We start from the raw sequence: 72089 nt of genomic DNA on the forward strand, positions 1-72089 counted from the left end.
ACATTCTGACACTCTCTGACACTCTCTGAACATCTCTGAAACTCTCTGAAAATCTCTGACACTCTCAGAAACTCTGTGACACTCTTTGACACTCTCTGACACTCTCTGAAACTCTCTGAAACTGTCTGACACTCTCTGACAATCTCTGACACTCTCTGAATCTCTTTGAATCACTCTGACACTCTGTGAAACTCTCTGAAACTCTCTGGCACTCTCTGAAACTGTCTGACACTCTCTGAAACTCTCTGAAGCGCTCTGAAACTCTCTGAAACTCTCTGACACTCTCTGACACTCTCTGAAACTCCCTGAAACTCTCTGACACTCCCTGACACTCTGAAACTCTCTGACAATCTCTGGCACTCTCAGACACTCTCAGACACTCTCTGAAGATCTCTGAAACTCTCTGACACTATCTGACTCTTTCTGAAACTCTCGGACACTCTCTGACACACTCTGCAACTCTATGACACTATGTGACACTCTCTGATACTCTCTGAATCTCTCTGAAAAGCTCTGACACTCTGTGACACTCTCTGAAACTCTCTGAAAGTCCCTGACACTCTCTGACTCTCTCTGAAACTTTCTGACACTCTCTTACACTCTCTGAACATCTCTGAAACTCTCTGAATATCTCTGACACTCTGTGACACTCTCAGATACTCTCTGACTCTCTCAGACACACTCCGACACACTCAGAAACTCTCAGAAACTCTCTGGAACTCTCTGACACTCTCAGAAAGTCTCTGAAACACTCTGACACTCTCTGAAACCCTCTGACACTATCTGACGCTCTCTGACACTCTCTGAAACTCTGTCACACACTTTGACACTCTCTGACACTCACTGACTCTCTCTGAAACTCTCTGAGACTCTCTGAAACTCTCTGAAACTGTCTGAAACTCTCTGACAATCTCTGACACTCTCTGAATCTCTCTGAATCACTCTGACACTCTGTGACACTCTCTGAAACTCTCTGGCACTCTCTGACATTCTCAGAATCTCTCTGAAACTCTCTGACACTCTCTGAAACTCTCTGAAACTCTCCGACACTGTCTGACTCTCTCTGAAACTCTCTGACACTCTCTGACACTCCCTGACACTCTCTGAAACCCTCTGACTCTCTCTGAAACTCTCTGACACTCTCTGACACTCCCTGACACTCTCTGAAACTCTCTGACACTCTCTGAAACTTTCTGACACTCTCTGAAACTCTCTGAAGCTCTCTGAAATTCTCTGAAACTCTCTGACACTCTCTGACACTCTCTGAATCTCTCTGAAACTCTCTGACATTCTCTGACACTCTCTGAAGATCTCTGAAACTCTCAGACACTATCTGACACTTTCTGAAACTTTCCCGCACTCTCTGACACTCTCTGAAGATCTCTGAAACTCTCTGAAAGTCTCTGACACTCTCTTACACTCTCTGAACATCTCTGACACTCTCTGAATATCTCTGACACTCTGTGACACTCTCAGATACTCTCTGACTCTCTCAGACACACTCCGACACACTCAGAAACTCTCAGAAACTCTCTGGAACTCTCTGACACTCTCAGAAAGTCTCTGAAACACTCTGACACTCTCTGAAACCCTCTGACACTATCTGACGCTCTCTGACACTCTCTGAAACTCTGTCACACACTTTGACACTCTCTGACACTCACTGACTCTCTCTGAAACTCTCTGAGACTCTCTGAAACTCTCTGAAACTGTCTGAAACTCTCTGACAATCTCTGACACTCTCTGAATCTCTCTGAATCACTCTGACACTCTGTGACACTCTCTGAAACTCTCTGGCACTCTCTGACATTCTCAGAATCTCTCTGAAACTCTCTGACACTCTCTGAAACTCTCTGAAACTCTCCGACACTGTCTGACTCTCTCTGAAACTCTCTGACACTCTCTGACACTCCCTGACACTCTCTGAAACCCTCTGACTCTCTCTGAAACTCTCTGACACTCTCTGACACTCCCTGACACTCTCTGAAACTCTCTGACACTCTCTGAAACTTTCTGACACTCTCTGAAACTCTCTGAAGCTCTCTGAAATTCTCTGAAACTCTCTGACACTCTCTGACACTCTCTGAATCTCTCTGAAACTCTCTGACATTCTCTGACACTCTCTGAAGATCTCTGAAACTCTCAGACACTATCTGACACTTTCTGAAACTTTCCCGCACTCTCTGACACTCTCTGAAGATCTCTGAAACTCTCTGAAAGTCTCTGACACTCTCTGAAACTCTGTGAAACTCTCTGAAACACTCTGACACTCTGACATTCTCAGACACTCTCTGACACTCTCTGACACTTTCTGAAACTCTCTGACAGTATCTGACACTTTCTGAAACTCTCGGACACTCTCTGACACACTCTGCAACTCTGTGTCACTCTGTGACACTCTCTGACTCTCTCTGAATCTCTCTGAAACTCTCTGACACTCTGTGACAATCTGTAACTCTCTGAAACTCCCTGACACTCTCTGACACTCTCTGAAACTTTCTGACACTCTCTGACACTCTCTGAACATCTCTGAAACTCTCTGAAAATCTCTGACACTCTCTGACACTCTGTGACACTCTCAGATACTCTCTGACTCCCGCAGACACACTTCGACAAACTCAGAATCTCTCAGAAACTCTCTGGCACTCTCTGACATTCTCAGAATCTCTCTGAAACTCTCTGACACTCTCTGAAACTCTCTGAAACTCTCCGACACTGTCTGACTCTCTCTGAAACTCTCTGACACTCTCTGACACTCCCTGACACTCTCTGAAACCCTCTGACACTCTCTGAAACTCTTTGACACTCTTTGACAATCTCAGACACTGTCTGACTCTATCTGAAACTCTCTGACACTCTCTGACACTCCCTGACACTGTCTGAAGCTCTCTGACACTCTCTGAAACTCTCTGACAATCTCTGACACTCTCTCACACTCTCTGACACTCCCTGACACTCTCTGAAACTCTCTGAAACTCTCTGACACTCTCTGACACTCTCTGAAACTCTCTGACAATCTCTGACACTCTCAGACACTCTCTGACACTCTCTGACACTTTCTGAAACTCTCTGACACTATCTGACACTTTCTGAATCTCTCGGACACTCTCTGAATCTCTCTGAAACTCTCCGACATTCTGTGACACTCTCTGAAACTTTCTGGCACACTCTGACACTCTCTGAAGATCTCTGAAACTCTCTGAAAATCTCTGACACTCTCTGAAACTCTCTGACACTCACTGACACTCTGTGGCACTCACTGACACTCTCTGAAGATCTCTGAAACTCTCTGAATATCTCTGACACTCTCTGAAACTCTGTGACACTCTCCGAAGTTCTCTGATACTCTCTGACATTCTGTGACACACTCTGAAATTCTCGAAAATTCTATGACACTCTCTGACACTCTCTTGAAACTTTCTGACACTCTCTGAAACACTCTGAAACACTCTGAAGCTCTCTGAAACTCTCAGAAACTCTCTGACACTCTCTGACACTCTCTGACACTCTGTGACACTCTCAGATACTCTCTGACTCCCGCAGACACACTTCGACAAACTCAGAATCTCTCAGAAACTCTCTGGCACTCTCTGACATTCTCAGAATCTCTCTGAAACTCTCTGACACTCTCTGAAACTCTCTGAAACTCTCCGACACTGTCTGACTCTCTCTGAAACTCTCTGACACTCTCTGACACTCCCTGACACTCTCTGAAACCCTCTGACACTCTCTGAAACTCTTTGACACTCTTTGACAATCTCAGACACTGTCTGACTCTATCTGAAACTCTCTGACACTCTCTGACACTCCCTGACACTGTCTGAAGCTCTCTGACACTCTCTGAAACTCTCTGACAATCTCTGACACTCTCTCACACTCTCTGACACTCCCTGACACTCTCTGAAACTCTCTGAAACTCTCTGACACTCTCTGACACTCTCTGAAACTCTCTGACAATCTCTGACACTCTCAGACACTCTCTGACACTCTCTGACACTTTCTGAAACTCTCTGACACTATCTGACACTTTCTGAATCTCTCGGACACTCTCTGAATCTCTCTGAAACTCTCCGACATTCTGTGACACTCTCTGAAACTTTCTGGCACACTCTGACACTCTCTGAAGATCTCTGAAACTCTCTGAAAATCTCTGACACTCTCTGAAACTCTCTGACACTCACTGACACTCTGTGGCACTCACTGACACTCTCTGAAGATCTCTGAAACTCTCTGAATATCTCTGACACTCTCTGAAACTCTGTGACACTCTCCGAAGTTCTCTGATACTCTCTGACATTCTGTGACACACTCTGAAATTCTCGAAAATTCTATGACACTCTCTGACACTCTCTTGAAACTTTCTGACACTCTCTGAAACACTCTGAAACACTCTGAAGCTCTCTGAAACTCTCAGAAACTCTCTGACACTCTCTGACACTCTCTGGCATTCTCTGAAACTCTTCGACACTCTCTGACACTCTCAGATACTGTCTGACACTCTCTGAGACTCTCTGACTCACTCTGACACTCCCTGACACGCTCTGACATTCCCTGACACTCTCTGAGATCTCTCTCTGAAGCTCTCTGAAACTCAGTGACACTCTCTGAAACACTCGGACATTCTCTGACACTCTCCGAAACACTCAGAAACTGTCAGAAACTCTCAGGCGCTCTCTGACACTCTCAGAAAGTCTCTGAAACTCTGTGACACTCTTTGACACTCTCTGACACTCTCTGAAACTCTCTGAAACTGTCTGACACTCTCTGACAATCTCTGACACTCTCTGAATCTCTTTGAATCACTCTGACACTCTGTGAAACTCTCTGAAACTCTCTGACACTCTCTGAAACTGTCTGACACTCTCTGAAACTCTCTGAAGCGCTCTGAAACTCTCTGAAACTCCCTGACACTCTCTGACACTCTCTGAAACTCCCTGAAACTCTCTGACACTCTCTGACACTCTCTGAAACTCTCTGACAATCTCTGGTACTCTCAGACACTCTCAGACACTCTCTGAAGATCTCTGAAACTCTCTGACACTATCTGACTCTTTCTGAAACTCTCGGACACTCTCTGACACACCCTGCAACTCTATGACACTATGTGACACTCTCTGACACTCTCTGAATCTCTCTGAAAAGCTCTGACACTCTGTGACACTCTCTGAAACTCTCTGAAAGTCCCTGACACTCTCTGACTCTCTCTGAAACTTTCTGACACTCTCTTACACTCTCTGAACATCTCTGAAACTCTCTGAATATCTCTGACACTCTGTGACACTCTCAGATACTCTCTGACTCTCTCAGACACACTCCGACACACTCAGAAACTCTCAGAAACTCTCTGGAACTCTCTGACACTCTCAGAAAGTCTCTGAAACACTCTGACACTCTCTGAAACCCTCTGACACTATCTGACGCTCTCTGACACTCTCTGAAACTCTGTCACACACTTTGACACTCTCTGACACTCACTGACTCTCTCTGAAACTCTCTGAGACTCTCTGAAACTCTCTGAAACTGTCTGAAACTCTCTGACAATCTCTGACACTCTCTGAATCTCTCTGAATCACTCTGACACTCTCTGACACTCTCTGAAACTCCCTGACACTCTCTGAAACTTTCTGACACTCTCTGAAACTCTCTGAAGCTCTCTGAAACTCTCTGAAACTCTCTGACACTCTCTGACACTCTCTGAATCTCTCTGAAACTCTCTGACATTCTCTGACACTCTCTGAAGATCTCTGAAACTCTCAGACACTATCTGACACTTTCTGAAACTTTCTCGCACTCTCTGACACTCTCTGAAGATCTCTGAAACTCTCTGAAAGTCTCTGACACTCTCTGAAACTCTGTGAAACTCTCAGACACTTTCAGACACTCTCTGACACTCTCTGACACTATCTGAGACTCTCTGAAACTCTCTGACACTCTCTGAAATTCTCTGAAACTCTCTGACACTCTCTGACACTCTCTGAAACTCTCTGACCCTCTCTGACACTCTCAGACACTCTCTGACACTCTGTGACACTTTCTGAAACTCTCTGACACTATCTGACACTTTCTGAATCTCTCGGACACTCTCTGAATCTCTCTGAAACTCTCCGACACTCTGTGACACTCTCTGAAACTTTCTGGCACTCTCTGGCACTCTCTGAAAATCTCTGACACTCTCTGAAACTCTGTGACACTCTCTGAAAGACTCTGACACTCTCTGACACTCTCAGACACTCTCTGACACTCTCTGACACTTTCTGAAACTCTCTGACACTATCTGACACTTTCTGAAACTCTCGGACACTCTCTGACACACTCTGCAACTCTATGACACTCTGTGACACTTTCCGACACTCTCTGAAGCTCTCTGAAAAGCTCTGACACTCTGTGACACTCTCTGAAACTCTCTGAAACTCCCTGACACTCTCTGCCTCTCTCTGAAAATATCTGACACTCTCTGACACTCTGTGACACTCTCAGATACTCTCTGACTGTCTCAGACACACTCCGACACACTCAGCAACTCTCAGAAACTCTCTGGAACTCTCTGACACTCTCAGAAAGTCTCTAAAACTCTCTGACTCTCTCTGAAACTCTCTGACACTCTCTGACGCTCTCTGACACTCTCTGAAACTCTGTGACACTCTTTGACACTCTCTGACACTCACTGACTCTCTCTGAAACTCTCTGACACTCTCTGAAACTCTCTGAAACTGTCTGACACTCTCTGACAATCTCTGACACTCTCTGAATCTCTCTGAATCACTCTGACACTCTCTGACACTCTCTGAAACTCTGTGACACTGTTTGAAAGACTCTGACACTCTCTGACAATTTCTGACACTCTCTGACACTTTCTGAAACTGTCTGACACTATCTGACTCTTTCTGAAACTCTCGGACACTCTCTGACACACTCTGCAACTCTATGACACTCTGTGACACTCTGTGACACTCTCTGAAGCTCTCTGAAAAGCTCTGACACTCTGTGACATTCTCTGAAACTCTCTGAAACTCCCTGACACTCTCTGAATCTCTCTGAAACATTCTGACACTCTCTGACACTCTCTGAACATCTCTGAAACTCTCTGAAAATCTCTGACACTCTCTGAAACTCTGTGACACTCTTTGACACTCTCTGACACTCTCTGAAACTCTCTGAAACTGTCTGACACTCTCTGACAATCTCTGACACTCTCTGAATCTCTTTGAATCACTCTGACACTCTGTGAAACTCTCTGAAACTCTCTGGCACTCTCTGAAACTGTCTGACACTCTCTGAAACTCTCTGAAGCGCTCTGAAACTCTCTGAAACTCTCTGACACTCTCTGAAACTCCCTGAAACTCTCTGACACTCTCTGACACTCTGAAACTCTCTGACAATCTCTGGCACTCTCAGACACTCTCAGACACTCTCTGAAGATCTCTGAAACTCTCTGACACTATCTGACTCTTTCTGAAACTCTCGGACACTCTCTGACACACTCTGCAACTCTATGACACTATGTGACACTCTCTGATACTCTCTGAATCTCTCTGAAAAGCTCTGACACTCTGTGACACTCTCTGAAACTCTCTGAAAGTCCCTGACACTCTCTGACTCTCTCTGAAACTTTCTGACACTCTCTTACACTCTCTGAACATCTCTGAAACTCTCTGAATATCTCTGACACTCTGTGACACTCTCAGATACTCTCTGACTCTCTCAGACACACTCCGACACACTCAGAAACTCTCAGAAACTCTCTGGAACTCTCTGACACTCTCAGAAAGTCTCTGAAACACTCTGACACTCTCTGAAACCCTCTGACACTATCTGACGCTCTCTGACCCTCTCTGAAACTCTGTCACACACTTTGACACTCTCTGACACTCACTGACTGTCTCTGAAACTCTCTGAGACTCTCTGAAACTCTCTGAAACTGTCTGAAACTCTCTGACAATCTCTGACACTCTCTGAATCTCTCTGAATCACTCTGACACTCTGTGACACTCTCTGAAACTCTCTGACACTCTCTGAAACTTTCTGACACTCTCTGAAACTCTCTGAAGCTCTCTGAAACTCTCTGAAACTCTCTGACACTCTCTGAATCTCTCTGAAACTCTCTGACATTCTCTGACACTCTCTGAAGATCTCTGAAACTCTCAGACACTATCTGACACTTTCTGAAACTTTCTCGCACTCTCTGACACTCTCTGAAGATCTCTGAAACTCTCTGAAAGTCTCTGACACTCTCTGAAACTCTGTGAAACTCTCTGAAACACTCTGACACTCTGACATTCTCAGACACTCTCTGACACTCTCTGACACTTTCTGAAACTCTCGGACACTCTCTGACACACTCTGCAACTCTGTGTCACTCTGTGACACTCTCTGACACTCTCTGAATCTCTCTGAAACTCTCTGACACTCTGTGACAATCTGTAACTCTCTGAAACTCCCTGACACTCTCTGACACTCTCTGAAACTTTCTGACACTCTCTGACACTCTCTGAACATCTCTGAAACTCTCTGAAAATCTCTGACACTCTCTGACACTCTGTGACACTCTCAGATACTCTCTGACTCCCGCAGACACACTTCGACAAACTCAGAATCTCTCAGAAACTCTCTGGCACTCTCTGACATTCTCAGAATCTCTCTGAAACTCTCTGACACTCTCTGAAACTCTCTGAAACTCTCCGACACTGTCTGACTCTCTCTGAAACTCTCTGACACTCTCTGACACTCCCTGACACTCTCTGAAACCCTCTGACTCTCTCTGAAACTCTCTGACACTCTCTGACACTCCCTGACACTCTCTGAAACTCTCTGACACTCTCTGAAACTTTCTGACACTCTCTGAAACTCTCTGAAGCTCTCTGAAATTCTCTGAAACTCTCTGACACTCTCTGACACTCTCTGAATCTCTCTGAATCTCTCTGACATTCTCTGACACTCTCTGAAGATCTCTGAAACTCTCAGACACTATCTGACACTTTCTGAAACTTTCTCACACTCTCTGACACTCTCTGAAGATCTCTGAAACTCTCTGAAAGTCTCTGACACTCTCTGAAACTCTGTGAAACTCTCTGAAACACTCTGACACTCTGACATTCTCAGACACTCTCTGACACTCTCTGACACTTTCTGAAACTCTCTGACAGTATCTGACACATTCTGAAACTCTCTGACAATCTCTGACACTCTCTCACACTCTCTGACACTCCCTGACACTCTCTGAAACTCTCTGAAACTCTCTGACACTCTCTGACACTCTCTGAAACTCTCTGACAATCTCTGACACTCTCAGACACTCTCTGACACTCTCTGACACTTTCTGAAACTCTCAGACACTATCTGACACTTTCTGAATCTCTCGGACACTCTCTGAATCTCTCTGAAACTCTCCGACATTCTGTGACACTCTCTGAAACTTTCTGGCACACTCTGAGACTCTCTGAAGATCTCTGAAACTCTCTGAAAATCTCTGACACTCTCTGAAACTCTCTGACACTCACTGACACTCTGTGGCACTCACTGACACTCTCTGAAGATCTCTGAAACTCTCTGAATATCTCTGACAATCTCTGAAACTCTGTGACACTCTCCGAAGCTCTCTGATACTCTCTGACATTCTGTGACACACTCTGAAATTCTCGAAAATTCTATGACACTCTCTGACACTCTCTTGAAACTTTCTGACACTCTCTGAAACACTCTGAAACACTCTGAAGCTCTCTGAAACTCTCAGAAACTCTCTGACACTCTCTGACACTCTCTGGCATTCTCTGAAACTCTTCGACACTCTCTGACACTCTCAGATACTGCCTGACACTCTCTGAGACTCTCTGACTCACTCTGACACTCCCTGACACGCTCTGACATTCCCTGACACTCTCTGAGATCTCTCTCTGAAGCTCTCTGAAACTCAGTGACACTCTCTGAAACACTCGGACATTCTCTGACACTCTCCGAAACACTCAGAAACTGTCAGAAACCCTCAGGCGCTCTCTGACACTCTCAGAAAGTCTCTGAAACTCTCGGACACTCTTTGAAACTCTCTGACACTCTCTGACACTCTCTGAAATTCTCTGACACTCTCTGAAAATCTCTGAAACTTTCTGACACTCTCTGAAACTCTCTGAAACTCTGTGACACTCTCTGACACTGTCTGAAACTCTCCAAAACTCTCTGACACTCTCTGACACTCTCAAAAAATCTCAGAAGCTCTCTGAAACTCTCTGACACTCTCTGAATCTCTCAGACACTCTCTGGCACTGTCTGACACTCTCTGACACTCTCAGAAAGTCTCTGACTCTCTCTGACGCTCTGTGATGCTCTCTGACACTCTCTGAAACTCTTCGACACTCTCTGACACTCTCTGAAACTCTCTGATGATCTCTGACACTCTGTGACACTCTCTGAAACTCTCTGACAATCTCTGAGTCTCTCCGACACACTCAGAAACTGACAGAAACTCTCAGGCACTCTCTGACACTATCAGAAAGTCTCTGAAACTCTGTGACACGCTCTGAAACTCTTTGACACTATTTGACAATCTCAGACACTCTCTGACACTCTCTGAAACTCTCTGGCACTGTCTGAAACTTTCTGACACTCTCTGAAACTCGCTGAAACTCTCTGACACTCTCAAAAACTCTCAGAAGCTCTCTGAAACTCTGAGACACTCTCTGACACTCTGTGGCACTTTCTGAAACTCTCTGACACTCTCAGCCAATCTCTGACACTCTCTGACACTTTCGGAAACTCTCTGACACTATCTGGAACTTTCTGAAACTTTCTGACACTCTCTGAATATCTCTGACACTCTCTGACTCTCTCTGACGCTCTGTGATGCTCTCTGACACTCTCTGAAACTCTTCGACACTCTCTGACACTCTCTGAAACTCTCTGATGATCTCTGACACTCTGTGACACTCTCTGAAACTCTCTGACAATCTCTGAGTCTCTCCGACACACTCAGAAACTGACAGAAACTCTCAGGCACTCTCTGACACTATCAGAAAGTCTCTGAAACTCTGTGACACGCTCTGAAACTCTTTGACACTATTTGACAATCTCAGACACTGTCTGACTCTATCTGAAACTCTCTGACACTCCCTGACACTCTCCAAAACTCTCTAGCACGCTCTGAAACTATCTGAAACTATCTGAAACACTCCGACACTCTCAGAAACTCTCAGAAGCTCTCTGAAACTCTCTGACACTCTCTGACACTCTCTGAATCTCTCAAACACTCTCTGGCACTCTCTGACACTCTCTGGCACTCTCTGACACTCTCTGAAACTCTCTGAAACTCTCTGGCACTCGCTGAAACTCTCTGAAACTCTGTGAAACTCTCTGAGACTCTCAGACACTCTCGGACACTTTCTGAATCTCTCTGACACTCTCTGACACTCTCAGACACTCTCTGACACTTTCTGACACTTTCGGAAACTCTCTGACACTATCTGGCACTTTCTGAAACTTTCTGACACTCTCTGAATATCTCTGACACTCTCTGACTCTCTCTGATGCTCTGTGATACTCTCTGACACTCACTGACACTCTCTGAAACTCTTCGACACTCTCTGCACTCTCAGATACTGTCTGACACTCTCTGAAACTCTCTGACACTCTCTGAATCTCTCTGCCACTCTCTGTCACTCCCTGACACTCTCTGAATCTCTCTGAAACTCTCTGACCCTCTGTGACACTCTCTGAAAATTTCTAACTTTCTCTGACACTCTCTGAAGATCTCTGAAACTCTCTGAAAATCTCTGACACTCTGTGACACTCTTTGACACTCTCTGAAAATCTCTGACATTCTCTGAGTCTCTCCGACACACTCAGAAACTGTCAGAAACTCTCAGGCACTCTCTGACACTATCAGAATGTCTCTGAAACTCTCTGACACTCTCTGAAACTCTCTGAAACTCTCTGACAATCTCAGAAAATCTCAGAAACTCTCTGAAACTCTCTGAAACTCTCTGACACTCTGTGCCAATCTCTGAAACTCTCTGACACTCTCTGACACTCGATGACTCTCTCTGAATCTCGCAGACACTCTCTGATACTCTCTGACAATCACTGACACTATCTGACACTGTCTGACAATCTCTGAAACGCTCTGACACTCACTGACACTCTGTGGCACTCTCTGACACTCTCTGAATATCTCTGACACTCTCTGACTCTCTCTGATGCTCTGTGATACTCTCTGACACTCACTGACACTCTCTGAAACTCTTCGACACTCTCTGCACTCTCAGATACTGTCTGACACTCTCTGAAACTCTCTGAATCTCTCTGCCACTCTCTGTCACTCCCTGACACTCTCTGAATCTCTCTGAAACTCTCTGACCCTCTGTGACACTCTCTGAAAATTTCTAACTTTCTCTGACACTCTCTGAAGATCTCTGAAACTCTCTGAAAATCTCTGACACTCTGTGACACTCTTTGACACTCTCTGAAAATCTCTGACATTCTCTGAGTCTCTCCGACACACTCAGAAACTGTCAGAAACTCTCAGGCACTCTCTGACACTATCAGAATGTCTCTGAAACTCTCTGACACTCTCTGAAACTCTCTGAAACTCTCTGACAATCTCAGAAAATCTCAGAAACTCTCTGAAACTCTCTGAAACTCTCTGACACTCTGTGCCAATCTCTGAAACTCTCTGACACTCTCTGACACTCGATGACTCTCTCTGAATCTCGCAGACACTCTCTGATACTCTCTGACAATCACTGACACTATCTGACACTGTCTGACAATCTCTGAAACGCTCTGACACTCACTGACACTCTGTGGCACTCTCTGACACTCTCTGAAGATCTCTGAAAATCTCTGAAACCCTCTGACACTCTCTGACACTCTCTGAAACTCTTTGACACTCTTTGACACTCTCAGACACTGTCTGACTCTCTCTGAAACTCTCTGAAACTATCTGTCACTCTCTGACATTCCCTGACACTCTCTGAAACTCAGTAACACCCTCTGAAACTCTCTGAAATTCTCGGACACTCTCTGAAACTTTCTGACACTCTCTGAAACTCTTTGTAACTCTCTGACACTCTCAGAAACTCTCAGAAGCTCTCTGAAACTCTCTGACAATCTCTGAAACTCTCTGCCACTCTCTGACACTATCTCAGACTCTCTGAAACTCTCTGACGCTCTCTGACACTCTCTGACACTTTCTGAAACTCTCTGACACTCTCTGACACTCTCTGAAATTCTCTGACACTCTCTGACACTCTCAGACACTCTCTGACACTCTGTGACACTTTCTGAAATTCTCTGACACTATTTGACACTTTCTGAATCTCTCGGACACTCTCTGAATCTCTCTGAAACTCTCCGACACTCTGTGACACTCTCTGAAACTTTCTTTCACTCTCTGACACTCTCTGAAGATCTCTGGCACTCTCTGAAAATCTCTGACACTCTCTGAAACTCTGTGACACTCTCTGAAAGACTCTGACACTCTCTGACACTCTCAGACACTCTCTGACACTCTCTGATACATTCTGAAACTCTCTGACACTATCTGACTCTTCCTGAAACTCTCGGACACTCTCAGAAACTCTCTGAAACTCCCTGAAACTCTCTGACACTCTCTGAAACTTTCTGACACTCTCTGACACTCTCTGAACATCTCTGAAATTCTCTGAAAATCTCCGACACACTCTGACACTCTGTGACACTCTCAGATACTCTCTGACTCTCTCAGACACACTCCGACACACTCAGAATCTCTCAGAAACTCTCTGGAACTCTCTGACACTCTCAGAAAGTCTCTGAAACTCTCTGAAACTCTCTGAAACTCTCTGACACTCTCTGACGCTCTCTGAAACTCTCTGAAACTCTGTGAAAGTCTTTGACACTCTCTGACACTCACTGACTCTCTCTGAAACTCTCTGACACTCTCTGAAACTCTCTGAAACTGTCTGAAACTCTCTGTCAATCTCTGTCAATCTCTGACACTCTCTGTATCTCTCTGAATCACTCTGACACTCTGTGACACTCTCTGAAACTCTCTGACAATCTCTGAAACTTTCTGACACTCTCTGAAACTCTCTGAAGCTCTCTGAAACTCTCTGAAACTCTCTGACTCTCTCAGAAACACTCAGAAACACCCTGAAACTCTCTGAGAATCTCTGGCACTCTCTGAGACTCTCTGAAACTCTCTGAAACTCTCTGACACTCTCTGAAACTCTCTGACAATCTCTGGCACTCTCAGACACTCTCAGACACTCTCTGAAGATCTCTGAAACTTTCTGACACTATCTGACACTTTCTGAATCTCTCGGACACTCTCTGAATCTGTCTGAAACTCTCCGACACTCTGTGACACTATCTGAAACTTTCTCGCAAACTCTGACACTCTCTGAAGATCTCTGAAAATCTCTGACACTCTCTGAAACTCTGTGAAACTCTCTGAAACACTCTGAAACTCTTTGACATTCTCTGAAACTCTCTGAAACTCTTTGTAACTCTCTGAAACTCTCAGAAACTCTCAGAAGCTCTCTGAAACTCTCTGACACTCTCTGACACTCTGAAACTCTCAGACACTCTCAGACACTCTCTGACACTCTCTGACACTATCTGAGACTCTCTGAAACTCTCTGACTCTCTCTGACACTCTCTGAAACTGTCTGAAACTCTCTGACACTCTCTGACACTCTCTGAAAGTCTCTGACACTCTCTGACACTCTCTGACACTCTCTGAAACTCTCTGAATCTCTCTGAAAAGCTCTGACACTCTGTGACACTTTCTGAAACTCTCTGACACTATCTCACACTTTCTGCATCTCTCGGACACTCTCTGAAACTCTCCGACACTCTGTGACACTCTCTGAAACTTTCTGGCACTCTCTGACACTCTCTGAAGATCTCTGACACTTTCTGAAACTCTCTGACACTATCTGACTCTTTCTGAAACTCTCGGACACTCTCTGACACACTCTGCAACTCTATGACACTCTGTGACACTCTCTGACACTCTCTGAATCTCTCTGAAAAGCTCTGACACTCTGTGACACTTTCTGAAACTCTCTGACACTATCTCACACTTTCTGCATCTCTCGGACACTCTCTGAATATCTCTGAAACTCTCAGACACTCTGTGACACTCTCTGAAACTTACTGGCACTCTCTGACACTCTCTGAAGATCTCTGACACTTTCTGAAACTCTCTGACACTATCTGACTCTTTCTGAAACTCTCGGACACTCTCTGACACACTCTGCAACTCTATGACACTCTGTGACACTCTCTGACACTCTCTGAATCTCTCTGAAAAGCTCTGACACTCTGTGACACTTTCTGAAACTCTCTGACACTATCTCACACTTTCTGCATCTCTCGGACACTCTCTGAATCTCTCTGAAACTCTCCGACACTCTGTGACACTCTCTGAAACTTTCTGGCACTCTCTGACACTCTCTGAAGATCTCTGACACTTTCTGAAACTCTCTGACACTATCTGACACTTTCTGAAACTCTCGGACACTCTCTGACACACTCTGCAACTCTATGACACTCTGTGACACTCTCTGACACTCTCTGAATCTCTCTGAAAAGCTCTGACACTCTGTGACACTCTCTGAAACACTCTGAAACTCACTGACACTCTCTGACACTCTCTGAAACTTTCTGACACTCTCTGAACATCTCTGAAACTCTCTGAAAATCTCTGATACTCTCTGACTCTCTCAGACACACACCGACACATTCAGAAACTCCCAGAAACTCTCTGGAACTCTCTGACACTCTCAGGAAGTCTCTGAAACACTCTGACACTCTCTGAAACTCTCTGACACTCTCTGACGCTCTCTGACACTCTCTGAAACTCTGTGACACTCTTTGACACTCTCAGACACTCACTGAAACTCTCTGAAACTCTCTGACACTCTCTGACACTCTCAGACACTCTCTGACACTCTGTGACACTTTCTGAAACTCTCTGACACTATCTGACACTTTCTGAATCTCTCGGACACTCTCTGAATCTCTCTGAAACTCTCCGACACTCTGTGACACTCTCTGAAACGTTCTGGCACTCTCTGACACTCTCTGAATATCTCTGGCACTCCCTGACGCTCTCAGACACTCTCTGCCACTCTCTGACACTTTCTGAAACTCTCTGACACTATCTGACTCTTTCTGAAACTCTCGGACACTCTCTGACACACTCTGCAACTCTATGACACTCTGTGACACTCTCTGACACTCTCTGAATCTCTCTGAAAAGCTCTGGCACTCTGTGACACTCTCTGAAACTCTCTGAAACTCCCTGACACTCCCTGACTCTCTCTGAAACTTTCTGACACTCTCTGACACTCTCAAAACATCTCTGAAACTCTCTGAAAATCTCTGACACTCTCTGACACTCTGTGACACTCTCAGATACTCTCTGAAACTCTCTGACACTCTCTGAAACTCTCTGACACTCTCTGACGCTCCCTGACACTCTCTGAAACTCTGTGACACTCTTTGTTACTCTCTGACACTCACTGACTCTCTCTGAAACTCTCTGACACACTCTGAAACTCTCTGAAACTGTCTGACACTCTCTGACAATCTCTGACACTCTCTGAATCTCTCTGAATCACTCTGACACTCTGTGACACTCTCTGAAACTATCTGACAAACTCTGAAACTTTCTGACACTCTCTGAAACTCTCTGAAGCTCTCTGAAACTCTCTGACACTCTCTGACACTCTCTGAAACACTCTGAAACTCTCCGACACTCTCTGACACTCTCTGAAACTCTCTGACAATCTCTGGCACTCTCAGACACTCTCAGACACTCTCTGAAGATCTCTGAAACTCTCAGACACTCTCTGAAACTCTCTGAAACTGTCTGAAACTCTCTGAAACTATCTGACACACTCTGAAACTTTCTGACACTCTCTGAAACTCTCTGAAGCTCTCTGAAACTCTCTGACACTCTCTGACACTATCTGAGACTCTCTGAAACTCTCTGACACTCTCTGACACTCTCTGAAACTGTCTGAATCTCTCTGACACTCTCTGACACTCTCTGAAAGTCTCTGACACTCTCTGACACTCTCTGACACTCTCTGAAACTCTCTGACACTCACTGACACTCTCAGACACTCTCTGACACTCTGTGACACTTTCTGAAACTCTCTGACACTATCTGACACTTTCTGAAACTCTCGGACACTCTCTGAATCTCTCTGAAACTCTCCGACACTCTGTGACACTCTCTGAAACTTTCTGGCACTCTCTGACACTCTCTGAAGATCTCTGACACTTTCTGACACTCTCTGACACTATCTGATTCTTTCTGAAACTCTCGGAAACTCTCTGACACACTCTGCAACTCTATGACACTCTGTGACACTCTCTGACACTCTCTGAATCTCTCTGAAAAGCTCTGACACTCTGTGACACTCTCTGAAACTCTCTGAAACTCACTGACACTCTCTGACTATCTCTGAAACTTTCTGACACTCTCTGACACTCTCTGAACATCTCTGAAACTCTCTGAAAATCTCTGACACTCTCTGACACTCTGTGACACTCTCAGATACTCTCTGACTATCTCAGACACACTCCGACACATTCAGAAACTCTCAGAAACTCTCTGGAACTCTCTGACACTCTCAGGAAGTCTCTGAAACACTCTGACATTCTCTGAAACTCTCTGACACTCTCTGACGCTCTCTGACACTCTCTGAAACTCTGTGACACTCTTTGACACTCTCTGACACTCACTGACTCTCTCTGAAACTCTCTGACACTCTCTGACACTCTCTGAAACTCTCTGACACTCTCTGACACTCTCAGACACTCTCTGACACTCTGTGACACTTTCTGAATCTCTCGGACACTCTCTGAATCTCTCTGAAACTCTCCGACACTCTGTGACACTCTCTGAAACGTTCTGGCACTCTCTGACACTCTCTGAATATCTCTGGCACTCCCTGACACTCTCAGACACTCTCTGCCACTCTCTGACACATTCTGAAACTCTCTGACACTATCTGACTCTTTCTGAAACTCTGGGACACTCTCTGACACACTCTGCAACTCTATGACACTCTGTGACACTCTCTGACACTCTCTGACACTCTCTGAAACTCTCTGAAACTCTCTGACACTCTCTGACACTCTCAGACACTCTCTGACACTCTCTGAAACTCTCTGACACTCACTGACACTCTCAGACACTCTCTGACACTCTGTGACACTTTCTGAAACTCTCTGACACTATCTGACACTTTCTGAAACTCTCGGACACTCTCTGAATCTCTCTGAAACTCTCCGACACTCTGTGACACTCTCTGAAACTTTCTGGCACTCTCTGACACTCTCTGAAGATCTCTGACACTTTCTGACACTCTCTGACACTATCTGATTCTTTCTGAAACTCTCGGAAACTCTCTGACACACTCTGCAACTCTATGACACTCTGTGACACTCTCTGACACTCTCTGAATCTCTCTGAAAAGCTCTGACACTCTGTGACACTCTCTGAAACTCTCTGAAACTCACTGACACTCTCTGACTATCTCTGAAACTTTCTGACACTCTCTGACACTCTCTGAACATCTCTGAAACTCTCTGAAAATCTCTGACACTCTCTGACACTCTGTGACACTCTCTGATACTCTCTGACTATCTCAGACACACTCCGACACATTCAGAAACTCTCAGAAACTCTCTGGAACTCTCTGACACTCTCAGGAAGTCTCTGAAACACTCTGACATTCTCTGAAACTCTCTGACACTCTCTGACGCTCTCTGACACTCTCTGAAACTCTGTGACACTCTTTGACACTCTCTGACACTCACTGACTCTCTCTGAAACTCTCCGACACTCTGTGACACTCTCTGAATCGTTCTGGCACTCTCTGACACTCTCTGAATATCTCTGGCACTCCCTGACACTCTCAGACACTCTCTGCCACTCTCTGACACATTCTGAAACTCTCTGACACTATCTGACTCTTTCTGAAACTCTGGGACACTCTCTGACACACTCTGCAACTCTATGACACTCTGTGACACTCTCTGACACTCTCTGACACTCTCTGAAACTCTCTGAAACTCTCTGACACTCTCTGACACTCTCAGACACTCTCTGGCACTCTGTGACACTTTCTGAAACTCTGACACATTCTGACACTTTCTGCATCTCTCGGACACTCTCTGAATCTCTCTGAAACTCTCCGACACTCTGTGACACTCTCTGAAACTTTCTGGCACTCTCTGACACTCTCTGAAGATCTCTGAAACTCTCTGAAACTCTCTGACACTATCTGACACTTTCTGAATCTCTCGGACACTCTCTGAATCTCTCTGAAACTCTCCGACACTCTGTGACACTCTCTGACACTTTCTGACACTCTCTGACACTATCTGATTCTTTCTGAAACTCTCGGACACTCTCTGACACACTCTGCAACTCTATGACACTCTGTGACACCCTCTGACACTCTCTGAATCTCTCTGAAAAGCTCTGACACTCTGTGACACTCTCTGAAACTCTCTGAAACTCACTGACACTCTCTGACTCTCTCTGAAACTTTCTGACACTCTCTGACACTCTCTGAACATCTCTGAAACTCTCTGAAAATCTCTGACACTCTCTGACACTCTGTGACACTCTCAGATACTCTCTGACTCTCTCAGACACACTCCGACACATTCAGAAACTCCCAGAAACTCTCTGGAACTCTCTGACACTCTCAGGAAGTCTCTGAAACACTCTGACACTCTCTGAAACTCTCTGACACTCTCTGCCGCTCTCTGACACTCTCTGACACTCTGTGACACTTTCTGAAACTCTCTGACACTATCTGACACTTTCTGAATCTCTCGGCCACTCTCTGAATCTCTCTGAAACTCTCCGACACTCTGTGACACTCTCTGAAACGTTCTGGCAATCTCTGACACTCTCTGAATATCTCTGGCACTCCCTGACACTCTCAGACACTCTCTGCCACTCTCTGACACTTTCTGAAACTCTCTGACACTATCTGACTCTTTCTGTAACTCTCGGACACTCTCTGACACACTCTGCAACTCTATGACACTCTGTGACACTCTCTGACACTCTCTGAATCTCTCTGAAAAGCTCTGACACTCTGTGACACTCTCTGAAACTCTCTGAAACTCCCTGACACTCCCTGACTCTCTCTGAAACTTTCTGACACTCTCTGACACTCTCAAAACATCTCTGATACTCTCTGAAAATCTCTGACACTCTCTGACACTCTGTGACACTCTCAGATACTCTCTGACTCTCTCAGACACACCCCGACACACTCAGAAACTCTCAGAAACTCTCTGGAACTCTGTGACACTCTCAGAAAGTCTCTGAAACTCTCTGACACTCTCTGAAACTCTCTGACACTCTCTGACGCTCCCTGACACTCTCTGAAACTCTGTGACACTCTTTGTTACTCTCTGACACTCACTGACTATCTCTGAAACTGTCTGACACTCTCTGACAATCTCTGACACTCTCTGAATCTCTCTGACACTCTGTGACACTCTCTGAAACTATCTGACACACTCTGAAACTTTCTGACACTCTCTGAAACTCTCTGAAGCTCTCTGAAACTCTCTGACACTCTCTGACACTCTCTGAAACTCTCTGAAACTCTCTGACACTCTCTGACACTCTCTGAAACTCTCTGACAATCTCTGGCACTCTCAGACACTCTCAGACACTCTCAGACACTCTCTGAAGATCTCTGAAACTCTCAGACACTATCTGACACTCTCTGACACTCTCTGACACTCTCAGACACTCTCTGACACTCTCTGACACTCTCAGACACTCTGACACTCTCTGACACTCTCTGACACTCTCTGAAACTCTCAGACACTCTCAGACACTCTCTGACACTCTCTGACACTATCTGAAACTCTCTGATACTCTCTGACACTCTCTGACACTCTCTGAAACTGTCTGAAACTCTCTGACACTCTCTGACACTCTCTGAAAGTCTCTGACACTCTCTGACACTCTCTGACACTCTCTGAAACTCTCTGACACTCTCTGACACTCTCAGACACTCTCTGATACTCTGTGACACTTTCCGAAACTCTCTGACACTATCTGACACTTTCTGCATCTCTCGGACTCTCTCTGAATCTCTCTGAAATTCTCCGACACTCTGTGACACTCTCTGAAACTTTCTGGCACTCTCTGACACTCTCTGAAGATCTCTGACACTTTCTGACACTCTCTGACACTATCTGATTCTTTCTGAAACTCTCGGACACTCTCTGAAACTCCCTGACACTCTCTGACTCTCTCTGAAACTTTCTGACACTCTCTGACACTCTCTGAACATCTCTGAAACTCTCTGAAAATCTCTGACACTCTCTGACACTCTGTGACACTCTCAGATACTCTCTGACTATCTCAGACACACTCCGACACATTCAGAAACTCTCAGAAACACTCATGAACTCTCTGACACTCTCAGGAAGTCTCTGAAACACTCTGACACTCTCTGAAACTCTCTGACACTCTCTGACGCTCTCCGACACTCTCTGAAACTCTGTGACACTCTTTGACACTCTCTGACACTCACTGACTCTCTCTGAAACTCTCTGACACTCTCTGAAACTCCCTGACACTCTCTGACACTTTCAGACACTCTCTGACACTCTGTGACACTTTCTGAAACTCTGACACTATCTGACACTTTCTGAATCTCTCGGACACTCTCTGAATCTCTCTGAAACTCTCCGACACTCTGTGACACTCTCTGAAACGTTCTGGCACTCTCTGACACTCTCTGAATATCTCTGGCACTCCCTGACACTCTCAGACACTCTCTGCCACTCTCTGACACTTTCTGAAACTCTCTGACACTATCTGACTCTTTCTGAAACTCTCGGACACTCTCTGACACACTCTGCAACTCTATGACACTCTGTGACACTCTCTGACACTCTCTGAATCTCTCTGAAAAGCTCTGACACTCTCTGACACTCTCTGAAACTCTCTGAAACTCCCTGACACTCCCTGACTCTCTCTGAAACTTTCTGACATTCTCTGACACTCTCTGAAACTTTCTGGCACTCTCTGACACTCTCTGAAGATCTCTGACACTTTCTGACACTCTCTGACACTATCTGATTCTTTCTGAAACTCTCGGACACTCTCTGACACACTCTGCATCTCTAGGACATTCTGTGACACTCTCTGACACTCTCTGAATCTCTCTGAAAAGCTGACACTCTGTGACACTCTCTGAAACTCTCTGAAACTCACTGACATTCTCTGACTCTCTCTGAAGCTTTCTGACACTCTCTGACACTCTCTGAACATCTCTGAAACTCTCTGAAAATCTCGGACACTCTCTGACACACTCTGCAACTCTATGACACTCTGTGACACTCTCTGACACTCTCTGAAACTCTCTGAAAAGCTCTGACACTCTGTGACACTCTCTGAAACTCTCTGAAACTCACTGACATTCTCTGACTCTCTCTGAAACGTTCTGGCACTTTCTGACACTCTCTGAATATCTCTGGCACTCCCTGACACTCTCAGACACTCTCTGCCACTCTCTGACACTTTCTGAAACTCTCTGACACTATCTGACTCTTTCTGAAACGCTCGGACACTCTCTGACACACTCTGCAACTCTATGACACTCTGTGAAAGTCTCTGACACTCTCTGACACTCTCTGAAACTCTCTGAAACTCTCTGACACTCTCTGACACTCTCAGACACTCTCTGACACGCTGTGACACTTTCTGAAACTCTCTGACACTATCTGACACTTTCTGCATCTCTCGGACACTCTCTGAATCTCTCTGAAACTCTCCGACACTCTGTGACACTCTCTGAAACTTTCTGGCACTCTCTGACACTCTCTGAAGATCTCTGACACTTTCTGAAACTCTCTGACACTATCTGATTCTTTCTGAAAAGCTCTGACACTCTGTGACACTCTCTGAAACTCTCTGAAACTCCCTGACACCCCCTGACTCTCTCTGAAACTTTCTGACACTCTCTGACACTCTCAAAACATCTCTGAAACTCTCTGAAAATATCTGACACTCTGTGACACTCTCAGACACTCTCTGACACGCTGTGACACTTTCTGAAACTCTGACACTATCTGACACTTTCTGCATCTCTCGGACACTCTCTGAATCTCTCTGAAACTCTCCGACACTCGGTGACTCTCTCTGAAACTTTCTGGCACTCTCTGACACTCTCTGAAGATCTCTGAAACTCTCTGACACTATCTGACACTTTCTGAATCTCTCGGACACTCTCTGAAACTCTCTGAAACTCTCCGACACTCTGTGACACTCTCTGACACTTTCTGACACTCTCTGACACTATCTGATTCTTTCTGAAACTCTCGGACACTCTCTGACACACTCTGCAACTCTATGACACTCTGTGACACCCTCTGACACTCTCTGAATCTCTCTGAAAAGCTCTGACACTCTGTGACACTCTCTGAAACTCTCTGAAACTCACTGACACTCTCTGACTCTCTCTGAAACTTTCTGACACTCTCTGACACTCTCTGAACATCTCTGAAACTCTCTGAAAATCTCTGACACTCTCTGACACTCTGTGACACTCTCAGATACTCTCTGACTCTCTCAGACACACTCCGACACATTCAGAAACTCCCAGAAACTCTCTGGAACTCTCTGACACTCTCAGGAAGTCTCTGAAACACTCTGACACTCTCTGAAACTCTCTGACACTCTCTGCCGCTCTCTGACACTCTCTGAAACTCTGTGACACTCTCTGACACTCTCAGACACTCTCTGACACTCTGTGACACTTTCTGAAACTCTCTGACACTATCTGACACTTTCTGAATCTCTCGGCCACTCTCTGAATCTCTCTGAAACTCTCCGACACTCTGTGACACTCTCTGAAACGTTCTGGCAATCTCTGACACTCTCTGAATATCTCTGGCACTCCCTGACACTCTCAGACACTCTCTGCCACTCTCTGACACTTTCTGAAACTCTCTGACACTATCTGACTCTTTCTGAAACTCTCGGACACTCTCTGACACACTCTGCAACTCTATGACACTCTGTGACACTCTCTGACACTCTCTGAATCTCTCTGAAAAGCTCTGACACTCTGTGACACTCTCTGAAACTCTCTGAAACTCCCTGACACTCCCTGACTCTCTCTGAAACTTTCTGACACTCTCTGACACTCTCAAAACATCTCTGAAACTCTCTGAAAATTCTCTGACACTCTCTGACACTCTGTGACACTCTCAGATACTCTCCGACTCTCTCAGACACACTCCGACACACTCAGAATCTCTCAGAAACTCTCTGGAACTCTCTGACACTCTCAGAAAGTCTCTGAAACTCTCTGACACTCTCTGAAACTCTCTGACACTCTCTGACGCTCCCTGACACTCTCTGAAACTCTGTGACACTCTTTGTTACTCTCTGACACTCACTGACTCTCTCTGAAACTCTCTGACACTCTGTGAAACTCTCTGAAACTGTCTGACACTCTCTGACAATCTCTGACACTCTCTGAATCTCTCTGACACTCTGTGACACTCTCTGAAACTATCTGACACACTCTGAAACTTTCTGACACTCTCTGAAACTCTCTGAAGCTCTCTGAAACTCTCTGACACTCTCTGACACTCTCTGAAACTCTCTGAAACTCTCTGACACTCTCTGACACTCTCTGAAACTCTCTGACAATCTCTGGCACTCTCAGACACTCTCAGACACTCTCAGACACTCTCTGAAGATCTCTGAAACTCTCAGACACTATCTGACACTCTCTGACACTCTCTGACACTCGCAGACACTCTCTGACACTCTCTGACACTCTCAGACACTCTGACACTCTCTGACACTCTCTGACACTCTCTGAAACTCTCAGACACTCTCAGACACTCTCTGACACTCTCTGACACTATCTGAGACTCTCTGATACTCTCTGACACTCTCTGACACTCTCTGAAACTGACTGAAACTCTCTGACACTCTCTGACACTCTCTGAAAGTCTCTGACACTCTCTGACACTCTCTGACACTCTCTGAAACTCTCTGACACTCTCTGACACTCTCAGACACTCTCTGACACTCTGTGACACTTTCCGAAACTCTCTGACACGATCTGACACTTTCTGCATCTCTCGGACTCTCTCTGAATCTCTCTGAAATTCTCCGACACTCTGTGACACTCTCTGAAACTTTCTGGCACTCTCTGACACTCTCTGAAGATCTCTGACACTTTCTGACACTCTCTGACACTATCTGATTCTTTCTGAAACTCTCGGACACTCTCTGACTCTCTCTGAAACTTTCTGACACTCTCTGACACTCTCTGAACATCTCTGAAACTCTCTGAAAATCTCTGACACTCTCTGACACTCTGTGACACTCTCAGATACTCTCTGACTATCTCAGACACACTCCGACACATTCAGAAACTCTCAGAAACACTCATGAACTCTCTGACACTCTCAGGAAGTCTCTGAAACACTCTGACACTCTCTGAAACTCTCTGACACTCTCTGACGCTCTCTGACACTCTCTGAAACTCTGTCACACTCTTTGACACTCTCTGACACTCACTGACTCTCTCTGAAACTCTCTGACACTCTCTGACACTCTCTGAAACTCCCTGACACTCTCTGACACTCTCAGACACTCTCTGACACTCTGTGACACTTTCTGAAACTCTCTGACACTATCTGACACTTTCTGAATCTCTCGGACACTCTCTGAATCTCTCTGAAACTCTCCGACACTCTGTGACACTCTCTGAAACGTTCTGGCACTCTCTGACACTCTCTGAATATCTCTGGCACTCCCTGACACTCTCAGACACTCTCTGCCACTCTCTGACACTTTCTGAAACTCTCTGACACTATCTGACTCTTTCTGAAACTCTCGGACACTCTCTGACACACTCTGCAACTCTATGACACTCTGTGACACTCTCTGACACTCTCTGAATCTCTCTGAAAAGCTCTGACACTCTGTGACACTCTCTGAAACTCTCTGAAACTCCCTGACACTCCCTGACTCTCTCTGAAACTTTCTGACACTCTCTGACACTCTCTGAAACTTTCTGGCACTCTCTGACACTCTCTGAAGATCTCTGACTCTTTCTGACACTCTCTGACACTATCTGATTCTTTCTGAAACTCTCGGACACTCTCTGACACACTCTGCAACTCTAGGACACTCTGTGACACTCTCTGACACTCTCTGAATCTCTCTGAAAAGCTCTGACACTCTGTGACACTCTCTGAAACTCTCTGAAACTCACTGACATTCTCTGACTCTCTCTGAAGCTTTCTGACACTCTCTGACACTCTCTGAACATCTCTGAAACTCTCTGAAAATCTCGGACACTCTCTGACACACTCTGCAACTCTATGACACTCTGTGACACTCTCTGACACTCTCTGAATCTCTCTGAAAAGCTCTGACACTCTGTGACACTCTCTGAAACTCTCTGAAACTCACTGACATTCTCTGACTCTCTCTGAAACGTTCTGGCACTTTCTGACACTCTCTGAATATCTCTGGCACTCCCTGACACTCTCAGACACTCTCTGCCACTCTCTGACACTTTCTGAAACTCTCTGACACTATCTGACTCTTTCTGAAACGCTCGGACACTCTCTGACACACTCTGCAACTCTATGACACTCTGTGAAAGTCTCTGACACTCTCTGACACTCTCTGAAACTCTCTGAAACTCTCTGACACTCTCTGACACTCTCAGACACTCTCTGACACGCTGTGACACTTTCTGAAACACTCTGACACTATCTGACACTTTCTGCCTCTCTCGGACACTCTCTGAATCTCTCTGAAACTCTCCGACACTCTGTGACACTCTCTGAAACTTTCTGGCACTCTCTGACACTCTCTGAAGATCTCTGACACTTTCTGAAACTCTCTGACACTATCTGATTCTTTCTGAAAAGCTCTGACACTCTGTGACACTCTCTGAAACTCTCTGAAACTTTCTGACACTCTCTGACACTCTCAAAACATCTCTGAAACTCTCTGAAAATATCTGACACTCTGTGACACTCTGTGACACTCTGTGACACTCTCAGATACTCTCTGACTCTCTCAGACACACTCCGACACACTCAGAAACTCTCAGAAACTCTCTGGAACTCTCTGACACTCTCAGAAAGTCTCTGAAACTCTCTGACACTCTCTGACGCTCCCTGACACTCTCTGAAACTCTGTGACACTCTTTGTTACACTCTGACACTCACTGACTCTCTCTGAAACTCTCTGACACTCTCTGAAACTCTCTGAAACTGTCTGACACTCTCTGACAATCTCTGACACTCTCTGAATCTCTCTGAATCACTCTGACACTCTGTGACACTCTCTGAAACTATCTGACACACTCTGAAACTTTCTGACACTCTCTGAAACTCTCTGAAGCTCTCTGAAACTCTCTGACACTCTCTGACACCCTCTGAAACTCTCTGAAACTCTCTGACACTCTCTGACACTCTCTGAAACTCTCTGACAATCTCTGGCACTCTCAGACACTCTCAGACACTCTCAGACACTCTCTGAAGATCTCTGAAACTCTCAGACACTATCTGACACTCTCTGACACTCTCTGTCACTCTCTGACACTCTCTGACACTCTCAGACACTCTCTGACACTCTCTGACACTCTCTGACACTCTCTGAAACTCTCAGACTCTCTCAGACACTCTCTGACACTCTCTGACACTATCTGAGACTCTCTGAAACTCTCTGACACTCTCTGAAACTTTCTGAAACTCTCTGACACTCTCTGAAAGTCTCTGACACTCTCTGACACTCTCTGAAACTCTCTGAAACTCTCTGACACTCTCAGACACTCTCTGACACTCTGTGACACTTTCCGAAACTCTCTGACACTATCTGACACTTTCTGCATCTCTCGGACACTCTCTGAATCTCTCTGAAACTCTCCGACACTCTGTGACACTCTCTGAAACTTTCTGGCACTCTCTGACACTCTCTGAAGATCTCTGACACTTTCTGACACTCTCTGACACTATCTGATTCTTTCTGAAACTCTCGGACACTCTCTGACACACTCTGCAACTCTATGACACTCTGTGACACTCTCTGACACTCTCTGAATCTCTCTGAAAAGCCCTGACACTCTGTGACACTCTCTGAAACTCTCTGAAACTCACTGACACTCTCTGACTCTCTCTGAAACTTTCTGACACTCTCTGACACTCTCTGAACATCTCTGAAACTCTCTGAAAATCTCTGACACTCTCTGACCCTCTGTGACACTCTCTGATACTCTCTGACTATCTCAGACACACTCCGACACATTCAGAAACTCTCAGAAACTCTCTGGAACTCTCTGACACTCTCAGGAAGTCTCTGAAACACTCTGACACTCTCTGAAACTCTCTGACACTCTCTGACGCTCTCTGACACTCTCTGAAACTCTGTGACACTCTTTGACACTCTCTGACACTCACTGACTCTCTCTGAAACTCTCTGACACTCTCTGACACTCTCTGAAACTCTCTGACACTCTCTGACACTCTCAGACACTCTCTGACACTCTGTGACACTTCCTGAAACTCTCTGACACTATCTGACACTTTCCGAATCTCTCGGACACTCTCTGAATCTCTCTGAAACTCTCCGACACTCTGTGACACTCTCTGAAACGTTCTGGCACTCTCTGACACTCTCTGAATATCTCTGGCACTCCCTGACACTCTCAGACACTCTCTGCCACTCTCTGACACTTTCTGAAACTCTCTGACACTATCTGACTCTTTCTGAAACTCTCGAAAACTCTCTGACACACTCTGCAACTCTATGACACTCTGTGACACTCTCTGACACTCTCTGAATCTCTCTGAAAAGCTCTGACACTCTGTGACACTCTCTGAAACTCTCTGAAACTCCCTGACTCTCTCTGAAACTTTCTGACACTCTCTGACACTCTCAAAACATATCTGAAACTCTCTGACTATCTCTGACACTCTCTGACACTCTGTGACACTCTCAGATACTCTCTGACTCTCTCAGACACACTCCGACACACTCAGAAACTCTCAGAAACTCTCTGGAACTCTCTGACACTCTCAGAAAGTCTCTGAAACTCTCTGACACTCTCTGAAACTCTCTGACACTCTCTGACGCTCCCTGACACTCTCTGAAACTCTGTGACACTCTTTGTTACTCTCTGACACTCACTGACTCTCTCTGAAACTCTCTGACACTCTCTGAAACTCTCTGAAACTGTCTGACACTCTCTGACATCTCTGACACTCTCTGAATCTCTCTGAATCACTCTGACACTCTGTGACACTCTGTGAAACTATCTGACACACTCTGAAACTTTCTGACACTCTCTGAAACTCTCTGAAGCTCTCTGAAACTCTCTGACACTCTCTGACACTCTCTGAAACTCTCTGAAACTCTCTGACACTCTCTGACGCTCTCTGACACTCTCTGAAACTCTGTCACACTCTTTGACACTCTCTGACACTCACTGACTCTCTCTGAAACTCTCTGACACTCTCTGACACTCTCTGAAACTCCCTGACACTCTCTGACACTCTCAGACACTCTCTGACACTCTGTGACACTTTCTGAAACTCTCTGACACTATCTGACACTTTCTGAATCTCTCGGACACTCTCTGAATCTCTCTGAAACTCTCCGACACTCTGTGACACTCTCTGAAACGTTCTGGCACTCTCTGACACTCTCTGAATATCTCTGGCACTCCCTGACACTCTCAGACACTCTCTGCCACTCTCTGACACTTTCTGAAACTCTCTGACACTATCTGACTCTTTCTGAAACTCTCGGACACTCTCTGACACACTCTGCAACTCTATGACACTCTGTGACACTCTCTGACACTCTCTGAATCTCTCTGAAAAGCTCTGACACTCTGTGACACTCTCTGAAACTCTCTGAAACTCCCTGACACTCCCTGACTCTCTCTGAAACTTTCTGACACTCTCTGACACTCTCTGAAGATCTCTGACACTTTCTGACACTCTCTGACACTATCTGATTCTTTCTGAAACTCTCGGACACTCTCTGACACACTCTGCAACTCTAGGACACTCTGTGACACTCTCTGAAACTCTCTGAAACTAACTGACATTCTCTGACTCTCTCTGAAGCTTTCTGACACTCTCTGACACTCTCTGAACATCTCTGAAACTCTCTGAAAATCTCGGACACTCTCTGACACACTCTGCAACTCTATGACACTCTGTGACACTCTCTGACACTCTCTGAATCTCTCTGAAAAGCTCTGACACTCTGTGACACTCTCTGAAACTCTCTGAAACTCACTGACATTCTCTGACTCTCTCTGAAACGTTCTGGCACTTTCTGACACTCTCTGAATATCTCTGGCACTCCCTGACACTCTCAGACACTCTCTGCCACTCTCTGACACTTTCTGAAACTCTCTGACACTATCTGACTCTTTCTGAAACGCTCGGACACTCTCTGACACACTCTGCAACTCTATGACACTCTGTGAAAGTCTCTGACACTCTCTGACACTCTCTGAAACTCTCTGAAACTCTCTGACACTCTCTGACACTCTCAGACACTCTCTGACACGCTGTGACACTTTCTGAAACTCTCTGACACTATCTGACACTTTCTGCATCTCTCGGACACTCTCTGAATCTCTCTGAAACTCTCCGGCACTCTGTGACACTCTCTGAAACTTTCTGGCACTCTCTGACACTCTCTGAAGATCTCTGACACTTTCTGAAACTCTCTGACACTATCTGATTCTTTCTGAAAAGCTCTGACACTCTGTGACACTCTCTGAAACTCTCTGAAACTTTCTGACACTCTCTGACACTCTCAAAACATCTCTGAAACTCTCTGAAAATATCTGACACTCTGTGACACTCTGTGACACTCTCAGATACTCTCTGACTCTCTCAGACACACTCCGACACACTCTGAAACTCTCTGACAATCTCTGGCACTCTCAGACACTCTCAGACACTCTCAGACACTCTCTGAAGATCTCTGAAACTCTCAGACACTATCTGACACTCTCTGACACTCTCTGACACTCTCAGACACTCTCTGACACTCTCTGACACTCTCTGACACTCTCTGAAACTCTCAGACTCTCTCAGACACTCTCTGACACTCTCTGACACTATCTGAGACTCTCTGAAACTCTCTGACACTCTCTGAAACTTTCTGAAACTCTCTGACACTCTCTGACACTCTCTGAAAGTCTCTGACACTCTGTGACACTCTCTGAAACTCTCTGAAACTCTCTGACACTCTCAGACGCTCTCTGACACTCTGTGACACTTTCCGAAACTCTCTGACACTATCTGACACTTTCTGCATCTCTCGGACACTCTCTGAATCTCTCTGAAACTCTCCGACACTCTCTGAAACTCTCTGAAACTTTCAGGCACTCTCTGACACTCTCTGAAGATCTCTGACACTTTCTGACACTCTCTGACACTATCTGATTCTTTCTGAAACTCTCGGACACTCTCTGACACACTCTGCAACTCTATGACACTCTGTGACACTCTCTGACACTCTCTGAATCTCTCTGAAAAGCCCTGACACTCTGTGACACTCTCTGAAACTCTCTGAAACTCACTGACACTCTCTGACTCTCTCTGACACTCTCTGAAAGTCTCTGACACTCTCTGACACTCTCTGAAACTCTCTGAAACTCTCTGACACTCTCAGACACTCTCTGACACTCTGTGACACTTTCCGAAACTCTCTGACACTATCTGACACTTTCTGCATCTCTCGGACACTCTCTGAATCTCTCTGAAACTCTCCGACACTCTGTGACACTCTCTGAAACTTTCTGGCACTCTCTGACACTCTCTGAAGATCTCTGACACTTTCTGACACTCTCTGACACTATCTGATTCTTTCTGAAACTCTCGGACACTCTCTGACACACTCTGCAACTCTATGACACTCTGTGACACTCTCTGACACTCTCTGAATCTCTCTGAAAAGCCCTGACACTCTGTGACACTCTCTGAAACTCTCTGAAACTCACTGACACTCTCTGACTCTCTCTGAAACTTTCTGACACTCTCTGACACTCTCTGAACATCTCTGAAACTCTCTGAAAATCTCTGACACTCTCTGACCCTCTGTGACACTCTCTGATAATCTCTGACTATCTCAGACACACTCCGACACATTCAGAAACTCTCAGAAACTCTCTGGAACTCTCTGACACTCTCAGGAAGTCTCTGAAACACTCTGACACTCTCTGAAACTCTCTGACACTCTCTGACGCTCTCTGACAATCTCTGAAACAATGTGACACTCTTTGACACTCTCTGAAACGTTCTGACTCTCTCTGAAACTCTCTGACACTCTCTGACACTCTCTGAAACTCTCTGACACTCTCTGAAACTCTCGGACACTCTCTGACACACTCTGCAACTCTATGACACTCTGTGACACTCTCTGACACTCTCTGAATCTCTCTGAAAAGCTCTGACACTCTGTGACACTCTCTGAAACTCTCTGAAACTCCCTGACACTCCCTGACTCTCTCTGAAACTTTCTGACACTCTCTGACACTCTCAAAACATATCTGAAACTCTCTGACTATCTCTGACACTCTCTGACACTCTGTGACACTCTCAGATACTCTCTGACTCTCTCAGACACACTCCGACACACTCAGAAACTCTCAGAAACTCTCTGGAACTCTCTGACACTCTCAGAAAGTCTCTGAAACTCTCTGACACTCTCTGAAACTCTCTGACACTCTCTGACGCTCCCTGACACTCTCTGAAACTCTGTGACACTCTTTGTTACTCTCTGACACTCACTGACTCTCTCTGAAACTCTCTGACACTCTCTGAAACTCTCTGAAACTGTCTGACACTCTCTGACATCTCTGACACTCTCTGAATCTCTCTGAAAAGCTCTGACACTCTGTGACACTCTCTGAAACTCTCTGAAACTCCCTGACACTCCCTGACTCTCTCTGAAACTTTCTGACACTCTCTGACACTCTCAAAACATCTCTGAAACTCTCTGAAAATCTCTGACACTCTCTGACACTCTGTGACACTCTCAGATACTCTCTGACTCTCTCAGACACACTCCGACACACTCAGAAACTCTCAGAAACTCTCTGGAACTCTCTGACACTCTCAGAAAGTCTCTGAAACTCTCTGACACTCTCTGAAACTCTCTGACACTCTCTGACGCTCCCTGACACTCTCTGAAACTCTGTGACACTCTTTGTTACTCTCTGACACTCACTGACTCTCTCTGAAACTCTCTGACACTCTCTGAAACTCTCTGAAACTGTCTGACACTCTCTGACAATCTCTGACACTCTCTGAATCTCTCTGAATCACTATGACACTCTGTGACACTCTCTGAAACTATCTGACACACTCTGAAACTTTCTGACACTCTCTGAAACTCTCTGAAGCTCTCTGAAACTCTCTGACACTCTCTGACACCCTCTGAAACTCTCTGAAACTCTCTGACACTCTCTGACACTCTCTGAAACTCTCTGACAATCTCTGGCACTCTCAGACACTCTCAGACACTCTCTGAAGATCTCTGAAACTCTCAGACACTATCTGACACTCTCTGACACTCTCTGACACTCTCAGACACTCTCTGACACTCTCTGACACTCTCTGACACTCTCTGAAACTCTCTGACACTATCTGAGACTCTCAGACACTCTCTGACACTCTCTGACACTATCTGAGACTCTCTGAAACTCTCTGACACTCTCTGAAACTTTCTGAAACTCTCTGACACTCTCTGACACTCTCTGAAAGTCTCTGACACTCTGTGACACTCTCTGAAACTCTCTGAAACTCTCTGACACTCTCAGACGCTCTCTGACACTCTGTGACACTTTCCGAAACTCTCTGACACTATCTGACACTTTCTGCATCTCTCGGACACTCTCTGAATCTCTCTGAAACTCTCCGACACTCTGTGACACTCTCTGAAACTTTCTGGCACTCTCTGACACTCTCTGAAGATCTCTGACACTTTCTGACACTCTCTGACACTATCTGATTCTTTCTGAAACTCTCGGACACTCTCTGACACACTCTGCAACTCTATGACACTCTGTGACACTCTCTGACACTCTCTGAATCTCTCTGAAAAGCCCTGACACTCTGTGACACTCTCTGAAACTCTCTGAAACTCTCTGACACTCTCTGAAACTCTCTGACACTCTCTGACGCTCCCTGACACTCTCTGAAACTCTGTGACACTCTTTGTTACTCTCTGACACTCACTGACTCTCTCTGAAACTCTCTGACACTCTCTGAAACTCTCTGAAACTGTCTGACACTCTCTGACATTCTCTGACACTCTCTGAATCTCTCTGAATCACTATGACACTCTGTGACACTCTCTGAAACTATCTGACACACTCTGAAACTTTCTGACACTCTCTGAAACTCTCTGAAGCTCTCTGAAACTCTCTGACACTCTCTGACACCCTCTGAAACTCTCTGAAACTCTCTGACACTCTCTGACACTCTCTGAAACTCTCTGACAATCTCTGGCACTCTCAGACACTCTCAGACACTCTCAGACACTCTCTGAAGATCTCTGAAACTCTCAGACACTATCTGACACTCTCTGACACTCTCTGACACTCTCAGACACTCTCTGACACTCTCTGACACACTCAGACACTCTCTGACACTCTCTGACACTCTCTGACACTCTCTGAAACTCTCAGACTCTCTCAGACACTCTCTGACACTCTCTGACACTATCTGAGACTCTCTGAAACTCTCTGACACTCTCTGAAACTTTCTGAAACTCTCTGACACTCTCTGACACTCTCTGAAACTCTCTGAAACTCTCTGACACTCTCAGACACTCTCTGACACTCTGTGACACTTTCCGAAACTCTCTGACACTATCTGACACTTTCTGCATCTCTCGGACACTCTCTGAATCTCTCTGAAACTCTCCGACACTCTGTGACACTCTCTGAAACATTCTGGCACTCTCTGACACTCTCTGAAGATCTCTGACACTTTCTGACACTCTCTGACACTATCTGATTCTTTCTGAAACTCTCGGACACTCTCTGACACACTCTGCAACTCTATGACACTCTCTGACACTCTCTGAATCTCTCTGAAAAGCCCTGACACTCTGTGACACTCTCTGAAACTCTCTGAAACTCACTGACACTCTCTGACTCTCTCTGAAACTTTCTGACACTCTCTGACACTCTCTGAACATCTCTGAAACTCTCTGAAAATCTCTGACACTCTCTGACCCTCTGTGACACTCTCTGATACTCTCTGACTATCTCAGACACACTCCGACACATTCAGAAACTCTCAGAAACTCTCTGGAACTCTCTGACACTCTCAGGAAGTCTCTGAAACACTCTGACACTCTCTGAAACTCTCTGACACTCTCTGACGCTCTCTGACACTCTCTGAAACAATGTGACACTCTTTGACACTCTCTGACACTCACTGACTCACTCTGAAACTTTCTGAAACTCTCTGACACTCTCTGACACTCTCTGAAAGTCTCTGACACTCTCTGACACTCTCTGAAACTCTCTGAAACTCTCTGACACTCTCAGACACTCTCTGACACTCTGTGACACTTTCCGAAACTCTCTGACACTATCTGACACTTTCTGCATCTCTCGGACACTCTCTGAATCTCTCTGAAACTCTCCGACACTCTGTGACACTCTCTGAAACATTCTGGCACTCTCTGACACTCTCTGAAGATCTCTGACACTTTCTGACACTCTCTGACACTATCTGATTCTTTCTGAAACTCTCGGACACTCTCTGACACACTCTGCAACTCTATGACACTCTCTGATACTCTCTGAATCTCTCTGAAAAGCCCTGACACTCTGTGACACTCTCTGAAACTCTCTGAAACTCACTGACACTCTCTGACTCTCTCTGAAACTTTCTGACACTCTCTGACACTCTCTGAACATCTCTGAAACTCTCTGAAAATCTCTGACACTCTCTGACCCTCTGTGACACTCTCTGATACTCTCTGACTATCTCAGACACACTCCGACACATTCAGAAACTCTCAGAAACTCTCTGGAACTCTCTGACACTCTCAGGAAGTCTCTGAAACACTCTGACACTCTCTGAAACTCTCTGACACTCTCTGACGCTCTCTGACACTCTCTGAAACAATGTGACACTCTTTGACACTCTCTGACACTCACTGACTCTCTCTGAAACTCTCTGACACTCTCTGACACTCTCTGAAACTCTCTGACACTCTCTGACACTCTCAGACACTCTCTGACACTCTGTGACACTTCCTGAAACTCTCTGACACTATCTGACACTTTCTGAATCTCTCGGACACTCTCTGAATCTCTCTGAAACTCTCCGACACTCTGTGACACTCTCTGAAACGTTCTGGCACTCTCTGACACTCTCTGAATATCTCTGGCACTCCCTGACACTCTCAGACACTCTCTGCCACTCTCTGACACTTTCTGAAACTCTCTGACACTATCTGACTCTTTCTGAAACTCTCGGACACTCTCTGACACACTCTGCAACTCTATGACACTCTGTGACACTCTCTGACACTCTCTGAATCTCTCTGAAAAGCTCTGACACTCTGTGACACTCTCTGAAACTCTCTGAAACTCCCTGACACTCCCTGACTCTCTCTGAAACTTTCTGACACTCTCTGACACTCTCAAAACATATCTGAAACTCTCTGAATATCTCTGACACTCTCTGACACTCTGTGACACTCTCAGATACTCTCTGACTCTCTCAGACACACTCCGACACACTCAGAAACTCTCAGAAACTCTCTGGAACTCTCTGACACTCTCAGAAAGTCTCTGAAACTCTCTGACACTCTCTGAAACTCTCTGACACTCTCTGACGCTCCCTGACACTCTCTGAAACTCTGTGACACTCTTTGTTACTCTCTGACACTCACTGACTCTCGCTGAAACTCTCTGACACTCTCTGAAACTCTCTGAAACTGTCTGACACTCTCTGACAATCTCTGACACTCTCTGATTCTCTCTGAATCACTCTGACACTCTGTGACACTCTCTGAAACTATCTGACACACTCTGAAACTTTCTGACACTCTCTGAAACTCTCTGAAGCTCTCTGAAACTCTCTGACACTCTCTGACACTCTCTGAAACTCTCTGAAACTCTCTGACACTCTCTGACACTCTCTGAAACTCTCTGACAATCTCTGGCACTCTCAGACATTCTCAGACACTCTCTGACACACTCTGCAACTCTATGACACTCTGTGACACTCTCTGACACTCTCTGAATCTCTCTGAAAAGCTCTGACACTCTGTGACACTCTCTGAAACTCTCTGAAACTCCCTGACACTCCCTGACTCTCTCTGAAACTTTCTGACACTCTCTGACACTCTCAAAACATCTCTGAAACTCTCTGAAAATCTCTGACACTCTCTGACACTCTGTGACACTCTCAGATACTCTCTGACTCTCTCAGACACACTCCGACACACTCAGAAACTCTCAGAAACTCTCTGGAACTCTCTGACACTCTCAGAAAGTCTCTGAAACTCTCTGACACTCTCTGAAACTCTCTGACACTCTCTGACGCTCCCTGACACTCTCTGAAACTCTGTGACACTCTTTGTTACTCTCTGACACTCACTGACTCTCTCTGAAACTCTCTGACACTCTCTGAAACTCTCTGAAACTGTCTGACACTCTCTGACAATCTCTGACACTCTCTGAATCTCTCTGAATCACTATGACACTCTGTGACACTCTCTGAAACTATCTGACACACTCTGAAACTTTCTGACACTCTCTGAAACTCTCTGAAGCTCTCTGAAGCTCTCTGACACCCTCTGAAACTCTCTGAAACTCTCTGACACTCTCTGACACTCTCTGAAACTCTCTGACAATCTCTGGCACTCTCAGACACTCTCAGACACTCTCAGACACTCTCTGAAGATCTCTGAAACTCTCAGACACTATCTGACACTCTCTGACACTCTCTGACACTCTCAGACACTCTCTGACACTCTCTGACACTCTCAGACACTCTCTGACACTCTCTGACACTCTCTGAAACTCTCAGACTCTCTCAGACACTCTCTGACACTCTCTGACACTATCTGAGACTCTCTGAAACTCTCTGACACTCTCTGAATCTCTCTGAAAAGCTCTGACACTCTGTGACACTCTCTGAAACTCTCTGAAACTCCCTGACACTCCCTGACTCTCTCTGAAACTTTCTGACGCTCTCTGACACTCTCAAAACATCTCTGAAACTCTCTGAATATCTATGACACTCTCTGACACTCTGTGACACTCTCAGATACTCTCTGACTCTCTCAGACACACTCCGACACACTCAGAAACTCTCAGAAACTCTCTGGAACTCTCTGACACTCTCAGAAAGTCTCTGAAACTCTCTGACACTCTCTGAAACTCTCTGACACTCTCTGACGCTCCCTGACACTCTCTGAAACTCTGTGACACTCTTTGTTACTCTCTGACACTCACTGACTCTCTCTGAAACTCTCTGACTCTCTCAGAAACTCTCTGAAACTGTCTGACACTCTCTGACAATCTCTGACACTCTCTGAATCTCTCTGAATCACTATGACACTCTGTGACACTCTCTGAAACTATCTGACACACTCTGAAACTTTCTGACACTCTCTGAAACTCTCTGATGCTCTCTGAAACTCTCTGACACTGTCTGACACCCTCTGAAACTCTCTGAAACTATCTGACACTCTCTGACACTCTCTGAAACTCTCTGACAATCTCTGGCACTCTCAGACACTCTCAGACACTCTCAGACACTCTCTGAAGATCTCTGAAACTCTCAGACACTATCTGACACTCTCTGACACTCTCTGACACTCTCTGACACTCTCAGACACTCTCTGACACTCTCTGACACTCTCTGACACTCTCTGAAACTCTCTGAAACTCTCTGACACTCTCTGACACTCTCTGAAACTCTTTGACAATCTCTGGCACTCTCAGACACTCTCAGACACTCTCAGACACTCTCTGAAGATCTCTGAAACTCTCAGACACTATCTGACACTCTCTGACACACTCTGACACTCTCAGACACTCTCTGACACTCTCTGACACTCTCAGACACTCTCTGACACTCTCTGACACTCTCTGACACTCTCTGAAACTCTCAGACTCTCTCAGACACTCTCTGACACTCTCTGACACTATCTGAGACTCTCTGAAACTCTCTGACACTCTCTGAATCTCTCTGAAAAGCTCTGACACTCTGTGACACTCTCTGAAACTCTCTGAAACTCCCTGACACTCCCTGACTCTCTCTGAAACTTTCTGACGCTCTCTGACACTCTCAAAACATCTCTGAAACTCTCTGAATATCTCTGACACTCTCTGACACTCTGTGACACTCTCAGATACTCTCTGACTCTCTCAGACACACTCCGACACACTCAGAAACTCTCAGAAACTCTCTGGAACTCTCTGACATTCTCAGAAAGTCTCAGAAACTCTCTGACACTCTCTGAAACTCTCTGACACTCTCTGACGCTCCCTGACACTCTCTGAAACTCTGTGACACTCTTTGTTACTCTCTGACACTCACTGACTCTCTCTGAAACTCTCTGACACTCTCTGAAACTCTCTGAAACTGTCTGACACTCTCTGACAATCTCTGACACTCTCTGAATCTCTCTGAATCACTCTGACACTCTGTGACACTCTCTGAAACTATCTGACACACTCTGAAACTTTCTGACACTCTCTGAAACTCTCTGAAGCTCTCTGAAACTCTCTGACACTCTCTGACACTCTCTGAAACTCTCTGAAACTCTCTGACACTCTCAGAAAGTCTCTGAAACTCTCTGACACTCTCTGAAACTCTCTGACACTCTGTGACGCTCTTTGTTACTCTCTGACACTCACTGACTCTCTCTGAAACTCTCTGACACTCTCTGACACTCTCTGAAACTCTCTGACAATCTCTGGCACTCTCAGACACTCTCAGACACTCTCTGACACACTCTGCAACTCTATGACACTCTGTGACACTCTCTGACACTCTCTGAATCTCTCTGAAAAGCTCTGACACTCTGTGACACTCTCTGAAACTCTCTGAAACTCCCTGACACTCCCTGACTCTCTCTGAAACTTTCTGACACTCTCTGACACTCTCAAAACATCTCTGAAACTCTCTGAATATCTCTGACACTCTCTGACACTCTGTGACACTCTCAGATACTCTCTGACTCTCTCAGACACACTCCGACACACTCAGAAACTCTCAGAAACTCTCTGGAACTCTCTGACACTCTCAGAAAGTCTCTGAAACTCTCTGACACTCTCTGAAACTCTCTGACACTCTCTGACGCTCCCTGACACTCTCTGAAACTCTGTGACACTCTTTGTTACTCTCTGACACTCACTGACTCTCTCTGAAACTCTCTGACACTCTCTGAAACTCTCAGAAACTCTCTGGAACTCTCTGACACTCTCAGAAAGTCTCTGAAACTCTCTGACACTCTCTGAAACTGTCTGACACTCTCTGACAATCTCTGACACTCTCTGAATCTCTCTGAATCACTCTGACACTCTGTGACACTCTCTGAAACTATCTGACACACTCTGAAACTTTTTGACACTCTCTGAAACTCTCTGAAGCTCTCTGAAACTCTCTGACACTCTCTGACACTCTCTGAAACTCTCTGAAACTCTCTGACACTCTCAGAAAGTCTCTGAAACTCTCTGACACTCTCTGAAACTCTCTGACACTCTGTGACGCTCTTTGTTACTCTCTGACACTCACTGACTCTCTCTGAAACTCTCTGACACTCTCTGACACTCTCTGAAACTCTCTGACAATCTCTGGCACTCTCAGACACTCTCAGACACTCTCTGACACACTCTGCAACTCTATGACACTCTGTGACACTCTGTGACACTCTCTGAATCTCTCTGAAAAGCTCTGACACTCTGTGACACTCTCTGAAACTCTCTGAAACTCCCTGACACTCCCTGACTCTCTCTGAAACTTTCTGACACTCTCTGACACTCTCAAAACATCTCTGAAACTCTCTGAATATCTCTGACACTCTCTGACACTCTGTGACACTCTCAGATACTCTCTGACTCTCTCAGACACACTCCGACACACTCAGAAACTCTCAGAAACTCTCTGGAACTCTCTGACACTCTCAGAAAGTCTCTGAAACTCTCTGACACTCTCTGAAACTGTCTGACACTCTCTGACAATCTCTGACACTCTCTGAATCTCTCTGAATCACTCTGACACTCTGTGACACTCTCTGAAACTATCTGACACACTCTGAAACTTTTTGACACTCTCTGAAACTCTCTGAAGCTCTCTGAAACTCTCTGACACTCTCTGACACTCTCTGACACTCTCTGAAACTCTCTGAAACTCTCTGACACTCTCTGACACTCTCTGACACTCTCTGAAACTCTGTGACACTCTTTGACACTCTGTGACACTCTTTGTTACTCTCTGACACTCACTGACTCTCTCTGAAACTCTCTGACACTCTCTGAAACTTTCTGAAACTGTCTGACACTCTCTGACAATCTCTGACGCTCTCTGAATCAGTCTGACACTCTGTGACACTCTCTGAAACTCTCTGACACTCTCTGACGCTCCCTGACACTCTCTGAAACTCTGTGACACTCTTTGTTACTCTCTGACACTCACTGACTCTCTCTGAAACTCTCTGACACTCTCTGAAACTCTCAGAAACTCTCTGGAACTCTCTGACACTCTCAGAAAGTCTCTGAAACTCTCTGACACTCTCTGAAACTGTCTGACACTCTCTGACAATCTCTGACACTCTCTGAATCTCTCTGAATCACTCTGACACTCTGTGACACTCTCTGAAACTATCTGACACACTCTGAAACTTTTTGACACTCTCTGAAACTCTCTGAAGCTCTCTGAAACTCTCTGACACTCTCTGACACTCTCTGAAACTCTCTGAAACTCTCTGACACTCTCAGAAAGTCTCTGAAACTCTCTGACACTCTCTGAAACTCTCTGACACTCTGTGACGCTCTTTGTTACTCTCTGACACTCACTGACTCTCTCTGAAACTCTCTGACACTCTCTGACACTCTCTGAAACTCTCTGACAATCTCTGGCACTCTCAGACACTCTCAGACACTCTCTGACACACTCTGCAACTCTATGACACTCTGTGACACTCTCTGACACTCTCTGAATCTCTCTGAAAAGCTCTGACACTCTGTGACACTCTCTGAAACTCTCTGAAACTCCCTGACACTCCCTGACTCTCTCTGAAACTTTCTGACACTCTCTGACACTCTCAAAACATCTCTGAAACTCTCTGAATATCTCTGACACTCTCTGACACTCTGTGACACTCTCAGATACTCTCTGACTCTCTCAGACACACTCCGACACACTCAGAAACTCTCAGAAACTCTCTGGAACTCTCTGACACTCTCAGAAAGTCTCTGAAACTCTCTGACACTCTCTGAAACTGTCTGACACTCTCTGACAATCTCTGACACTCTCTGAATCTCTCTGAATCACTCTGACACTCTGTGACACTCTCTGAAACTATCTGACACACTCTGAAACTTTTTGACACTCTCTGAAACTCTCTGAAGCTCTCTGAAACTCTCTGACACTCTCTGACACTCTCTGACACTCTCTGAAACTCTCTGAAACTCTCTGACACTCTCTGACACTCTCTGACACTCTCTGAAACTCTGTGACACTCTTTGACACTCTGTGACACTCTTTGTTACTCTCTGACACTCTCTGACACTCTCTGACACTCTCAGAAAGTCTCTGAAACTCTCTGACACTCTCTGAAACTCTCTGACACTCTCTGACGCTCCCTGACACTCTCTGAAACTCTGTGACACTCTTTGTTACTCTCTGACACTCACTGACTCTCTCTGAAACTGTCTGACACTCTCTGAAACTCTCTGAAACTGTCTGACACTCTCTGACAATCTCTGACACTCTCTGAATCTCTCTGAATCACTCTGACACTCTGTGACACTCTCTGAAACTATCTGACACAATCTGAAACTTTCTGACACTCTCTGAAACTCTCTGAAGCTCTCTGAAACTCTCTGACACTCTCTGACACTCTCTGACACTCTCTGAAACTCTCTGAAACTCTCTGACACACTCTGACACTCTCTGAAACTCTCTGAAACTCTCTGACACTCTCTGACACTCTCTGAAACTCTCTGACAATCTCTGGCACTCTCAGACACTCTCTGAAGATCTCTGAAACTCTCAGACACTATCTGACACCCTCAGACACTCTCAGACACTCTCAGACACTCTCTGAAGATCTCTGAAACTCTCTGACACTCTCTGACACTCTCTGACACTCTCTGAAACTCTCTGACACTCTCAGACACTCTCTGACACTCTCTGACACTATCTGAGACTCTCTGAATCACTCTGACACTCTGTGACACTCTCTGAAACTATCTGAAACTCTCTGAAACTCTCTGACACTCTCTGACACTCTCTGAAACTCTCTGAAACTCTTTGACACTCTCTGACACTCTCTGAAACTCTCTGACAATCTCTGAAACTCTCAGACACTCTCAGACACTCTCAGACACTCTCTGAAGATGTCTGAAACTCTCAGACACTATCTGACACTCTCTGACAATCTCAGACACTCTCAGACACTCTCAGACACTCTCTGAAGATCTCTGAAACTCTCTGACACTCTCTGACACTCTCTGACACTCTCTGAAACTCTCAGACACTCTCAGACACTCTCTGACACTCTCTGACACTATCTGAGACTCTCTGAAACTCTCTGACACTCTCTGAAACTGTCTGAAACTCTCTGACACTCTCTGACACTCTCTGAAAGTCTCTGACACTCTCTGACACTCTCTGACACTCTCTGAAACTCTCTGACACTCTCTGACACTCTCAGACACTCTCTGACACTCTGTGACACTTTCTGAAACTCTCTGACACTATCTGACACTTTCTGCATCTCTTGGACACTCTCTGAATCTCTCTGAAACTCTCCGACACTCTGTGACACTCTCTGAAACTTTCTGGCACTCTCTGACACTCTCTGAAGATCTCTGACACTTTCTGAAACTCTCTGACACTCTCTGATTCTTTCTGAAACTCTCGGACACTCTCTGACACACTCTTCAACTCTATGACACTCTGTGACACTCTCTGACACTCTCTGAATCTCTCTGAAAAGCTCTGACACTCTGTGACACTCTCTGAAACTCTCTGAAACTCACTGACACTCTCTGACTCTCTCTGAAACTTTCTGACACTCTCTGACATTCTCTGAACATCTCTGAAACTCTCTGAAAATCTCTGACACTCTCTGACACTCTGTGACACTCTCAGATACTCTCTGACAATCTCAGACACACTCCCACACATTCAGAAACTCTCAGAAACTCTCTGGAACTCTCTGACACTCTCAGGAAGTCTCTGAAACACTCTGACACTCTCTGAAACTCTCTGACACTCTCTGACGCTCTCTGACACTCTCTGAAACTCTGTGACACTCTTTGACACTCTCTGACACTCACTGACTCTCTCTGAAACTCTCTGACACTCTCTGACACTCTCTGAAACTCTCTGACACTCTCTGACACTCTCAGACACTCTCTGACACTCTGTGACCCTTTCTGAAACTCTCTGACACTATCTGACACTTTCTGAATCTCTCGGACACTCTCTGAATCTCTCTGAAAATCTCTGACACTCTGTGACACTCTCTGAAACGTTCTGGCACTCTCTGACACTCTCTGAATATCTCTGGCACTCCCTGACATTCTCAGACACTCTCTGCCACTCCCTGACACTCTCTGAAACTCTGTGACACTCTTTGTTACTCTCTGACACTCACTGACTCTCTCTGAAACTCTCTGACACTCTGTGAAACTCTCTGAAACTCTCTGACACTCTCTGACAATCTCTGACACTCTCTGAATATCTCTGAATCACTCTGACACTCTGTGACACTCTCTGAAACTATCTGACACACTCTGAAACTTTCGGACACTCTCTGAAACTCTCTGAAGCTCTCTGAAACTCTCTGACACTCTCTGACACTCTCTGAAACTCTCTGAAACTCTCTGACACTCTCTGACACTCTCTGAAACTCTCTGACAATCTCTGGCACTCTCAGACACTCTCAGACACTCTCTGAAGATCTCTGAAACTCTCAGACACTAGCTGACACTCTCTGACAGTCTCTGACACTCTCAGACACTCTCAGACACTCTCTGAAGATCTCTGAAACTCTCTGACACTCTCTGACACTCTCTGAAACTCTCAGACACTCTCAGACACTCTCTGACACTCTGACACTATCTGAGACTCTCTGACACTCTCTGACACTCTCTGAAACTGTCTGAAACTCTCTGACACTCTCTGACACTCTCGGAAATCTCTGACACTCTCTGACACTCTCTGACACTCTCTGAAACTCTCTGACACTCTCTGACACTGTCAGACACTATCTGACACTCTGTGACACTTTCTGAAACTCTCTGACACTATCTGTCACTTTTTGCATCTCTCGGACACTCTCTGAATCTCTCTGAAACTCTCCGACACTCTGTGACACTCTCTGAAACTTTCTGGCACTCTCTGACACTCTCTGAAGATCTCTGACACTTTCTGACACTCTCTGACACTATCTGATTGTTTCTGAAACTCTCGGTCACTCTCTGACACACTCTGCAACTCTATGACACTCTGTGACACTCTCTGACACTCTCTGAATCTCTCTGAAAAGCTCTGACACTCTGTGACACTCTCTGAAACTCTCTGAAACTCACTGACACTCTCTGACTCTCTCTGAAACTTTCTGACACTCTCTGGCACTCTCTGAAGATCTCTGACACTTTCTGAAACTCTCTGACACTATCTGATTCTTTCTGAAACTCTCGGACACTCTCTGACACACTCTGCAACTCTATGACACTCTGTGACACTCTCTGACACTCTCTGAATCTCTCTGAAAAGCTCTGACACTCTGTGACACTCTCTGAAACTCTCTGAAACTCACTGACACTCTCTGACTCTCTCTGAAACTTTCTGACACTCTCTGACACTCTCTGAACATCTCTGAAACTCTCTGAAAATCTCTGACACTCTCTGACACTCTGTGACACTCTCAGATACTCTCTGACTATCTCAGACACACTCCCACACATTCAGAAACTCTCAGAAACTCTCTGGAACTCTCGAACACTCTCTGAAACTCTCTGACACTCTCTGACGCTCTCTGACACTCTCTGAAACTCTGTGACACTCTTTGACACTCTCTGACACTCACTGACTCTCTCTGAAACTCTCTGACACTCTCTGAAACTCTCTGACACTCTCTGACGCTCCCTGACACTCTCTGAAACTCTGTGACACTCTTTGTTACTCTCTGACACTCACTGACTCTCTCTGAAACTCTCTGACACTCTCTGAAACTCTCTGAAACTGTCTGACACTCTCTGACAATCTCTGACACTCTCTGAATCTCTCTGAATCACTCTGACACTCTGTGACACTCTCTGAAACTATCTGACACACTCTGAAACTTTTTGACACTCTCTGAAACTCTCTGAAGCTCTCTGAAACTCTCTGACACTCTCTGACACTCTCTGACACTCTCTGAAACTCTCTGAAACTCTCTGACACTCTCTGACACTCTCTGACACTCTCTGAAACTCTGTGACACTCTTTGACACTCTGTGACACTCTTTGTTACTCTCTGACACTCACTGACTCTCTCTGAAACTCTCTGACACTCTCTGAAACTTTCTGAAACTGTCTGACACTCTCTGACAATCTCTGACACTCTCTGAATCTCTCTTAATCAGTCTGACACTCTGTGACACTCTCTGAAACTATCTGACACACTCTGAAACTTTCTGACACTCTCTGAAACTCTCTGAAGCTCTCTGAAACTCTCTGACACTCTCTGACACTCTCTGAAACTCTGAAACTCTCTGACACTCTCTGAAACTCTCTGACAATCTCTGGCACTCTCAGACACTCTCAGACACTCTCTGACACACTCTGCAACTCTATGACACTCTGTGACACTCTGTGACACTCTCTGAATCTCTCTGAAAAGCTCTGACACTCTGTGACACTCTCTGAAACTCTCTGAAACTCCCTGACACTCCCTGACTCTCTCTGACACTTTCTGACACTCTCTGACACTCTCAAAACATCTCTGAAACTCTCTGAAAATCTCTGACACTCTCTGACACTCTGTGACACTGTCAGACACTCTCTGACTCTCTCAGACACACTCCGACACACTCAGAAACTCTCAGAAACTCTCTGGAACTCTCTGACACTCTCAGAAAGTCTCTGAAACTCTCTGACACTCTCTGAAACTCTCTGACACTCTCTGACGCTCCCTGACACTCTCTGAAACTCTGTGACACTCTTTGTTACTCTCTGACACTCACTGACTCTCTCTGAAACTCTCTGACACTCTCTGAAACTCTCTGAAACTGTCTGACACTCTCTGACAATCTCTGACACTCTCTGAATCTCTCTGAATCACTCTGACACGCTGTGACACTCTCTGAAACTATCTGACACAATCTGAAACTTTCTGACACTCTCTGAAACTCTCTGACACTCTCTGACACTCTCTGACACTCTCTGAAACTCTCTGAAACTCTCTGACACACTCTGACACTCTCTGAAACTCTCTGAAACTCTCTGACACTCTCTGACACTCTCTGAAACTCTCTGACAATCTCTGGCACTCTCAGACACTCTCTGAAGATCTCTGAAACTCTCAGACACTATCTGACACTCTCAGACACTCTCAGACACTCTCAGACACTCTCTGAAGATCTCTGAAACTCTCTGACACTCTCTGACACTCTCTGACACTCTCTGAAACTCTCTGACACTCTCAGACACTCTCTGACACTCTCTGACACTATCTGAGACTCTCTGAATCACTCTGACACTCTGTGACACTCTCTGAAACTATCTGAAACTCTCTGAAACTCTCTGACACTCTCTGACACTCTCTGAAACTCTCTGAAACTCTCTGACACTCTCTGACACTCTCTGAAACTCTCTGACAATCTCTGAAACTCTCAGACACTCTCAGACACTCTCAGACACTCTCTGAAGATGTCTGAAACTCTCAGACACTATCTGACACTCTCTGACAATCTCAGACACTCTCAGACACTCTCAGACACTCTCTGAAGATCTCTGAAACTCTCTGACACTCTCTGACACTCTCTGACACTCTCTGAAACTCTCAGACACTCTCAGACACTCTCTGACACTCTCTGACACTATCTGAGACTCTCTGAAACTCTCTGACACTCTCTGAAACTGTCTGAAACTCTCTGACACTCTCTGACACTCTCTGAAAGTCTCTGACACTCTCTGACACTCTCTGACACTCTCTGAAACTCTCTGACACTCTCTGACACTCTCAGACACTCTCTGACACTCTGTGACACTTTCTGAAACTCTCTGACACTATCTGACACTTTCTGCATCTCTCGGACACTCTCTGAATCTCTCTGAAACTCTCCGAAACTCTGTGACACTCTCTGAAACTTTCTGGCACTCTCTGACACTCTCTGAAGATCTCTGACACTTTCTGAAACTCTCTGACACTCTCTGATTCTTTCTGAAACTCTCGGACACTCTCTGACACACTCTGCAACTCTATGACACTCTGTGACACTCTCTGACACTCTCTGAATTTCTCTGAAAAGCTCTGACACTCTGTGACACTCTCTGAAACTCTCTGAAACTCACTGACACTCTCTGACTCTCTCTGAAACTTTCTGACACTCTCTGACATTCTCTGAACATCTCTGAAACTCTCTGAAAATCTCTGACACTCTCTGACACTCTGTGACACTCTCAGATACTCTCTGACAATCTCAGACACACTCCCACACATTCAGAAACTCTCAGAAACTCTCTGGAACTCTCTGACACTCTCAGGAAGTCTCTGAAACACTCTGACACTCTCTGAAACTCTCTGACACTCTCTGACGCTCTCTGACACTCTCTGAAACTCTGTGACACTCTTTGACACTCTCTGACACTCACTGACTCTCTCTGAAACTCTCTGACACTCTCTGACACTCTCTGAAACTCTCTGACACTCTCTGACACTCTCAGACACTCTCTGACACTCTGTGACCCTTTCTGAAACTCTCTGACACTATCTGACACTTTCTGAATCTCTCGGACACTCTCTGAATCTCTCTGAAAATCTCTGACACTCTGTGACACTCTCTGAAACGTTCTGGCACTCTCTGACACTCTCTGAATATCTCTGGCACTCCCTGACATTCTCAGACACTCTCTGCCACTCCCTGACACTCTCTGAAACTCTGTGACACTCTTTGTTACTCTCCGACACTCACTGACTCTCTCTGAAACTCTCTGACACTCTGTGAAACTCTCTGAAACTCTCTGACACTCTCTGACAATCTCTGACACTCTCTGAATATCTCTGAATCACTCTGACACTCTGTGACACTCTCTGAAACTATCTGACACACTCTGAAACTTTCGGACACTCTCTGAAACTCTCTGAAGCTCTCTGAAACTCTCTGACACTCTCTGACACTCTCTGAAACTCTCAGACACTCTCAGACACTCTCAGACACTCTCTGAAGATCTCTGAAACTCTCAGACACTAGCTGACACTCTCTGACAGTCTCTGACACTCTCAGACACTCTCAGATACTCTCTGAAGATCTCTGAAACTCTCTGACACTCTCTGACACTCTCTGAAACTCTCAGACACTCTCAGACACTCTCTGACACTCTGACACTATCTGAGACTCACTGACACTCTCTGACACTTTCTGAAACTGTCTGAAACTCTCTGACACTCTCTGACACTCTCGGAAATCTCTGACACTCTCTGACACTCTCTGACACTCTCTGAAACTCTCTGACACTCTCTGACACTGTCAGACACTATCTGACACTCTGTGACACTTTCTGAAACTCTCTGACACTATCTGTCACTTTTTGCATCTCTCGGACACTCTCTGAATCTCTCTGAAACTCTCCGACACTCTGTGACACTCTCTGAAACTTTCTGGCACTCTCTGACACTCTCTGAAGATCTCTGACACTTTCTGACACTCTCTGACACTATCTGATTGTTTCTGAAACTCTCGGTCACTCTCTGACACACTCTGCAACTCTATGACACTCTGTGACACTCTCTGACACTCTCTGAATCTCTCTGAAAAGCTCTGACACTCTGTGACACTCTCTGAAACTCTCTGAAACTCACTGACACTCTCTGACTCTCTCTGAAACTTTCTGACACTCTCTGGCACTCTCTGAAGATCTCTGACACTTTCTGAAACTCTCTGACACTATCTGATTCTTTCTGAAACTCTCGGACACTCTCTGACACACTCTGCAACTCTATGACACTCTGTGACACTCTCTGACACTCTCTGAATCTCTCTGAATAGCTCTGACACTCTGTGACACTCTCTGAAACTCTCTGAAACTCACTGACACTCTCTGACACTCTCTGAACATCTCTGAAACTCTCTGAAAATCTCTGACACTCTCTGACACTCTGTGACACTCTCAGATACTCTCTGACTATCTCAGACACACTCCCACACATTCAGAAACTCTCAGAAACTCTCTGGAACTCTCGAACACTCTCTGAAACTCTCTGACACTCTCTGACGCTCTCTGACACTCTCTGAAACTCTGTGACACTCTTTGACACTCTCTGACACTCACTGACTCTCTCTGAAACTCTCTGACACTCTCTGAAACTCTCTGACACTCTCTGACACTCTCAGACACTCTCTGACACTCTGTGACACTTTCTGAAACTCTCCGACACTATCTGACACTTTCTGAATCTCTCGGACACTCTCTGAATCTCTCTGAAAATCTCTGACACTCTGTGACACTCTCTGAAACGTTCTGGCACTCTCTGACACTCTCTGAATATCTCTGGCACTCCCTGACATTCTCAGACACTCTCTGCCACTCCCTGACACTCTCTGAAACTCTGTGACACTCTTTGTTACTCTCCGACACTCACTGACTCTCTCTGAAACTCTCTGACACACTGTGAAACTCTCTGAAACTGTCTGACACTCTCTGACAATCTCTGACACTCTCTGAATCTCTCTGAATCACTCTGACACTCTGTGACACTCTCTGAAACTATCTGACACACTCTGAAACTTTCGGACACTCTCTGAAACTCTCTGAAGCTCTCTGAAACTCTCTGACACTCTCTGACACTCTCTGAAACTCTCTGAAACTCTCTGACACTCTCTGACACTCTCTGAAACTCTCTGACAATCTCTGGCACTCTCAGACACTCTCAGACACTCTCAGACACTCTCTGAAGATCTCTGAAACTCTCAGACACTATCTGACACTCTCTGACACTCTCTGACACTCTCAGACACTCTCAGACACTCTCTGAAGATCTCTGAAACTCTCTGACACTCTCTGACACTCTCTGAAACTTTCAGACACTCTCAGACACTCTCTGACACTCTCTGACACTATCTGAGACTCTCTGAAACTCTCTGACACTCTCTGACACTCTCTGACACTCTCTGAAACTGTCTGAAACTCTCTGACACTCTCTGACACTCTCTGAAAGTCTCTGACACTCTCTGACACTCTCTGACACTCTCTGAAACTCTCTGACACTCTCTGACACTGTCAGACACTCTCTGACACTCTGTGACACTTTCTGAAACTCTCTGACACTATCTGACACTTTTTGCATCTCTCGGACACTCTCTGACAATCTCTGGCACTCTCCGACACTCTGTGACACTCTCTGAACCTTTCTGGCACTCTCTGACAATCTCTGAAGATCTCTGACACTTTCTGACACTCTCTGACACTCTCTGACGCTCTCTGACACTCTCTGAAACTCTGTGACACTCTTTGACACTCTCTGACACTCACTGACTCTCTCTGAAACTCTCTGACACTCTCTGACACTCTCTGAAACTCTCTGACACACTCTGACACTCTCAGACACTCTCTGACACTCTGTGACACTTTCTGAAACTCTCTGACACTATCTGACACTTTCTGAATCTCTCGGACACTCTCTGAATCTCTCTGAAACTCTCCGACACTCTGTGACACTCTCTGAAACGTTCTGACACTCTCTGACACTCTCTGAATATCCCTGGCACTCCCTGACACTCTCAGACACTCTCTGCCACACTCTGACACTTTCTGAAACTCTCTGACACTATCTGACTCTTTCTGAAACTCTCGGACACTCTCTGACACACTATGCAACTCTATGACACTCTGTGACACTCTCTGACACTCTCTGAATCTCTCTGAAAAGCTCTGACACTCTGTGACACTCTCTGAAACTCTCTGAAACTCCCTGACACTCCCTGACTCTCTCTGAAACTTTCTGACACTCTCTGACACTCTCAAAACATCTCTGAAACTCTCTGAAAATCTCTGACACTCTCTGACACTCTGTGACACTCTCAGATACTCTCTGACTCTCTCAGACACACTCCGACACACTCAGAAACTCTCAGAAACTCTCTGGAACTCTCTGACACTCTCTGAAAGTCTCTGAAACTCTCTGACACTCTCTGAAACTCTCTGACACTCTCTGAAGCTCCCTGACACACTCTGAAACTCTGTGACACTCTTTGTTACTCTCTGACACTCACTGACTCTCTCTGAAACCCTCTGACACTCTCTGAAACTCTCTGAAACTGTCTGACACTCTCTGACAATCTCTGACACTCTCTGAATCTCTCTGAATCACTCTGACACTCTGTGACACTCTCTGAAACTATCTGACACACTCTGAAACTTTCTGACACTCTCTGACACTCTCTGAAACTCTCTGAAACTCTCTGACACTCTCTGACACTCTCTGAAACTCTCTGAAACTCTCTGACACTCTCTGACACTCTCTGAAACTCTCTGTCAATCTCTGGCACTCTCAGACACTCTCAGACACTCTCAGACACTCTCTGAAGATCTCTGAAACTCTCAGACACTATCTGACACTCTCTGACACTCTCAGACACTCTCAGACACTCTCTGAAGATCTCTGAAACTCTCTGACACTCTCTGACACTCTCTGAAACTCTCAGACACTCTCAGACACTCTCTGACACTCTCTGACACTATCTGAGACTCTCTGAAACTCTCTGACACTCTCTGACACTCTCTGAAACTGTCTGAAACTCTCTGACTCTCTCTGACACTCTCTGAAAGTCTCTGACACTCTCTGACACTCTCTGACACTCTCTGAAACTCTCTGACACTCTCTGACACTCTCAGACACTCTCTGACACTCTCTGACACTTTCTGAAACTCTCTGACACTATCTGACACTTTCTGCATCTCTCGGACATTCTCTGAATCTCTCTGAAACTCTCCGACACTCTCTGACACTCTCTGAAGATCTCTGACACTTTCTGACACTCTCTGACACAATCTGATTCTTTCTGAAACTCTCGGACACTCTCTGACACACTCTGCAACTCTATGACACTCTGTGACACTCTCTGACACTCTCTGAATCTCTCTGAAAAGCTCTGACACTCTGTGACACTCTCTGAAACTCTCTGAAACTCACTGACACTCTCTGACTCTCTCTGAAACTTTCTGACACTCTCTGACACTCTCTGAACATCTCTGAAACTCTCTGAAAATCTCTGACACTCTCTGACACTCTGTGACACTCTCAGATACTCTCTGACTATCTCAGACACACTCCGAATCATTCAGAAACTCTCAGAAACTCTCTGGAACTCTCTGACTCTCTCAGGAAGTCTCTGAAACACTCTGACACTCTCTGAAACTCTCTGACACTCTCTGACGCTCTCTGACACTCTCTGAAACTCTGTGACACTCTTTGAAACTCTCTGACACTCACTGACTCTCTCTGAAACTCTCTGACACTCTCTGACACTCTCTGAAACTCTCTGACACTCTCTGACACTCTCAGACACTCTCTGACACTCTGTGACACTTTCTGAAACTCTCTGACACTCTCTGACACTCTCTGAAACTCTCTGTCAATCTCTGGCACTCTCAGACACTCTCAGACACTCTCAGACTCTCTCTGAAACTCTCAGACACTATCTGACACTCTCTGACACTCTCAGACACTCTCAGACACTCTCTGAAGATCTCTGAAACTCTCTGACACTCTCTGACACTCTCTGAAACTCTCAGACACTCTCAGACACTCTCTGACACTCTCTGACACTATCTGAGACTCTCTGAAACTCTCTGACACTCTCTGACACTCTCTGACACTCTCTGAAACTGTCTGAAACTCTCTGACTCTCTCTGACACTCTCTGAAAGTCTCTGACACTCTCTGACACTCTCTGACACTCTCTGAAACTCTCTGACACTCTCTGACACTCTCAGACACTCTCTGACACTCTCTGACACTTTCTGAAACTCTCTGACACTATCTGACACTTTCTGCATCTCTCGGACATTCTCTGAATCTCTCTGAAACTCTCCGACACTCTCTGACACTCTCTGAAGATCTCTGACACTTTCTGACACTCTCTGACACTATCTGATTCTTTCTGAAACTCTCGGACACTCTCTGACACACTCTGCAACTCTATGACACTCTGTGACACTCTCTGACACTCTCTGAATCTCTCTGAAAAGCTCTGACACTCTGTGACACTCTCTGAAACTCTCTGAAACTCACTGACACTCTCTGACTCTCTCTGAAACTTTCTGACACTCTCTGACACTCTCTGAACATCTCTGAAACTCTCTGAAAATCTCTGACACTCTCTGACACTCTGTGACACTCTCAGATACTCTCTGACTATCTCAGACACACTCCGAATCATTCAGAAACTCTCAGAAACTCTCTGGAACTCTCTGACTCTCTCAGGAAGTCTCTGAAACACTCTGACACTCTCTGAAACTCTCTGACGCTCTCTGACACTCTCTGAAACTCTGTGACACTCTTTGAAACTCTCTGACACTCACTGACTCTCTCTGAAACTCTCTGACACTCTCTGACACTCTCTGAAACTCTCTGACACTCTCTGACACTCTCAGACACTCTCTGACACTCTGTGACACTTTCTGAAACTCTCTGACACTATCTGACACTTTCTGAATCTCTCGGACACTCTCTGAATCTCTCTGACACTCTCCGACACTCTGTGACACTCTCTGAAACGTTCTGGCACTCTCTGACATTCTCTGAATATCTCCGGCACTCTCTGACACTCTCAGACACTCTCTGCCACTCTCTGACACTTTCTGAAACTCTCTGACACTATCTGACTCTTTCTGAAACTCTCGGACACTCTCTGACACACTCTGCAACTCTATGACACTCTGTGACACTCTCTGACACTCTCTGAATCTCTCTGAAAAGCTCTGACACTCTGTGACACTCTCTGAAACTCTCTGAAACTCCCTGACACTCCCTGACTCTCTCTGAAACTTTCTGACACTCTCTGACACTCTCAAAACATCTCTGAAAATCTCTGAAAATCTCTGACACTCTCTGACACTCAGTGACACTCTCAGATACTCTCTGACTCTCTCAGACACACTCCGACACACTCAGAAACTCTCAGAAACTCTCTGGAACTCTCTGACACTCTCAGAAAGTCTCTGAAACTCTCTGACACTCTCTGAAACTCTCTGACACTCTCTGACGCTCCCTGACACTCTCTGAAACTCTGTGACACTCTTTGTTACTCTCTGACACTCACTCACTCTCTCTGAAACTCTCTGACACTCTCTGAAACTGTCTGAAACTGTCTGAAACTGTCTGACACTCTCTGACAATCTCTGACACTCTCTGAATCTCTCTGAATCACTCTGACACTCTGTGACACTCTCTGAAACTATCTGACACACTCTGAAACTTTCTGACACTCTCTGAAACTCTCTGAAGCTCTCTGACACTCTCTGACACTCTCTGAAACTCTCTGACACTCTCTGAAACTCTCTGAACATCTCTGAAACTCTCTGACAATCTCTGGCACTCTGAGACACTCTCAGACACTCTCAGACATTCTCTGAAGATCTCTGAAACTCTCAGACACTATCTGACACTCTCTGACACTCTCACACACTCTCAGACACTCTCAGACACTCTCTGAAGATCTCTGAAACTCTCTGACACTCTCTGACACTCTCTGACACTCTCTGAAACTCTCAGCCACTCTCAGACACTCTCTGACACTCTCTGACACTCTCTGACACGATCTGAGACTCTCTGAAACTCTCTGACACTCTCTGACACTCTCTGAAACTGTCTGAAACTCTCTGACACTCTCTGAAAGTCTCTGACACTTTCTGACACTCTCTGACACTCTCTGAAACTCTCTGACACTCTCTGACACTCTCAGACACTCTCTGACACTTTCTGCATCTCTCGGACACTCTCTGAATCTCTCTGAAACTCTCCGACACTCTGTGACACTCTCTGAAACTTTCTGGCACTCTCTGACACTCTCTGAAGATCTCTGACACTTTCTGAAACTCTCTGACACTATCTGATTCTTTCTGAAACTCTCGGACACTCTCTGACACACTCTGCAACTCTATGACACTCTGTGACACTCTCTGACACTCTCCGAATCTCTCTGAAAAGCTCTGACACTCTGTGACACTCTCTGAAACTCTCTGAAACTCACTGACACTCTCTGACTCTCTCTGAAACTTTCTGACACTCTCTGACACTCTCTGAACATCTCTGAAACTCTCTGAAAATCTCTGACACTCTCTGACACTCTGTGACACTCTCAGATACTCTCTGACTATCTCAGACACACTCCGACACATTCAGAAACTCTCAGAAACTCTCTGGAACTCTCTGACACTCTCAGGAAGTCTCTGAAACACTCTGACACTCTCTGAAACTCTCTGACACTCTCTGACGCTCTCTGACACTCTCTGAAACTCTGTGACACTCTTTGACACTCTCTGACACTCACTGACTCTCTCTGAAACTCTCTGACACTCTCTGACACTCTCTGAAACTCTCTGACACTCTCTGACACTCTCAGACACTCTCTGACACTCTGTGACACTTTCTGAAACTCTCTGACACTATCTGACACTTTCTGAATCTCTCGGACACTCTCTGAATCTCTCTGAAACTCTCCGACACTCTGTGACACTCTCTGAAACGTTCTGGCACTCTCTGACATTCTCTGAATATCTCCGGCACTCTCTGACACTCTCAGACACTCTCTGAAACTGTCTGAAACTCTCTGACACTCTCTGAAACTCTCGGACACTCTCTGACACACTCTGCAACTCTATGACACTCTGTGACACTCTCTGACACTCTCTGAATCTCTCTGAAAAGCTCTGACACTCTGTGACACTCTCTGAAACTCTCTGAAACTCCCTGACACTCCCTGACTCTCTCTGAAACTTTCTGACACTCTCTGACACTCTCAAAACATCTCTGAAAATCTCTGAAAATCTCTGACACTCTCTGACACTCTGTGACACACTCAGATACTCTCTGACTCTCTCAGACACACTCCGACACACTCAGAAACTCTCAGAAACTCTCTGAAACTCTCTGACACTCTCTGACACTCTCTGAAACTGTCTGAAACTCTCTGACACTCTCTGAAACTCTCGGACACTCTCTGACACACTCTGCAACTCTATGACACTCTGTGACACTCTCTGACACTCTCTGAATCTCTCTGAAAAGCTCTGACACTCTGTGACACTCTCTGAAACTCTCTGAAACTCCCTGACACTCCCTGACTCTCTCTGAAACTTTCTGACACTCTCTGACACTCTCAAAACATCTCTGAAAATCTCTGAAAATCTCTGACACTCTCTGACACTCTGTGACACACTCAGATACTCTCTGACTCTCTCAGACACACTCCGACACACTCAGAAACTCTCAGAAACTCTCTGGAACTCTCTGACACTCTCAGAAAGTCTCTGAAACTCTCTGACACTCTCTGAAACTCTCTGACACTCTCTGACGCTCCCTGACACTCTCTGAAACTCTGTGACACTCTTTGTTACTCTCTGACACTCACTGACTCTCTCTGAAACTCTCTGACACTCTCTGAAACTGTCTGAAACTGTCTGAAACTGTCTGACACTCTCTGACAATCTCTGACACTCTCTGAATCTCTCTGAATCACTCTGACACTCTGTGACACTCTCTGAAACTATCTGACACACTCTGAAACTTTCTGACACTCTCTGAAACTCTCTGAAGCTCTCTGACACTCTCTGACACTCTCTGAAACTCTCTGACACTCTCTGAAACTCTCTGAACATCTCTGAAACTCTCTGACAATCTCTGGCACTCTGAGACACTCTCAGACACTCTCAGACATTCTCTGAAGATCTCTGAAACTCTCAGACACTATCTGACACTCTCTGACACTCTCACACACTCTCAGACACTCTCAGACACTCTCTGAAGATCTCTGAAACTCTCTGACACTCTCTGACACTCTCTGAAACTCTCAGCCACTCTCAGACACTCTCTGACACTCTCTGACACTCTCTGACACGATCTGAGACTCTCTGAAACTCTCTGACACTCTCTGACACTCTCTGAAACTGTCTGAAACTCTCTGACACTCTCTGAAAGTCTCTGACACTTTCTGACACTCTCTGAAACTCTCTGACACTCTCTGACACTCTCAGACACTCTCTGACACTTTCTGCATCTCTCGGACACTCTCTGAATCTCTCTGAAACTCTCCGACACTCTGTGACACTCTCTGAAACTTTCTGGCACTCTCTGACACTCTCTGAAGATCTCTGACACTTTCTGAAACTCTCTGACACTATCTGATTCTTTCTGAAACTCTCGGACACTCTCTGACACACTCTGCAACTCTATGACACTCTGTGACACTCTCTGACACTCTCCGAATCTCTCTGAAAAGCTCTGACACTCTGTGACACTCTCTGAAACTCTCTGAAACTCACTGACACTCTCTGACTCTCTCTGAAACTTTCTGACACTCTCTGACACTCTCTGAACATCTCTGAAACTCTCTGAAAATCTCTGACACTCTCTGACACTCTGTGACACTCTCAGATACTCTCTGACTATCTCAGACACACTCCGACACATTCAGAAACTCTCAGAAACTCTCTGGAACTCTCTGACACTCTCAGGAAGTCTCTGAAACACTCTGACACTCTCTGAAACTCTCTGACAATCTCTGACGCTCTCTGACACTCTCTGAAACTCTGTGACACTCTTTGACACTCTCTGACACTCACTGACTCTCTCTGAAACTCTCTGACACTCTCTGACACTCTCTGAAACTCTCTGACACTCTCTGACACTCTCAGACACTCTCTGACACTCTGTGACACTTTCTGAAACTCTCTGACACTATCTGACACTTTCTGAATCTCTCGGACACTCTCTGAATCTCTCTGAAACTCTCTGACACTCTGTGACACGCTCTGAAATGTTCTGGCACTCTCTGACACTCTCTGAATATCTCTGGCACTCCCTGACACTCTCAGACACTCTCTGCCACTCTCTGACACTTTCTGAAACTCTCTGACACTATCTGACTCTTTCTGAAACTCTCGGACACTCTCTGACACACTCTGCAACTCTATGACACTCTGTGACACTCTCTGACACTCTCTGAATCTCTCTGAAAATCTCTGACACTCTGTGACACTCTCTGAAACTCTCTGAATCTCCCTGACACTCCCTGACTCTCTCTGAAACTTTCTGACACTCTCTGACACTCTAAAAACATCTCTGAAAATCTCTGAAAATCTCTGACACTCTCTGACACTCTGTGACACTCTCAGATACTCTCTGACTCTCTCAGACACACTCCGAAACACTCAGAAACTCTCTGGAACTCTCTGACACTCTCAGAAAGTCTCTGAAACACTCTGACACTCTCTGAAACTCTCTGACACTCTCTGAAGCTCCCTGACACTCTCTGAAACTCTCTGACACTCTTTGTTACTCTCTGACACTCACTGACTCTCTCTGAAACTCTCTGACACTCTCTGAAACTCTCTGAAACTGTCTGACACTCTCTGACAATCTCTGACACTCTCTGAATCTCTCCGAATCACTCTGACACTCTGTGACACTCTCTGAAACTATCTGACACACTCTGAAACTTTCTGACACTCTCTGAAACTCTCTGAAGCTCTCTGAAACTCTCTGACACTCTCTGACACTCTCTGAAACTCTCTGAAACTCTCTGACACTCTCTGACACTCTCTGAAACTCTCTGACAATCTCTGGCACTCTCAGACACTCTCAGTCACTCTCAGACACTTTCTGAAGATCTCTGAAACTCTCAGACACTATCTGACACTTTCTGAATCTGGCGGACACTCTCTGAATCTCTCTGAAACTCTCCGACACTCTGTGACATTCTCTGAAACTTTCTGACACTCTCTGACACTCTCTGAAGATCTCTGAAACTCTCTGAAAACCTCTGACACTCTCTGAAACTCTGTGAAACTCTCTGATACACTCTGACACTCTCTGACATTCTCAGACACTCTCTGACACTCTCTGACACTTTCTGAAACTCTCTGACAGTATCTGACACTTTCTGAAACTCTCGGACACTATCTGACACACTCTGCAACTCTGTGTCACTCTGTGACACTCTGTGACACTCTCTGACACTCTCTGAATCTCTCTGAAACTCTCTGACACTCTGTAACTCTTTGAAACTCCCTGACACTCTCTGACACTCTCTGAAATTTTCTGACACTCTCTGAACATCTCTGAAACTCTCTGAAAATCTCTGACACTCTCTGACACTCTGTAACACTCTCAGATACTCTCTGGCCCCCGCAGACACACTTCGACACACTCAGAAACTCTCAGAAACTCTATGGCACTCTCTGACACTCTCAGAAACTCTCTGAAACTCTTTGCCACTCTCTGAAACTCTCTGACACTCTCTGACACTCTCTGAAACTCTTTGACACTCTTTGACACTCTCAGACACTGTCTGACTCTCTCTGAAACTCTCTGACACTCTCTGACACTCCCTGACACTCTCTGAAAATCTCTGACACTGTCTGACTCTATCTGAAACTCTCTGACACTCTCTGACACTCCCTGATACTGTCTGAAGCTCTCTGACACTCTCTGACACTCTCTGACACTCTCTGAACATCTCTGAAACTCTCTGAAAATCTCTGACACTCTCTGACACTCTGTGACACTCTCAGATACTCTCTGACTCTCTCAGACACACTCCGACACACTCAGAATCTCTCAGAAACTCTCTGGAACTCTCTGACACTCTCAGAAAGTCTCTGAAACTCTCTGACACTCTCTGAAACTCTCTGACACTCTCTGACGCTCCCTGACACTCTCTGAAACTCTGTGACACTCTTTGTTACTCTCTGACACTCACTGACTCTCTCTGAAACTCTCTGACACTCTCTGAAACTGTCTGAAACTGTCTGAAACTGTCTGACACTCTCTGACAATCTCTGACACTCTCTGAATCTCTCTGAATCACTCTGACACTCTGTGACACTCTCTGAAACTATCTGACACACTCTGAAACTTTCTGACACTCTCTGAAACTCTCTGAAGCTCTCTGACACTCTCTGACACTCTCTGAAACTCTCTGACACTCTCTGAAACTCTCTGAACATCTCTGAAACTCTCTGACAATCTCTGGCACTCTGAGACACTCTCAGACACTCTCAGACATTCTCTGAAGATCTCTGAAACTCTCAGACACTATCTGACACTCTCTGACACTCTCACACACTCTCAGACACTCTCAGACACTCTCTGAAGATCTCTGAAACTCTCTGACACTCTCTGACACTCTCTGACACTCTCTGAAACTCTCAGCCACTCTCAGACACTCTCTGACACTCTCTGACACTCTCTGACACGATCTGAGACTCTCTGAAACTCTCTGACACTCTCTGACACTCTCTGAAACTGTCTGAAACTCTCTGACACTCTCTGAAAGTCTCTGACACTTTCTGACACTCTCTGACACTCTCTGAAACTCTCTGACACTCTCTGACACTCTCAGACACTCTCTGACACTTTCTGCATCTCTCGGACACTCTCTGAATCTCTCTGAAACTCTCCGACACTCTGTGACACTCTCTGAAACTTTCTGGCACTCTCTGACACTCTCTGAAGATCTCTGACACTTTCTGAAACTCTCTGACACTATCTGATTCTTTCTGAAACTCTCGGACACTCTCTGACACACTCTGCAACTCTATGACACTCTGTGACACTCTCTGACACTCTCCGAATCTCTCTGAAAAGCTCTGACACTCTGTGACACTCTCTGAAACTCTCTGAAACTCACTGACACTCTCTGACTCTCTCTGAAACTTTCTGACACTCTCTGACACTCTCTGAACATCTCTGAAACTCTCTGAAAATCTCTGACACTCTCTGACACTCTGTGACACTCTCAGATACTCTCTGACTATCTCAGACACACTCCGACACATTCAGAAACTCTCAGAAACTCTCTGGAACTCTCTGACACTCTCAGGAAGTCTCTGAAACACTCTGACACTCTCTGAAACTCTCTGACAATCTCTGACGCTCTCTGACACTCTCTGAAACTCTGTGACACTCTTTGACACTCTCTGACACTCACTGACTCTCTCTGAAACTCTCTGACACTCTCTGACACTCTCTGAAACTCTCTGACACTCTCTGACACTCTCAGACACTCTCTGACACTCTGTGACACTTTCTGAAACTCTCTGACACTATCTGACACTTTCTGAATCTCTCGGACACTCTCTGAATCTCTCTGAAACTCTCTGACACTCTGTGACACGCTCTGAAATGTTCTGGCACTCTCTGACACTCTCTGAATATCTCTGGCACTCCCTGACACTCTCAGACACTCTCTGCCACTCTCTGACACTTTCTGAAACTCTCTGACACTATCTGACTCTTTCTGAAACTCTCGGACACTCTCTGACACACTCTGCAACTCTATGACACTCTGTGACACTCTCTGACACTCTCTGAATCTCTCTGAAAATCTCTGACACTCTGTGACACTCTCTGAAACTCTCTGAATCTCCCTGACACTCCCTGACTCTCTCTGAAACTTTCTGACACTCTCTGACACTCTAAAAACATCTCTGAAAATCTCTGAAAATCTCTGACACTCTCTGACACTCTGTGACACTCTCAGATACTCTCTGACTCTCTCAGACACACTCCGAAACACTCAGAAACTCTCTGGAACTCTCTGACACTCTCAGAAAGTCTCTGAAACACTCTGACACTCTCTGAAACTCTCTGACACTCTCTGAAGCTCCCTGACACTCTCTGAAACTCTGTGACACTCTTTGTTACTCTCTGACACTCACTGACTCTCTCTGAAACTCTCTGACACTCTCTGAAACTCTCTGAAACTGTCTGACACTCTCTGACAATCTCTGACACTCTCTGAATCTCTCCGAATCACTCTGACACTCTGTGACACTCTCTGAAACTATCTGACACACTCTGAAACTTTCTGACACTCTCTGAAACTCTCTGAAGCTCTCTGAAACTCTCTGACACTCTCTGACACTCTCTGAAACTCTCTGAAACTCTCTGACACTCTCTGACACTCTCTGAAACTCTCTGACAATCTCTGGCACTCTCAGACACTCTCAGTCACTCTCAGACACTTTCTGAAGATCTCTGAAACTCTCAGACACTATCTGACACTTTCTGAATCTGGCGGACACTCTCTGAATCTCTCTGAAACTCTCCGACACTCTGTGACATTCTCTGAAACTTTCTGACACTCTCTGACACTCTCTGAAGATCTCTGAAACTGTCTGACACTCTCTGACAATCTCTGACACTCTCTGAATCTCTCCGAATCACTCTGACACTCTGTGACACTCTCTGAAACTATCTGACACACTCTGAAACTTTCTGACACTCTCTGAAACTCTCTGAAGCTCTCTGAAACTCTCTGACACTCTCTGACACTCTCTGAAACTCTCTGAAACTCTCTGACACTCTCTGACACTCTCTGAAACTCTCTGACAATCTCTGGCACTCTCAGACTCTCTCAGTCACTCTCAGACACTTTCTGAAGATCTCTGAAACTCTCAGACACTATCTGACACTTTCTGAATCTGGCGGACACTCTCTGAATCTCTCTGAAACTCTCCGACACTCTGTGACATTCTCTGAAACTTTCTGACACTCTCTGACACTCTCTGAAGATCTCTGAAACTCTCTGAAAACCTCTGACACTCTCTGAAACTCTGTGAAACTCTCTGATACACTCTGACACTCTCTGACATTCTCAGACACTCTCTGACACTCTCTGACACTTTCTGAAACTCTCTGACAGTATCTGACACTTTCTGAAACTCTCGGACACTATCTGACACACTCTGCAACTCTGTGTCACTCTGTGACACTCTGTGACACTCTCTGACACTCTCTGAATCTCTCTGAAACTCTCTGACACTCTGTAACTCTTTGAAACTCCCTGACACTCTCTGACACTCTCTGAAATTTTCTGACACTCTCTGAACATCTCTGAAACTCTCTGAAAATCTCTGACACTCTCTGACACTCTGTAACACTCTCAGATACTCTCTGGCCCCCGCAGACACACTTCGACACACTCAGAAACTCTCAGAAACTCTATGGCACTCTCTGACACTCTCAGAAACTCTCTGAAACTCTTTGCCACTCTCTGAAACTCTCTGACACTCTCTGACACTCTCTGAAACTCTTTGACACTCTTTGACACTCTCAGACACTGTCTGACTCTCTCTGAAACTCTCTGACACTCTCTGACACTCCCTGACACTCTCTGAAAATCTCTGACACTGTCTGACTCTATCTGAAACTCTCTGACACTCTCTGACACTCCCTGATACTGTCTGAAGCTCTCTGACACTCTCTGACACTCTCTGACACTCTCTGAACATCTCTGAAACTCTCTGAAAATCTCTGACACTCTCTGACACTCTGTGACACTCTCAGATACTCTCTGACTCTCTCAGACACACTCCGACACACTCAGAATCTCTCAGAAACTCTCTGGAACTCTCTGACACTCTCAGAAAGTCTCTGAAACTCTCTGAAACTCTCTGACGCTCTCTGACACTCTCTGAAACTCTGTGAAACTCTTTGACACTCTGTGACACTCACTGACTCTCTCTGAAACTCTCTGACATTATCTGACACTTTCTGAATCTCTCGGATACTCTCTGAATCTCTCTGAAACTCTCCGGCACTCTCTGACACTCTCTGAAACTCTCTGACACTCTCTGACACTCTCAGACACTCTCTGACACTCTGTGACACTTTCTGAAACTCTCTGACTCTCTCTGACACTCTCTGAAACTCTCTGTCAATCTCTGGCTCTCTCAGACACTCTCAGACACTCTCAGACACTCTCTGAAGATCTCTGAAACTCTCTGACACTCTCTGACACTCTCTGAAACTCTCAGACACTCTCAGACACTCTCTGACACTCTCTGACACTATCTGAGACTCTCTGAAACTCTCTGACACTCTCTGACACTCTCTGAAACTGTCTGAAACTCTCTGACTCTCTCTGACACTCTCTGAAAGTCTCTGACACTCTCTGACACTCTCTGACACTCTCTGAAACTCTCTGACACTCTCTGACACTCTCAGACACTCTCTGACACTCTCTGACACTTTCTGAAACTCTCTGACACTATCTGACACTTTCTGCATCTCTCGGACATTCTCTGAATCTCTCTGAAACTCTCCGACACTCTCTGACACTCTCTGAAGATCTCTGACACTTTCTGACACTCTCTGACACTATCTGATTCTTTCTGAAACTCTCGGACACTCTCTGACACACTCTGCAACTCTATGACACTCTGTGACACTCTCTGACACTCTCTGAATCTCTCTGAAAAGCTCTGACACTCTGTGACACTCTCTGAAACTCTCTGAAACTCACTGACACTCTCTGACTCTCTCTGAAACTTTCTGACACTCTCTGACACTCTCTGAACATCTCTGAAACTCTCTGAAAATCTCTGACACTCTCTGACACTCTGTGACACTCTCAGATACTCTCTGACTATCTCAGACACACTCCGAATCATTCAGAAACTCTCAGAAACTCTCTGGAACTCTCTGACTCTCTCAGGAAGTCTCTGAAACACTCTGACACTCTCTGAAACTCTCTGACACTCTCTGACGCTCTCTGACACTCTCTGAAACTCTGTGACACTCTTTGAAACTCTCTGACACTCACTGACTCTCTCTGAAACTCTCTGACACTCTCTGACACTCTCTGAAACTCTCTGACACTCTCTGACACTCTCAGACACTCTCTGACACTCTGTGACACTTTCTGAAACTCTCTGACACTCTCTGACACTCTCTGAAACTCTCTGTCTATCTCTGGCACTCTCAGACACTCTCAGACACTCTCAGACACTCTCTGAAGATCTCTGAAACTCTCAGACACTATCTGACACTCTCTGACACTCTCAGACACTCTCAGACACTCTCTGAAGATCTCTGAAACTCTCTGACACTCTCTGACACTCTCTGAAACTCTCAGACACTCTCAGACACTCTCTGACACTCTCTGACACTATCTGAGACTCTCTGAAACTCTCTGACACTCTCTGACACTCTCTGAAACTGTCTGAAACTCTCTGACTCTCTCTGACACTCTCTGAAAGTGTCTGACACTCTCTGACACTCTCTGACACTCTCTGAAACTCTCTGACACTCTCTGACACTCTCAGACACTCTCTGACACTCTCTGACACTTTCTGAAACTCTCTGACACTATCTGACACTTTCTGCATCTCTCGGACATTCTCTGAATCTCTCTGAAACTCTCCGACACTCTCTGACACTCTCTGAAGATCTCTGACACTTTCTGACACTCTCTGACACTATCTGATTCTTTCTGAAACTCTCGGACACTCTCTGACACACTCTGCAACTCTATGACACTCTGTGACACTCTCTGACACTCTCTGAATCTCTCTGAAAAGCTCTGACACTCTGTGACACTCTCTGAAACTCTCTGACACTCACTGACACTCTCTGACTCTCTCTGAAACTTTCTGACACTCTCTGACACTCTCTGAACATCTCTGAAACTCTCTGAAAATCTCTGACACTCTCTGACACTCTGTGACACTCTCAGATACTCTCTGACTATCTCAGACACACTCCGAATCATTCAGAAACTCTCAGAAACTCTCTGGAACTCTCTGACACTCTCAGGAAGTCTCTGAAACACTCTGACACTCTCTGAAACTCTCTGACGCTCTCTGACACTCTCTGAAACTCTGTGACACTCTTTGAAACTCTCTGACACTCACTGACTCTCTCTGAAACTCTCTGACACTCTCTGACACTCTCTGAAACTCTCTGACACTCTCTGACACTCTCAGACACTCTCTGACACTCTGTGACACTTTCTGAAACTCTCTGACACTATCTGACACTTTCTGAATCTCTCGGACACTCTCTGAATCTCTCTGAAACTCTCCGACACTCTGTGACACTCTCTGAAACGTTCTGGCACTCTCTGACATTCTCTGAATATCTCCGGCACTCTCTGACACTCTCAGACACTCTCTGCCACTCTCTGACACTTTCTGAAACTCTCTGACACTATCTGACTCTTTCTGAAACTCTCGGACACTCTCTGACACACTCTGCAACTCTATGACACTCTGTGACACTCTCTGACACTCTCTGAATCTCTCTGAAAAGCTCTGACACTCTGTGACACTCTCTGAAATTCTCTGAAACTCTCTGACACTCTCTGACACTCTCTGAAACTCTCTGACACTCTCTGACACTCTCAGACACTCTCTGACACTCTCTGACACTTTCTGAAATTCTCTGACACTATCTGACACTTTCTGCATCTCTCGGACATTCTCTGAATCTCTCTGAAACTCTCCGCCACTCTCTGACACTCTCTGAAGATCTCTGACACTTTCTGACACTCTCTGACACTATCTGATTCTTTCTGAAACTCTCGGACACTCTCTGACACACTCTGCAACTCTATGACACTCTGTGACACTCTCTGACACTCTCTGAATCTCTCTGAAAAGCTCTGACACTCTGTGACACTCTCTGAAACTCTCTGAAACTCACTGACACTCTCTGACTCTCTCTGAAACTTTCTGACACTCTCTGACACTCTCTGAACATCTCTGACGCTCTCTGAAAATCTCTGACACTCTCTGACACTCTGTGACACTCTCAGATACTCTCTGACTATCTCAGACACACTCCGAATCATTCAGAAACTCTCAGAAACTCTCTGGAACTCTCTGACACTCTCAGGAAGTCTCTGAAACACTCTGACACTCTCTGAAACTCTCTGACGCTCTCTGACACTCTCTGAAACTCTGTGACACTCTTTGAAACTCTCTGACACTCACTGACTCTCTCTGAAACTCTCTGACACTCTCTGACACTCTCTGAAACTCTCTGACACTCTCTGACACTCTCAGACACTCTCTGACACTCTGTGACACTTTCTGAAACTCTCTGACACTATCTGACACTTTCTGAATCTCTCGGACACTCTCTGAATCTCTCTGAAACTCTCCGACACTCTGTGACACTCTCTGAAACGTTCTGGCACTCTCTGACATTCTCTGAATATCTCCGGCACTCTCTGACACTCTCAGACACTCTCTGCCACTCTCTGACACTTTCTGAAACTCTCTGACACTATCTGACTCTTTCTGAAACTCTCGGACACTCTCTGACACACTCTGCAACTCTATGACACTCTGTGACACTCTCTGACACTCTCTGAATCTCTCTGAAAAGCTCTGACACTCTGTGACACTCTCTGAAACTCTCTGAAACTCCCTGACACTCCCTGACTCTCTCTGAAACTTTCTGACACTCTCTGACACTCTCAAAACATCTCTGAAAATCTCTGAAAATCTCTGACACTCTCTGACACTCAGTGACACTCTCAGATACTCTCTGACTCTCTCAGACACACTCCGACACACTCAGAAACTCTCAGAAACTCTCTGGAACTCTCTGACACTCTCAGAAAGTCTCTGAAACTCTCTGACACTCTCTGAAACTCTCTGACACTCTCTGACGCTCCCTGACACTCTCTGAAACTCTGTGACACTCTTTGTTACTCTCTGACACTCACTGACTCTCTCTGAAACTCTCTGACACTCTCTGAAACTGTCTGAAACTGTCTGAAACTGTCTGACACTCTCTGACAATCTCTGACACTCTCTGAATCTCTCTGAATCACTCTGACACTCTGTGACACTCTCTGAAACTATCTGACACACTCTGAAACTTTCTGACACTCTCTGAAACTCTCTGAAGCTCTCTGACACTCTCTGACACTCTCTGAAACTCTCTGACACTCTCTGAAACTCTCTGAAACTTTCTGACACTCTCTGACACTCTCTGAACATCTCTGAAACTCTCTGACAATCTCTGGCACTCTGAGACACTCTCAGACACTCTCAGACATTCTCTGAAGATCTCTGAAACTCTCAGACACTATCTGACACTCTCTGACACTCTCACACACTCTCTGACACTCTCTGAACATCTCTGAAACTCTCTGACAATCTCTGGCACTCTGAGACACTCTCAGACACTCTCAGACACTCTCTGAAGATCTCTGAAACTCTCTGACACTCTCTGACACTCTCTGACACTCTCTGAAACTCTCAGCCACTCTCAGACACTCTCTGACACTCTCTGACACTCTCTGACACGATCTGAGACTCTCTGAAACTCTCTGACACTCTCTGACACTCTCTGAAACTGTCTGAAACTCTCTGACACTCTCTGAAAGTCTCTGACACTTTCTGACACTCTCTGACACTCTCTGAAACTCTCTGACACTCTCTGACACTCTCAGACACTCTCTGACACTTTCTGCATCTCTCGGACACTCTCTGAATCTCTCTGAAACTCTCCGACACTCTGTGACACTCTCTGAAACTTTCTGGCACTCTCTGACACTCTCTGAAGATCTCTGACACTTTCTGAAACTCTCTGACACTATCTGATTCTTTCTGAAACTCTCGGACACTCTCTGACACACTCTGCAACTCTATGACACTCTGTGACACTCTCTGACACTCTCCGAATCTCTCTGAAAAGCTCTGACACTCTGTGACACTCTCTGAAACTCTCTGAAACTCACTGACACTCTCTGACTCTCTCTGAAACTTTCTGACACTCTCTGACACTCTCTGAACATCTCTGAAACTCTCTGAAAATCTCTGACACTCTCTGACACTCTGCGACACTCTCAGATACTCTCTGACTATCTCAGACACACTCCGACACATTCAGAAACTCTCAGAAACTCTCTGGAACTCTCTGACACTCTCAGGAAGTCTCTGAAACACTCTGACACTCTCTGAAACTCTCTGACACTCTCTGATGCTCTCTGACACTCTCTGAAACTCTGTGACACTCTTTGACACTCTCTGACACTCACTGACTCTCTCTGAAACTCTCTGACACTCTCTGACACTCTCTGAAACTCTCTGACACTCTCTGACACTCTCAGACACTCTCTGACACTCTGTGACACTTTCTGAAACTCTCTGACACTATCTGACACTTTCTGAATCTCTCGGACACTCTCTGAATCTCTCTGAAACTCTCTGACACTCTGTGACACGCTCTGAAATGTTCTGGCACTCTCTGACACTCTCTGAATATCTCTGGCACTCCCTGACACTCTCAGACACTCTCTGCCACTCTCTGACACTTTCTGAAACTCTCTGACACTATCTGACTCTTTCTGAAACTCTCGGACACTCTCTGACACACTCTGCAACTCTATGACACTCTGTGACACTCTCTGACACTCTCTGAATCTCTCTGAAAATCTCTGACACTCTGTGACACTCTCTGAAACTCTCTGAATCTCCCTGACACTCCCTGACTCTCTCTGAAACTTTCTGACACTCTCTGACACTCTAAAAACATCTCTGAAACTCTCTGAAAATCTCTGACACTCTCTGACACTCTGTGACACTCTCAGATACTCTCTGACTCTCTCAGACACACTCCGAAACACTCAGAAACTCTCTGGAACTCTCTGACACTCTCAGAAAGTCTCTGAAACACTCTGACACTCTCTGAAACTCTCTGACACTCTCTGAAGCTCCCTGACACTCTCTGAAACTCTGTGACACTCTTTGTTACTCTCTGACACTCACTGACTCTCTCTGAAACTCTCTGACACTCTCTGAAACTCTCTGAAACTGTCTGACACTCTCTGACAATCTCTGACACTCTCTGAATCTCTCCGAATCACTCTGACACTCTGTGACACTCTCTGAAACTATCTGACACACTCTGAAACTTTCTGACACTCTCTGAAACTCTCTGAAGCTCTCTGAAACTCTCTGACACTCTCTGACACTCTCTGAAACTCTCTGAAACTCTCTGACACTCTCTGACACTCTCTGAAACTCTCTGACAATCTCTGGCACTCTCAGACACTCTCAGTCACTCTCAGACACTTTCTGAAGATCTCTGAAACTCTCAGACACTATCTGACACTTTCTGAATCTGGCGGACACTCTCTGAATCTCTCTGAAACTCTCCGACACTCTGTGACATTCTCTGAAACTTTCTGACACTCTCTGACACTCTCTGAAGATCTCTGAAACTGTCTGACACTCTCTGACAATCTCTGACACTCTCTGAATCTCTCCGAATCACTCTGACACTCTGTGACACTCTCTGAAACTATCTGACACACTCTGAAACTTTCTGACACTCTCTGAAACTCTCTGAAGCTCTCTGAAACTCTCTGACACTCTCTGACACTCTCTGAAACTCTCTGAAACTCTCTGACACTCTCTGACACTCTCTGAAACTCTCTGACAATCTCTGGCACTCTCAGACACTCTCAGTCACTCTCAGACACTTTCTGAAGATCTCTGAAACTCTCAGACACTATCTGACACTTTCTGAATCTGGCGGACACTCTCTGAATCTCTCTGAAACTCTCCGACACTCTGTGACATTCTCTGAAACTTTCTGACACT

Source organism: Heterodontus francisci, chromosome 18, assembly GCF_036365525.1.
Source record: "Heterodontus francisci isolate sHetFra1 chromosome 18, sHetFra1.hap1, whole genome shotgun sequence".
NCBI lineage: Eukaryota > Metazoa > Chordata > Chondrichthyes > Heterodontiformes > Heterodontidae > Heterodontus > Heterodontus francisci.